The sequence below is a fragment of the Thrips palmi genome, unplaced genomic scaffold (assembly GCF_012932325.1).
Source record: "Thrips palmi isolate BJ-2018 unplaced genomic scaffold, TpBJ-2018v1 HiC_scaffold_11, whole genome shotgun sequence".
Lineage (NCBI taxonomy): Eukaryota > Metazoa > Arthropoda > Insecta > Thysanoptera > Thripidae > Thrips > Thrips palmi.
Window position 1 is genome coordinate 7,757,929 of NW_023144622.1, and position 66,966 is coordinate 7,824,894.

General features: G+C 51.7%; 7 protein-coding genes across 18 annotated transcripts in view; 4 read left to right on the plus strand and 3 right to left on the minus strand.

Annotated features, from left to right (window-relative positions):
• LOC117639714 overlaps nt 1-12,365 on the plus strand; it is an 18,879-nt gene extending 6,514 nt beyond the window's left edge. Inside the window, exons 2-9 of the mRNA XM_034375589.1 lie at nt 2,327-3,657; nt 5,039-5,137; nt 5,348-5,590; nt 5,774-6,793; nt 7,285-8,139; nt 8,224-8,435; nt 8,515-8,701; nt 8,827-12,365. Coding sequence (XP_034231480.1) covers nt 2,327-3,657; nt 5,039-5,137; nt 5,348-5,590; nt 5,774-6,793; nt 7,285-8,139; nt 8,224-8,435; nt 8,515-8,701; nt 8,827-11,424 — 6,545 coding nt within the window. The 3' untranslated portion in view covers nt 11,425-12,365. The remainder of the gene's footprint in view (nt 1-2,326; nt 3,658-5,038; nt 5,138-5,347; nt 5,591-5,773; nt 6,794-7,284; nt 8,140-8,223; nt 8,436-8,514; nt 8,702-8,826) is intronic.
• A 699-nt stretch (nt 12,366-13,064) lies between these two features.
• On the plus strand, nt 13,065-36,348 carry LOC117639440 (chromodomain-helicase-DNA-binding protein 7). Of its 2 annotated transcripts, none has more exons than XM_034375087.1 (29): nt 13,065-13,207; nt 15,027-16,973; nt 17,054-19,616; nt 19,709-19,865; nt 19,945-20,139; nt 20,222-20,857; nt 20,936-21,160; nt 21,236-21,363; nt 21,446-21,634; nt 21,721-21,952; nt 22,027-22,269; nt 22,355-22,719; nt 22,827-23,022; nt 23,099-23,557; nt 24,061-24,205; nt 24,295-24,521; nt 24,613-24,724; nt 24,810-24,987; nt 25,076-25,165; nt 25,549-25,752; nt 26,054-26,393; nt 27,114-27,206; nt 28,014-28,156; nt 28,243-28,385; nt 28,460-28,667; nt 28,745-31,736; nt 31,823-31,978; nt 32,060-32,230; nt 32,317-36,348. In XM_034375087.1, the coding sequence occupies exons 2-29, from the start codon at nt 15,146-15,148 to the stop codon at nt 34,891-34,893; spliced, it is 15,195 nt and encodes a 5,064-aa protein (XP_034230978.1). In that variant the 5' UTR covers nt 13,065-13,207; nt 15,027-15,145; the 3' UTR covers nt 34,894-36,348. The 2 variants fall into 2 exon arrangements, with proteins under 2 accessions (XP_034230978.1, XP_034230979.1); XM_034375088.1 differs by lacking the exon at nt 13,065-13,207 and adding an exon at nt 13,246-13,744.
• Nucleotides 36,349-36,410: 62 nt separating this feature from the next.
• On the minus strand, nt 36,411-38,129 carry LOC117639442 (activating signal cointegrator 1 complex subunit 1). Its single transcript, XM_034375092.1, has 8 exons — nt 37,958-38,129; nt 37,766-37,850; nt 37,582-37,691; nt 37,354-37,505; nt 37,118-37,278; nt 36,873-37,039; nt 36,653-36,801; nt 36,411-36,572 (listed from the first exon to the last, which is right to left on the minus strand). The coding sequence occupies exons 1-8, from the start codon at nt 38,091-38,093 to the stop codon at nt 36,456-36,458; spliced, it is 1,077 nt and encodes a 358-aa protein (XP_034230983.1). The 5' UTR covers nt 38,094-38,129; the 3' UTR covers nt 36,411-36,455.
• On the plus strand, nt 38,047-39,476 carry LOC117639444 (probable RNA methyltransferase CG11342). 8 transcript variants are annotated; one of them, XM_034375100.1, is made up of 4 exons: nt 38,194-38,273; nt 38,351-38,449; nt 38,572-38,749; nt 38,821-39,476. In XM_034375100.1, exons 3-4 carry the CDS (start codon nt 38,576-38,578, stop codon nt 39,379-39,381), a joined length of 735 nt encoding a protein of 244 aa, XP_034230991.1. In that variant the 5' UTR covers nt 38,194-38,273; nt 38,351-38,449; nt 38,572-38,575; the 3' UTR covers nt 39,382-39,476. The 8 variants fall into 8 exon arrangements, with proteins under 8 accessions (XP_034230986.1, XP_034230991.1, XP_034230992.1 ...); XM_034375101.1 differs by having other exon boundaries at nt 38,576-38,749; XM_034375095.1 differs by lacking the exons at nt 38,194-38,273; nt 38,351-38,449 and adding an exon at nt 38,047-38,170 and having other exon boundaries at nt 38,576-38,749.
• Nucleotides 39,472-40,814, minus strand: LOC117639445 (chromatin complexes subunit BAP18). 2 transcript variants are annotated; one of them, XM_034375104.1, is made up of 4 exons: nt 40,655-40,814; nt 40,234-40,325; nt 40,051-40,149; nt 39,472-39,934 (listed from the first exon to the last, which is right to left on the minus strand). In XM_034375104.1, exons 1-4 carry the CDS (start codon nt 40,670-40,672, stop codon nt 39,703-39,705), a joined length of 441 nt encoding a protein of 146 aa, XP_034230995.1. In that variant the 5' UTR covers nt 40,673-40,814; the 3' UTR covers nt 39,472-39,702. The 2 variants fall into 2 exon arrangements, with proteins under 2 accessions (XP_034230995.1, XP_034230996.1); XM_034375105.1 differs by lacking the exon at nt 40,655-40,814 and adding an exon at nt 40,413-40,570.
• Nucleotides 40,815-40,993: 179 nt separating this feature from the next.
• On the minus strand, nt 40,994-43,784 carry LOC117639441 (protein asteroid). Of its 2 annotated transcripts, none has more exons than XM_034375090.1 (3): nt 43,677-43,784; nt 42,514-43,337; nt 40,994-42,435 (listed from the first exon to the last, which is right to left on the minus strand). In XM_034375090.1, the coding sequence occupies exons 2-3, from the start codon at nt 43,330-43,332 to the stop codon at nt 41,023-41,025; spliced, it is 2,232 nt and encodes a 743-aa protein (XP_034230981.1). In that variant the 5' UTR covers nt 43,333-43,337; nt 43,677-43,784; the 3' UTR covers nt 40,994-41,022. The 2 variants fall into 2 exon arrangements, with proteins under 2 accessions (XP_034230981.1, XP_034230982.1); XM_034375091.1 differs by having other exon boundaries at nt 43,584-43,725.
• Nucleotides 43,764-47,475, plus strand: LOC117639443. Of its 2 annotated transcripts, none has more exons than XM_034375094.1 (7): nt 43,764-43,903; nt 44,558-44,935; nt 45,125-45,360; nt 45,441-45,562; nt 45,643-45,833; nt 45,916-46,081; nt 46,219-47,475. In XM_034375094.1, the coding sequence occupies exons 2-7, from the start codon at nt 44,856-44,858 to the stop codon at nt 46,408-46,410; spliced, it is 987 nt and encodes a 328-aa protein (XP_034230985.1). In that variant the 5' UTR covers nt 43,764-43,903; nt 44,558-44,855; the 3' UTR covers nt 46,411-47,475. The 2 variants fall into 2 exon arrangements, with proteins under 2 accessions (XP_034230985.1, XP_034230984.1); XM_034375093.1 differs by having other exon boundaries at nt 43,765-43,903; nt 46,165-47,475.
• The last annotated feature ends 19,491 nt before the right edge of the window (nt 47,476-66,966 follow it).

Here is a 66,966-nt window from a genome sequence, read left to right on the forward strand (position 1 = left end):
GCTCTGCGCGGAAAGCCCCGGAAAAGCCGTCTGGGTTTTCGCGTGGTTATAACTGGCCGAGACTCCAGACCTGGGAGATGAAGTGACGGAGGCCGCAGTGCACGCAGTGGAATCGGAGGCGCCACATCGCCCCGGGAGTCCAGCCGGAAGTGGAGTGGACACCCCCGGTGCGGCCCGGAAGCGCCCACCCAAAGGCTCCGAAAGCCCCGACGGCCACGTCGGCGCGCCGGCTTATCGCACTGCACGTCGTTCCACGTGCTTTCAGTGCAGCCCCGTGACGCCGTGGTCACGTTCGGACCGGCAAGGTGAGTCGCGAGTTGTAAATCGCGAGACACTGGTCCGATTAGTCAGCAAGCAAACTGGCGGCACTGTTGGCAGCACTCGGACGGCGATGCAACCACCACCGCATCGACGTGGTCGGGCTGTACTCTCACCCGGATCACGCGGGAGCCCCAGGAGTCCGTGTCGGACACGGTTGGCTTGACGTGGGTCGCGCGGGGTGGGTGGCGCGCCTGGCAGCACACTAGAGCGCCTGCGGTCAGGCAACCTCTCTCGCACTCCTGCAGGACGCCCCATGAGTGCGAAAGAGACAGAGCGACGAGAGCGCTGTTCGGAATGGGCTTGCTGCAAGGAGGACGTGTAGCTAGGGGGCCTTGCGAAAGCTGACTGTGCCCGTCGTGGACTCTGTAGAGGTTGCTGTCCTCCGAAAGCATCCCGGCGGCTTAGGCTTTGGCGCTGTCGCACAGTGGGCCAGAAGACCGGCGACGTCGGCTCGAGCCGGCACTTGACCCCACCGATGGATTCCTCGTTCGGAGAGCACTCCAGTGGTGGGGTCACACGTTCGGTTCGAGTTCCGTTTAACGACCCTGAGCTCAAAACGCGTCCGGGATTTTGACGGCCTCCACCGGTCTTCTGGCCCACAGTGTGTCGGCTGCAGCGCGCCGGGGGCGGCCGGGGGCGGCAAAGGGTTGCGCGGAGGCTGGAGCGGCCGGAGCCTGGGGCTGGAGCCTGTGCCTGGCGGGGGTGGCGGTGGCGGCGCGCGTTCCTTCCACCGCCGCCGCGCGCCGCCACGCCGTGCGCCCCGATCAATACGCAGAGGGCCGCGTCGCCGCGTGGGTAGCTCGGCTTGCTTGGCTCGGCGTGCTGGGCGTGCTGGGCGTGCTCGGCGAGGAAGGGAGTCGCCCCTCGCTCTGCGCTCCGGTGCCGCCAGCGCCGCCCGGCCGCCGCGCGACGAGGAAGCACAAGCTGGCCGGGATGCAGCCCGCCAGGCCAGGCCGTCACCCCCCGGCGCAGCGCAGCCAAGCGGTTGCCGCGCTCGCGCCGCTTGCGCCCTCCGCGCTGCAGCAGGCTGGCGGTAGCGGAGCGGCGTGTCCGGGAGTGGCTTTGTAGATGAGACAAAGTTTTCACGCGCCATCTTGCGGCAGAGGCCGTTTTGCGGTGGCGCTACCCCCGACGTCGGCCTCCCGGACACTAGCCTCGCGTGCAACAGGTCCTACGGGGTGCGGAGCGGCGCGGGGTGACTTGGACGGCGGGGGCGATCCTCGGCCTGGGCCTACCAATGAAGGCCATGATGCAGCCCCCCGCTTGATTCAACAAGAAAGGCGTGCTCGGGGAGCATCCTCTTTTTGGCACGGCGCAACCCGCGAACTGATTCCGAACAAACTGCGGATTCGTCGCTCTGTCTCTCGCGCACCCCTGGGGCGTTCCGTAGAGGTGCGAGAGAGATAGTACCGCGACTGCAGGCAGACTGCAGGCTCGGCCCTGACCCGACGAGTACCGCAGTGCCGCACGCCGCACAGAGCGCCCGCAGCCGCCGCGTCCTGGCCGCATGGCCGCATCCCGTCGCGTATCGGCAGGCAGTCATCGACAACGCGCACGCCATCACGGCCATGGTGCGGCGCCGCGCGGCCAGCGTGCAGGCATGGTGCAGGCACAGCACTCAGGTCCATCCTGCTCGTCAGAGATGATGACGCCCTTTGGGACCTTCTGCGACACATGGGCCGAAACGACATGACGAGCCGGCCGAAGGCGCAGCGACAGGTCGCGGAGCGGGAGGCGGGAGCACCAGGCCTCGGCGTGGCGGACGACTGGCGGGGCCAGATAGAGAAACAAACATCTTGGGGGCTACCGGTCAGCCGCCGTGGCTGTGTAAACGGACTTCTGCCGTTGCGCGGCAGGCTGACTCCGAACCGTACTCCTTCGCTCCGTCTCTCTCGCACCCCTACGTAACGCCCCACGACCCCGGCACTGTTCGTCATCAGCCCTACAGTGCGGCGATGGCCGTTTTGTCTGCACGGTTTCTAACCCTGGATTTGTTTCCTTCCAGTGCCGATGCATTTCCTGGCGGAAGGCGACGAGCCGCCGGTCATCATGATCCCCGAGCCGGCGGACGACGACGACGAGAACGGGGACCTGCCCATGGTCAAGATACGGCGCACCTACGCGTGCACCCAGTGCGACTACCTGACGCAAAACCCGCGCTCCTACCTCACGCACTTGCGCCACGTGCACAACGAGCGCATGCGCATCTACGAGTGCCCGCACTGCACGTACGCGTCGCGCCACAGCCAGAAGATGCACCGCCACGTGTCCATGGTGCACAACCCGCACCGCGGCGACCGGCGCCGCCCCGGGCCGCCGCCGCGGCAGCGCGACGAGTACTACGTGGACTTCGTGAACGAGCTGCACCGGCGGCAGGAGGTGCGGAGGAAGAGGCAAGAGCTGCACCTGCGCAACCTCGAGTACCGCATGGAGGACGGAGGGCGCGCCAGGAAAGCGGCGAGAGCGGCGGCCAAGGCGGCTTCCAGAGCGAGAGTCAAGGCGAGAGAGGAAGCCAAAAAGGCCAGCACCCCGGCGACGCCGGTGACGCCGGCGACGCCCGTCCAGAAGCCCGCCGAGACGTCCGCCGAGCGGGCTCCGGACGACGACGACGACGACGATGAAGACCGGCTGGTCATCGCCAACTGCGACGACGAGGACGAGAGCGATCACGACGGACGCCGGTCCGCTTCCGAGGACGTCCGCGACGCTGCGGACGGAGACCTCGACGAGGCCGGCAACCTGGGGGAAGCCGGGGACCTCGGTGAACACGACGTAGAGGTGTTGCCGAGCAGCGTTAAACGCAGCAAGGACAAGCAGGACCGCTACCGGGACATCCGCATGGACGTGGACTTGGTGACGGGGCTCTACAGCTGCTCGTCGTGCGACTTCACGTCCAGGACGCCGTCGCTGGTGGCGCGCCACGAGAGCGTGGTGCACCTCAAGAAGCGCTTCTACCGCTGCAACAAGTGCTCGTACGTGACGCACATGCGGGCACGCTACACCAAGCACTACAAGTACCACACGATGCCGCTCATCAAGTGCGACGAGTGCGAGTTCCGCACGCCCTACAAGTGGAACCTGGACCGCCACATCAAGAATCACGGCGGCGTCGGCAAGTACAAGTGCCGCGCCTGCAGCTTCTCGTCCGAGATCCGGCAGAGCCTCACGGTGCACGAGATGAACCACCACGACCCGCCCGTCGGCCCGCCCACCAACGTGCCGCACCGCCGGCGCCAGAACAAGGTGGGCGCCACGGAGCTCGTCAACGCCGCCCTCAGCGCGCACCTCTACGGGTCGCCGGGCCAGAAGGACGACGCCGACCGCCAGGACCACCAGGTGAGAGAGCGCTTGGCGTTTACTGCCTGTCGTGCACGCCGGACGAGCAGGCGGACTATACTCCGGCCGCACGGAGTATAGTCACGCCCGTATCTCGGCCCCATCATGGAGTATACCGGTTATCCTTATCACCCGTGCACCGCGGCGCATTGCACGCTCAGATAGGAATTCCACGCGAGCCGCTGCGTTGGATGACGACGACGTTCGGACACCGCTCGGCCATTTCCTTCCCGGCGTGGGGGCCGCCTTCCTGCCAACACGCGTTGCGCGTTCGGAAGCAATCGATGTGTCCTGCTGCTTTCCTGTCCTCGCCGTCCCTGTCCCTTCCCCGGTCGGTGCCGTCGGCTTGCCGTCGGCTTACCGTCGGTCCGCGAGTTGGTTCGCGTCGACCACACGGCGCTGCGTTGGCGGGGCTGCGCCAGGCTGCGCCAGGCCGCGACGCCGAGGGTGGGGGCCGAGGGCCCTGTGCGTGGCCGAGCTATTCCGCGGCCTGGCCGGCGGTCTGCAGCTGTTCTGCAGTAGGCTGCCCCGCCGTCCTTCCCCGGGTCGTCCGGCGGCGCGGCGTCGCAGTGCGTCGGCAGCCTCTGCGTCATCGGCGGCCGCGTGGGCGACAGCGTCATCCTGGCCCGTCTGGCGTGAGTGTTTCTGCCAGGGAGTGTCGCTGAAGACGCGCCGCCGCCGTGTGGCGGTCGTCGTGTGGGACGGCCAGGACGGCCGGATGGGGCCCGGGGCGTGGCTGGCGGGACTTCCTTTGCAGACACCCCCGCCGCTACCGCCGCCCGCCTCGGCGGCGTGCCTCAGTCGATCAAGTGCTTCCGCCCCAGAAGCCAGAACGGCCAGAACGCCGCCGTGGCCGCGCCAGCCAAGTCCTTGCTGGCAAGGAGCGCCGCTCCGAGCCCAGGCCGTTCTCGCTGTTGCTGCGCCCGCCACGCGGCCTGCATGTCTTCGGCGCGGCTAGCGCGGCACCAGGACGTCGACGACGTCGGCTTCCTGCATTGACGCGGTTCTCGGTTGACAAGAGGGGCGACCTCTGCACGCCGACGGACTCGGTTGCAGGGCTGCCAGCCTCGGCTGGCCGCGGGCTCCGCGGGTGCGCGCTGCGCGCCGCTGCTGCAGCCGCCGCCGCGCCGCCACCCAACACACCCAACCAGCGGCCTGGGTCGCCACTGCCGCCGCCGCCGCACTCGCCGCCCACCGCGCCCCGCCCCACCCCTGGCCCGCCCCGCCCCGCTGCCGCCCCGCCAGGCAGCCGTCAGTCGGTTGAAAACAACCTTCAGCTCCTCCTCGTCCTCGTGTGGCTCGCTGCGCTGTGCGCTGTGCAGCACCGCCGCGGTCGCGCCGTCGGGTCGCTGGGTTGCGTCCGCGCAGCCGGCCCGCGCAGCACGCAGGCACTCGACACGGCCCGGTTCGCCTCCAACACGAGGGGGTTCGGGTCGCGCCAGCCGCGCCCAAACGCGTCCTGCTTTTGGCCAAGCGGCAGGTAGGTAGGTAGGGCTGTGTTGCGCGTTGCCGTACGTTGCCGTGTCCTCCGTCCTCGTCTCGTCCTCCGCGGCGCGGGTCTTGAGGGAGCAGCTGCTTGCCTTGTTCGGCCTTCGGGCGGCGAGGCGCGGCGCGGCGGGGGCCGGCCAAGAAGGAGGGAGGGGAGACGGTCGGCCGTCTTGTGCTTACCCCTCCCCTTGTCCTGCCGCAGCGCCGGCCATCGGCCACCGGCACCTCGGTTGCCGCCTCGGCACCTCACATCCACATCCCTTGCCTTTGGCAGCCACAGCCAGTGTGCTGGTGCTGGTGCTGCCCGCCGAGTCTGTGTCTGCGGCTGCGCACGCTGCGCACGCTGGCCGAGGCCAAGCTCTGCCGCGTTTCTCCCGCATCCCGCATGCAGCCGGAGCTGGTCCTCCAGCAGCGCGGCGACCGGTCCACCATGCACAAGCCCCAGGCACGTTGCCGTTGCTGCCTGCGCCCGTCCAGCCATTCGCATGTCAGCGACATGACGCCACAGCACAGCGGGGCAGCTGGCGGCCCACAACGTCTTGTGTCTTGAGCGCCGCGTCGTGCGCCTGGCGGTGCCTCGCGGTGCGTCGCAGTGCTTCGCCACTCTAATCTCCCTTTTGTGTTGCAGGCTTCTGGCACCGCAGGTGTGTCCCCGGGAGGCACTCCGCGGCGGGCGGACGCGGATGCCGCGTCGTCGCCGTCCTCGTCGTCGTCCGGAGTGACGTCGGGCACGTCGGGGCGCCTGCCGCTGTACCAGGTGCTGCGCTGCTCGCTGTGCGACTTCCGGACGCCCTTCTTCGCGGACATGTCGCGCCACATGGCGGGCGTGCACGGCAACAGCAAGGGCGTGAGGGTGCCGCCGACGCTGGCACCGGCGCCGCCGTCCTCCGTCCCGCCGTCGACGACGGCAAAGCGCCCCGCCAAGCCGTTGCCGAACCTGATCCCCATCCAGGCCGCCGTCCTGCCGCAGGCCCGCACCACGCCCACGCCGACACCGCCGCCGGCAGCCCCAGCAGCGCCAGCGGCCCCAGCGGCCAACGGCACCGCGGTCAACGGCGGCTCCAGCAACGGCGATGAGGCCGCCGAGACCGCCAAGAAGAAGAACTCGTTCTTCGATCAGCTGCGGCTGTACCCGGGGAACGTGGAGGGCTCCGAGCTGGTGTGCGTCCACTGCGGCCACGAGGCCAAGAACCTCTCCGAGCTGGTGCGCCACACCAAGCTGCACCAAGGCACAGGCCGAGGCATCGGCACCTCGACGCGCTGCCAGCACTGCCGGCAGCGGTGCAAGACGAGCGCCGACCTGGCCGTGCACCTCCAGGCGTGCCCCAAGGCCGTGGCCGCGGCCGCTGAGGAAGGTGCGGAGGCAGCGGAGGCCGCCGTCGACAACCTTCCCAAGATGGACGCGGAGCCTGCCTTCGAGTTCGAGGAATTCGAACGCATATCTGCAGCGAATGCCAACCCTCTGCCCGTCCGCCTGGCGGAGGACAGCGACGACGACGTCCCGGTGCCCCCCGATGACAGCGTCCCCAGGGCTCCGGCGGCGCAGATGGGCGTCGAGACTGGGCCCGGCTACGGCCTGGTCGCCAACCACGCCGAGTGGACCGCCCTGGAAAATAGCCCCAAAGGAACAACATTCACCTCGAGGAAGGTGCGTGTCATTGATTAAAGCCCCTGACAGTGTGGGGGCCCCGCGCGGGCTGGTGAGGTTATTGTACGAGTGGGCCGGGCACCCGGGCAGGCACAGCCAGTGCAGCGGCAGAGTGACCGGACGGCACGGGCATCCCCGCGGCGTCGACGGGAGGTCCGTTGCCACTCGCTGAGCTGAAGATGATTCCATTGTGGACGGTCTATCGAGCGCGATTTAAATTTAGCATCGATGTTGGGGACGATTTTGAGACGCTGGGGGGTGAGGGGTGTTGGCTGAAATGTCAGTACAGCCCCCTATACGGAGGTTATGTCGCCTTATTGACGTTTCTTAAACAATATGCATTTATGAACACAAACAAGATGCGACTGCTCAGAGAGGGTCTTAGTTCATGCCTTGGTTGCCCAATTCTCTTCCTTTGTTTTCTTCATTCAACTCACTTTGTAATTATTTATGTTGCAAAGGGTCTATTGATTTTGTTTTCTTTTTTCCAGGTGTTCAAATGTCCACATTGCACATTTTGGGCTTCAACTGCTTCAAGATTTCATGTTCACATGGTTGGCCACTTGAATAAGAAGCCATTTGCTTGTTCTGTGTGCAAATATAGATCAAATTGGCGCTGGGACATAACAAAACACATTCGACTGAAGGAAGCTCGTGATCCTTCACATGCAAATGCCAAAACTTTAATGACAGATGAAACTGGTCGTAGAAACTATTCAAAATACAATTTGGACTTGCTTTGGCTTAGAATTGCTGAGCCAGATCCTGAAAATTTGCACCCGATGATGGCTTCTGGTAAAACGGCCTCTGCTTCAGAGGCAGGACCAAGTCCTTCATCTTCAAAGTCAGCGTCTGGTCTCATTTCTCCTCTTAAAGCAGCTATAAGTCTTCTACCTGCCAAGGAAGGGCAAGGCCCAGTTCTTCCTGCTGCAAAGACTGTGACTATTCTCCCTGCTCCTCCAAAACTAACACGAGCCCCAATTCATCGCATCCAAAATGCCCGTCGTACATCATCACCTGGAGGACTGCTACGCCCACCACCACCTCTTCAAGCTGCTGGAACTCAGAATTCCAGCCAAGTCGTCACTCCACAGTCAGGTGTGAGGACACAGTCTCAGGGACAGGTTCAAGCTCCGCCTCAACAGCCTCTCAAAAGACCAGCAGACACACCTGTACCCAAGGTTGGCTCTGACCCAAAAAAGCCAAACACCGATCCGAAAAAGTCAAACACTGACTTAAAGAAAACTGTGTGGAGATGCAAGCAATGTTACTTCAGAGATGGTGATAGAGCTGTTGTACTTACTCATGTGAAAGGCCATTACCGTCAACAACAGGAAGCTGCATTGGTAATAAACTAAGTTTTAAAATTAGAGTTTTATCTGACTATTGCTTGTATTTTTATTAACTAACGGTTTGTATTTACTTTATAGGCCAAAGGTAAAAATGCTTCAAGCAGTTCTCAAGAACCTAAACCACAGGAGCCTCAACAATCTGTGCTGAAGAAAGCTCCATTCCGATGTGACACGTGTCCATTTGTGTCTGCCTCTGAATCTTTGATGCAGTCACATGTGAGCTGTCACAAGCAAAGGGATGATGTCTTCTTCAAATGTTTCTACTGTCCTTTCTATGTTGCTACTAAGGAGTAAGTTACTAATTTCATAATTCATTGAATATTTATCTCCACTGGATCATGTGCATGGCTAATTTTCTTCTTCTTACAGGGAAGTTATTCAACACATGACAGTCCATCAGCAAAGTTCCAAAGGGGAAAGTAGCAGCACCTCTTCTGTCAAGTCAGTGGCATCAAAAAGCAGTTCTGGTTCACCGTCTTCTAGTCAAGCTGCTTCCAACAAAACAGAAGCTCCACTAAGCAATGTGCAGGTGAAGAAAGAAGTCGAATCTGATCAGGTAAAATAACAGTTAAAATAGTATGTAAAAATAATAACGATTGATATTGAAAATGAAATGTCCGAATTAACTCAAATGTATTTTGTGCATTGATGTTTCATTTACTAAGGACATTCTGTTTACAGGTTACTTCCACTGATCCTGAGGAAGAAGTTCAAGCCCCTAATCAAGCTCCGGCACCACCAACCTTAGATTTTCACAATGCTACTGAAGCTCCTCTTTGTTGGGTTCATCGAGATGGTAAACTTCAAAAAATGCTGCGATGCAGATATTGTCCTCATGTCAACTTACGAAGAACTAACATGCTGGAACATGAGAAAATGCACTCAAAACGTTCCCATCTTTCCTCAGAAGAAATGAGTGATAATCCAACCCAGTACTCGCCTTATCCATGCACAGATTGCAGTTATGTTTGCAACAATGCTGGAGTTTTATCATCACACATGAAAGTACATTTTGGCAGCTATCCTCAAGCTTATGCCTTTTATGACCCTTACAAAAGTGAGCATTTACAAATGAAAGAGATTGTAGACAGATTCAGTCTTAAAATGAAATCAGATGATTCATCTCAGAAGTCTGCTCCTCCTAAAGATCCAGTTGACACTGGTAATGAGAACAAATTAAGTGGAATTAATGTCATGAGCTTGTTGGATCCAAATCAGTCTCTAACTGATGCTGTTTTGGCAATGAAGAAGAAATTTAATTTGGAGTTAGATGGTGAACCATTTGCTGAGCCTGTAGAAGATTCGGCAGAATCACCACCATGTTCTCCACTAAAACAATTAAATGATGGGGCTGACCCAAATGCATCAGAAATGCATGAAGAAAAACAGCTTCACTTTTGTGTGCAGTGCCCAGCTAGATTCTTGTTCCGAAAGGAATTAGGAATTCATTCTCGTTTTCACAATTTGTACTTGATCCACAAATGTGACCATTGCTCATACACTGCGAGGCAACGACCACATTTGCAAGCTCACTCCAAAGTGCATTCTGATGATTACCAAGATAGGACAAATGCTCTCTTGAAGATGTACAGTGTCAACAAAGAGTACCCTAAACCTCGAGTTGTGTGTGTCAATCTGAAGGCTGGGGTTCCTGGGACCCTCTGGATTGTAGTCAATACTGACTTTCGGGAAGCACCTCCTCCAACAGCCAACTTCGTGTGTGGGAAATGCCCCGCTTCATTTTTCAAGAATGATGCTTATCAAGCGCATCTTGCCCTGCATGGCAGTAACAATGCACACAAATGTCCCATTTGTGACTATGCTGTGAGAACATACGGCAATCTTATCAAGCATGTGATCGCACATGGCTGTAGAGCAAGTGTGGCTAAGAAAATTCTTCAGGGTCGAATGGCAGTCCCTGAATCTTTGCGTCCTCCTCCAAGTACTGAAACCTCTAATGTAGTTGTGCCCAAAGAAGAACCTCAGTCCTTTGACAGTGAAGAACAGGGAGACCAAAGTCAAAGTCAATCTTCGAGAAGTAATGATGTGATAGATGGGGAGCATGAAGGGAGAGATGATTGCAGTATGGATGTAGATGGAAGAGATGAGTCGGGTGTTGAAAAGAACACTGACGACAGAGACAGAGAGAGCACTGCCTCTAAATCACCTCAAAGTTCTAGTTTTACTTCAGGATGTCCAGACTTTGTGTACCCTACCTACTGCAGAAATGGACGAGTTAAAGTGAAAAGGTTCAAATGCCAGAAATGTCCCTCTGCTTTTGAGAAAAAGGACCAGTACCTTGTTCATGTGAGTCTACATGGTTCAAAGCAGAAGTACAAATGTACCAAATGTGATTACTCTGTGAAGTTCTTTGCAAATCATATTCAACACTTACGTAGGCATCAAATAAGTGAAGATGCTAAGAGTAAGGATGATTCTGAGCCACAGACTGCAGAAAATGAGGAATTTATTCCAGAGGATACTGAAAACATCCCATCTCCTTCTCCACCATCTCCCACTCGTTCTGCCAAAACCACTGGAGGGAAAGGGGAGAAACTCTCAGTGGCTGACAAACAAGCTATTATGGTACTGCAGCAAAGACGGGCCAAAAGAGCTGCTATCTCCAGAGAATCTTTGGATAAGAATTACTGGTGCTCTCACTGCCCTTATTCTAGTGTTCGTAGAGATCAAGTTGAAAGCCACATGAGGCGACACATTGCAGTGTCTGGAGTGCGTCATGCGTATGTCTGTGACCATTGCGATTACTCTGTTCCTATCAAGCACTTCTTGCGTGATCACTCTAAATTGCATTTTGATGTCAGCAAAGCTCCTAGGCCGGATGCATACATGATATGTGACGGGCTTGAACTTTGGGCTAGTTCTGGCTTCACTGGTAAAAATAAATCAAAAGGAAAGGTGCTAATATTCCAAGACAAAGGAGCCAATTTAGCTACTGACCGATTTTTACCCCCATTATCTTGTGAGGAAGATGAGGATAGTAATGGTTCAGTAGAGAAGATTTTTGTAAATCCAAGAACATTTGAGTCAGAAAATGTCAATGAAGTAGGTACCAAAGAAGCCATGGACACATCTGGTGAGGTAGAAAATGAAGAGGATGGAGATTCAGACTCAAGACGGAGTGAGAAATCAAATGATGGTGCTGAAAATGAAGATGGTGAAGAGATTGCAGCGTCTGCAAGCTGTAGTTTGTCTCTAACTTCTGAAAACAAAGCAAGTCGCTCATGTAGTCCTCAGTCAGTTAAATCTATGGAGAACTAATCTGTGTTAAGGCAGAAATAATTGTGCAGATCAACAGGCCTGATTATTGTGTTGCCACTATCATGGTTGATAACTTATCATTCTATGGCTGTGTGACTGGAGTTGAACTTTCCCCTTGACTGATAGTTTAAATTGTAGAAAATGTGCTCTGTGGAGTCTGCTGCGACAGTGTGCCATTGATGTGGAAGACCTTTCACCTCAGCCGTTACTTGGCTTTGTTTTCCTCTTGTAACTTTAGATTTTGGTGAGAATTTTATGCAGCTACAAAAGGAAAACAAAGCCAATGAGTAGGATAGAGGGCCTTTGATTTCTTCAGTGGGTCTGTAGTCGTCATTAGAAAATCTTCATATCCTGTTCTTTTTCTGTGCTAATTTACTCTTTATTCTTGTGTTACCACATTTGGTTTAGTCCTTTTTTTTTAAATTTAAAAATCTTATTGTTAAGTCAATCTTGTAAGAGTATTCATTTTTGTTGTTGCTTGTGTAGATACAATATTAATCTGTTGATATCAACTTTTGGCTTTGATAGGTGTATTGCGTTGTATTAAAAATAATAACAGTTTGTGAAGCAAAACACTTTTCTCACCTTTTTTTAACGTATCACTGTACCTGAGCCATCCCAATTTGGGATGGGAAATTTTTAGGTTTTAATAGGTTGGTCTTAATCTTTCAGCTTTCTGTTGGTTTGAATCATCATGCAGGGACTGAAGCCTGCAGTCTTAACGGTTTGAGTGATAGTCCATTTCATACCAATAGAAGATGTGATAATAATGCTAGTCATGAGTTATGTTATCACAAGTGGTAATTCTAATGTTAACAGCTTTCTGTGAAGAAGCAAAAATTATGGATGAAAATTATGCTGTAATATTTGACCCTGTGTTGTAAATAAACTTTAATTGGAAACAAATTCCAATACAATAAACCAATCGTTTCTTATGCAAATTTAATTTTGCTGATTGTACACAACTTGTTTTATCACCCCAACTTTCCACCCAACTAAAACATTTTTAATTTTCATTTGGCAAAAAATATATGGATATTGCAGTTAATCTTCAAGTGACATGAAATTTCTCAAATAGTAACTAGAAATCCTTGCAGACCGAGGATATTCTTTACATGGGATGCCGATCGATTTGAATTCACCGCCATAAAGACAGATGTGGATGCCAACCAAGCAAAGTGGCAACGATCAAAAGCACATTCAGGGGGAGGGAAGAAGCTAATGAGAGGTAGATATGCAACTGTAATGACAAATTATAAGTCAAATTTAACTCAAACTGTACGTTTAGGTATTAGATTTACGGATTTTGTTGCCTGTTCCCCCACACGAGCACGAGGGGATCGGTCCTTTTCTTCGAACGAAATAGCCACGCAAGGCTGTCAGAACAGAGAGCGGGCACTCTTTTAGTGCTGCCTGAATCCATACAACTTGGTGAAACTACTTATTTCAGTTAACATGAAATAGTTTCGTATGTAGTCTTTTTTTTTCCTACCGGCAGTAAAATTTGAACTCGCGTCGCTCACAATGCATTGTGGGTAGAGCCTCGGCTAAATGCTTCTCTCCTATTGGCTGTTTGGTTTCCACATTTCTAATGCATGTATGTAAGCGTGGTTCTCATTGGTCGGCCTATGCGAGGAACCACGTATAGATGACATTATTCTGACCAATTAGATCGTCGCTCTCTAAGCAATATGTGCTATTTTATGTGATACCTAAAGTAAGATGTGGGAAGAAGGAAGTTTTCATTAAATTTAGACTTGAAAGCGTTGGATTCTAATTTATAGTAAGTAAAGACGCCTTCTGGTGGTGGAGTGAAGTGTAACAGTGTCGTAGCCACGCCTTGGTGTGCGATGTGGCCGCGGAGCCTTGCCGGCGAAAACCCGTTCACGGAATTATCGAGCGTTCCGTAGCACCCAAGCCGAAAGAGGACACTTCAAATGGCGTTCATAAAGTTCATTGTTCTTTGGGTCCCGCTAATTTCGCGGTAATGATATCGAAAGAAAGTAAGCCTCGCACGGCTTCGGTTTTGTCCACGTCGAAGTTTTCCGGGTTGAACGCCATTGGAGCTCCGATATCGGCTTTGGCGGCCTGCCCCAATAACTGTGTGGTTAAAATTTGTGTAGTTGCCTCAGGTAGGCATAGCCTAAGTGAATAGGTCAGCCCACCGCAAACCACAATCACTTGAAGGAAACGTGTTGTTTGAGTTTTAATCGAATCCGGCATCTTATTCAATTGCGGAGGGGGCTACCGACTTGGCCTAGCCTCATTTGAAGCGCAAGTGTTGGATTTGTATTCGTCCTGTCAATCAGCTTTCGTCGATGTAAGTGTACACATAGTAAGCCGTATGTTGCCTACTTTACTGTTTACATCATGAAAGGAATTTCCTGCACTCCCTCAGAGCACCAGTAAAATCTTTGCGGACCTGGCGGTTCCATTTACTTTCCTGCGGTAGTTTCATCGTCGGATCTAACCTAACCAGGGTGATTTGCGTGAATGCTTCGTTTGGGTTACCTACTTCGAAATATTAAATGTCCTGACCGATATTTTTGACCCTTTGGTGTTCCGGCAACCTTATTTAATGTAACCCGTGCCAATCCGCGTCGGTTTCTGGGGGCTTGTTGTCTGTTTTCGGGTGCCAGGGCGTTATTCGCGCGCCCAGAGCGGCTCCTGCCGCCTGGCATCATCGTCTGTGTAAACAGAATGTATACACACTGGAATGAATGTAGTTTTGGAACTTGTGGCGTATATCTGTGGCGTATTTGTGTTGCTTACTACCCAAGTCTAGACTAGGCTTCTGTTTGTTTGTTTACATCTATTCTGCTCCTTGAAAACCCATCTACAGAAGTTAAATAGTAGTGCTCAGTAGGCCTGGCCTATGGACAATCCTGTCAAATGTGTGTAGTTCCACTTGAAAATTGTTATTGTTAGTTTTCTCCTGTAGCTACTCTTGTCCTTTGGATCAAATCCCCTTGTTGGTCTTTTTCTTTATTATTAGTCACTTATGTTACAGAACCTTTTTAGAATGTGAGTTTGATAAATTACTGCAGTGAATTTCATGTGTTTCATCCTTAGCAAGAGACAAGATTTTTTCCGAGCTAGAAGATTTGTGCATCCTGGAGGGGGGAAGGCTGTAGCTCTTACAGTGAAACTGATTTGTAAGCGTATAGCTTTTCCCCTTCTATGTTGCATCTTACTTCCTACCCAGGTTTTATGCATCAATGGTGTTTCTCCTAATTGTATAAATTTTCATTGTAGTTTTTGTAGTGATGGTTGCATGTTTTTTATTTTGCTTATCAATTACTCTGTGAGAGGACATTATTAGATTGACAAACTGATTATGCCAATGCTATCATTTGTTGCTTGTGTATTTATGTTGGTGCTTGTATATTTTTATTTTCAAGAATAGGCACCTAATTGTCCAGTAGCTCTTAAATTTTGAAGCCAAGAATCAAATCAAGGGAACACACAGTGTTCCTTGGCAACTGGTTTCTTAGCTGTATTTTTCTCTTTGCAACACGTTATTAATTATTTTGGGGGGCTACCTTTTCTCTGTGGTGCATACTTGATGTGTTTCTATAATGTATAATTTTTGTTTGTTGCAGGCTGGCCTAGGCCGCGGTGCTGGAGAAGGCCGGCTGGATTGACCATGGGAGTGGCAGCCACACTGTTCCACACGCACTCCGCTGCTGCTCCCAGCAGTTACGGTACCCAGGTTTAGAGGATGGACTCTTACGATCTGTTTGGTGAGGATGTCACTGGAAGTGTGCTGGCTGGGTTGGACCTGGGATCCAACAACTATGACCCAACAGCAGCAGCTAGAGGCGGAGGCGACTACCAACAACAGCAGCAATCCGCCCCGTCAACACAGCAACAGCAGCAGCAGCAGCAGCATGCCTATCCCTCTGGAGATGCTGGGGCTGCTGCCGCTGCAATCCAGAAGCAGCAATCAGCTTATATGCAGCAGCACCCTTCCATGCAGAAGCAGCCGTATCCCCACATGGCGCAGGATTCACTTCAGAAACAGTCAGCTGCGTACCCACACTTACAACAGCAGCAGGGTCAAGCTCAACAGCAAGAATCCCCTCTTCAGAAGCTTGCATCATTTGGGGGTGACTTCCCCGCGGGCTCTAACCATATGGACCCATCTTCACAGGCCATGTATCACCAAAACCATAGCGGCTACGGTGATGCAACTCGACCCATCCATCCCTCCAGTGCAGCATCAAGTATGAGTGGAGGCTATGTAAGGAGCATGGCTCCACAAGGCCAGGCCCCAGGACAGTATGGATATGGTGGTATGGACAATATGTACTCTATGGATCAATCAATGGGTATGGGTGATTCAAGTAATATGCAAGGGTGGAATAGTGGTGCTAATTATAGGCAGCAAGCGCAGCATTATAATCAAATGACCCAGGGAGGCTATCGCCAACCTCATATGGGGTATCAGGATCCAAGTGCATTGGGAAGCCAAGGCAAGATTCCCTCACAACAGTATCCGAATCAGCAGTTCAGTCAGAGTTCGATGATGCAGCCGCACCAGAGCATTCCACCAACGAGCAGCTACAGTCTTGCTCAACAGCAGCAGCGGATGCCTCTCCATCAAGCATCAGCTCAGCAACAATCAAGCCAACAGCAAACTCCAAGCGCTCAACAACAGCAGTACCATGCGCAGAATTCTCAAGGTATGAGTGGCTACCCTGGTGCTGGTGCAGGTGCTGGTTATGCTGGTTATGGACCAATGCACCAAGCTGGAAGTAGAATGCCTCATCATGTCCAGTACCCTAGCAGTCAATCTCAAATGCAAATGTCTGACATGAGCTCTAGCCAGAGCCAATCCTACAACCAAGGATTCAGTGGTTTTGGGCAGCCACAATCATCTTCCCAACAGCAGTCTCAGCAGCCAACTTCTCAAGCCCAACAGCAATCTCAACAACAAATCCCTACACCGTCTCAAGCGCAGTCTCAGCAACCGCAGCCACCTCAACCTCCAGCTCCTCAAACATCACAGAGTCAGGTGGCTCAGCAAGGACAGCAGTCATCGACACAGCCAATAATTAGACCAATTGGTGTTGATGTTGGTCCTTCGCCTCCATACCCTCCAAGCCAGAAGACGCAGGGGCCTCCAAGTGGAATTGGAGGAGCAAGTCCGCAGTACCGCGCTCCTTTTCCACAGTTATCTCCTCAGATGTCTCCTCGACCACAGCAACCACAACAAATGTCACCAAGGCCTGTGATGTCACCTGCAAAGCCGAGCACTCTCTCACCACATCCACATGCTACCTTATCTCCTCGGCCAAAATCTGCAACTCCGACTCCTCAGTCGTCATTTCCCTCAAGTACGTTACAGCAGTTGGAGCAGATGGTGATGCCTCAAGTTGCCCCTGGTTCAGACTATCCTAGTTATGGACCTCGTAGCCAATTGGGTCAGCCACAGTCATCGCCTCTGGGGCCTCGCACTCCTGTATCTCCTCAATGGCCTCAACAAGGCAGCAATCGGTCAGCATTCAGCATGAATGGAAGCATGGGGATGGTGGACTCGCAGTCAGGTAAGCTTTGCTTCAACAAAAATGAGTTTTTCTCCAGTGACATAGCTCCAGGAACTAACTGTATTTCTTTCCCCCCTCAGGTTCATCATCCCAGCCGTCCTCCGTGCCGGGTGCGTCAGAACCGTCAGGTGCGTCTGCACCTCAACCAGAATACAGCCCCGTCCCGGGGACCCCCGCCAGTGCACCAGAGAAAGAAGGGACCAAGACTGGCACAATGTCAGAGCTGAATGGACCGCAGTCGCAGCCAACTGCGGACCCCAGCAGCTCTGCAGCTGGTAATATGAATCAAAGCTATCCATCTGGTTACAACAGTTACCTAGGCGCCAACAGCATACCGTACGGGAGCAAGCCCGGCGAGATGGGCGAGATGCACGGCGGCAGTCACGTCTACCCGGGCATGCCGCACGGCTCGCACGGGCCGGGCGGTCCGGGCGGCCCCGGCGGCCCCAGCATGGACGGCATGCACGGCTCCATGTACGGCGCGCAGGGCCCACCGTCGCAGCCTTCGCAGCCCTCGCAGTCCCGGCAGGCCATGGGCATGCTGCCGGGGGACTACCCGTTCCAGGGCCCCATGAGCCACCAGCAGGAGATGGCGGCGCTGCAGCAACAGATCCAGGAGTTGTACTGCATGCCGCCCGGCCCCGAGCAGCAGAAGATCCCCCAGCTGCAGAGCCGCCTGGCCATGCTGCAGAGGCACGAGATGAACGACCGGTGCAACGGCGGGCCGCAGTGCATGCTGCAGCAGGGGCCGCAGGGGCCGCAGCAGGGCATGTACGGCTACAACTCGATGGACGGACCTTACCAGCCGCCCGCGCCCAGCGGCAGAGGCAAGGGCAGGGCCAAGTCCAGCACGCCCCGCGCCAAGAAGCCGCGCTCGAAGAAGGCGCAGCAGGAGCTAGCCATGCAGCAGCAGATGGAGGCGGAGGCCGCGGCAGCCGCCGCCGCAGCAGCAGCCGCCAGCTACAACATGGGCCAGCCGCCGGACATGGGCGGGCCGCCGTACCTGCCAGGACACCCCGGCCACCCGGGTCATCCGGGCCACCCCGGCCATCCCGGCCATCCCGGCCACCCCGGCATGCCTCCTCACATGGGGCAGCCGCCGCACATGGGCGGGCTGCCCCCGCACTTGCCGCCCCACATGGCGGGGCACCTGCCGCCGCACATGCAGCCCCACCACATGCAGGGCCCCGGCCCCGGACCAGTGTCGGGGCCTCCAGGACCCGGAGGAGTGCCGCCCTCGGCGCTGGGTCCGGGCTCAGTGCCGGGCCCGGGGCCAGGGCCGGGACAGCCTCCAGGACCATTACCAGGACAGTCGTCGCGCATGGGCGGGCTGATGTCGCCCCACATGGGGCAGGGCGTCCCCGGCCTGCCCGGCGTGCCGCCCGGCGTGCCTCCCAGCGCGCAGGCCAGCTCCATGATGCCCGCCCCCATGGGCCTCGTGCCGCAGCCGCCATCCCAGAGCCAAGTCCAGCAGTCGCTACCCCCCGTGGGGCCCCCTGTGGGGCCGGTAGCGCCTGTAGCGCCCCCCATGCAAGCTGTGCCCCAACAACAGCCACCGCCACCGCAGCCGCAACAGCCGACGCCTTCCCCGCAGCCGTCGCTACCGCCGCAGGCGCCCAGCCTGCAGCCGCAGAGCATGCACTCGCCCGCCATGGACACGGGCATTCCCTCGCAGCCGCCCACGCTGACGCCGCAGATGCCCCTGGAGGCGCCCGCCAAGGCGCCCGCCAAGACCGAGAGCCACGCGCACCCCTTGATGGAGTCGAGCCTGCAGTCGCCCCAGTTCTCGCCGCCCGCCGCGGACGTGCTTAGGAGGAACGACGCGTCCACGCCCGTGCCGACTGGGCCGACGGTGCCGGCCGGGCCGTTGGCGGACGCCAAAGGGGAGAACTCCAGTGAATCTCTGTCCCAGGAACACATCCCCGTTCCAGACTCGTACCCGTCGTCGGCGTCCATGCAGTCCATGCAGCCGTCGCCCAGCCTCCAGTCGCCCATTCATTCGGCCCCGGGCTCCATCGGCTCCATCGAGCCCAAGCCGGAGATGCCGCCTCAGCCGCATCCGCACGAGTACCCCAACATGGGCCAGCAGCCCGTCCTGGAGCCCGGCGAGATCCCCATGTTCCCGATGGCGGGCATGGGCATGGGCGGCATCCCTTACGGAGGCCAAATGATGGACGGCCTGTCCGACCTTGATGACAAGAAGAAGGGAGCGAGGAAACCCAGGTCCAGAAAACCAAAGGAACCCAAAGAGGCCAAAGAACCGAAAACTCCAAAGGTACCAAAAGAAAAGGCCCTTAAAGAGCCTAAAGCTCCCAAGGCCCCTAAGACTCCGAAAGAACCCAAGATTTCGAAAGACAAGAAAAAAGGTAAAGCTTCAATTGACGGTCGTAGACGCTCTCCCAAGAAAAGAGGTGATGGGGAAGAAGATGATGAAGGTGACGAAGAAATTGATCAGGAATCTTCTTCACTATTGGATTCAGAAGACATCCCATTAGCATCTATTCCATTAGATGAAGACAACTCTGCCAGTGCCCCTGCCACTGATGCAGACACAACTTTAGACTCTACTAATGAAGGCTCACCATTGAAAAGCAAATCAAGGGGAAGAAAAGTGAAGGGGGTCCTTGCCAGTAAGGTGAAAAAGTAAGTTCTTGTCAATACGTCTTGTTTTATCTTGGCTTTGTATTCGCTTTGCAAATTTTCTGATTCCCCTCTTTCCGTGTATTGTTTTTTAGAAGCAGCAGCAGTGGCGGTGGAGGCAGTGGGGGTGGTGGCAGTGGCTCATCTTCTCGACGGAAAAAGAGGAAGAAAGAATATGAAAAAGATGAGGATGAAGTTGATGATGTGCTGCTTGCAACTCCCCCAGCCTCTCCTGAGGAGGATTTATCATCTGTAAGTGACCTCTTCTTTATTATTATTATTCAGTTAGCACATTTTCCAGTATGTTTTATTTATTTGACTCTTTCAACAGAAACGGCGCTCAGCCCGAAACACGCACAGGAAGAAGTATGTAGATGATGATATGCTGCGATTCTCCGATGATGAGGATAAGAATTCAAAGCCTGAAAAGGAAACTAAAACGAAGGAAGTTACTGCAACCAAAGGAGAGAAGGTTGAGAAGGTGGAGCCGACCGAAGTGCCTGTCAAACCCAACTATGTTTATATCGTAAGTTAAAACTTTCATCACCTATGTCATCATTTTAAGTAGTTTGTGGATATGTGTCAAATTTGTTTTTCTTGTTTGCCAGAATCCTGGGGAGGAGGACACAATGGTGGTTCAACACATACTCGCTGTAAGGAAGGGAAAGCGAGAATTAAGGAAAGATCCTGAGCCAGTTCAGCCAGCAGAACAAGCTGACCCTGAAAAAGCTGACACTCTAACACCCGAATCCAGTGATACTGTTAAGAAAGAGGAATCTCAATCAAGCGAAACCTGTGATAATGGTACTGAGAGCGTTAAAGAAAGTGAGCAAGAAACTCCAGCAGAAGATGTCAAGCCAACTGAAAGTGGTTCCAGTGATACTGATAAACCAGTGAAAGAGGAAATCAAATCTGAGGAGAAAATGGATGTGGATGCTACTCAAGCTGAAGAGAACAGCAGTGAAAGTGGACAAACTGAAAAGATGGATGTTGACAAGGAAGAAGCTGAATCAGAATCTGATGTTAAAGATGCTGATCAGGACAAAACCAAGATCACAGAAAAGAGTGATGAAGAGAAAGAATGGGTTGAAGTGGATGAATTTTATGTCAAGTACAGAAATTTCTCCTACCTTCACTGCGAGTGGAAGACTGAAGAAGAACTTCTTAAAGGGGACAAAAGGGTGCAGGGGAAAATCAAGCGTTTCTTCCAAAAACAGGCTCATCTTACAAACATCTTTGAAAATGTAAGATTGTTGTGTATGTCAACTGGTATGCTTATTGTGCACTGAAGCATTGTATTATCATGTATTTATGTTTTTCAGCTGGAGGAAGACCCATTTAATCCTGATTATGTTGAAGTAGACAGAGTTCTTGATGTCTCAGAACAGACCGATCCCAATACAGGAAACACTGTTAAGCATTATCTTGTGAAGTGGCGTGCTTTACAATATGAAGACTCCACTTGGGAATTAGAAGAAGATATTGACCCTTTGAGGATACGAGAATTCGAGAGATTCCGTAAAATCCCACCCAGAGATCAATGGAGGGTAAGGAGATTATCACTTAATTCGTTATGTACGTGTGCTGATCTATTGTAAACACTATCACCTTTAATTTTTTAGCCTAAGAAGCGACCTTGCGCTGATGACTGGAAAAAGTTGGATGTTTCCCCAGTCTTCAAAGGTGGCAACACCCTCCGAGAGTACCAACTTGAAGGATTAAACTGGCTCCTTTTTTCGTGGTACAATGGGTAAGTAAAGTTTTAATTTTTTCTTCCATTTATCATTGTAATCTGGTAACTTTCCATCATTCAATTTTTATTTATTTTTCAGGCGGAATTGTATATTAGCTGATGAGATGGGTTTAGGCAAAACTATTCAGTCCTTGACTTTTGTTTACTCTGTACTTAAATATGGCATTAGAGGACCATTTCTTGTGATAGCTCCGCTATCCACCATTCCTAATTGGCAAAGGGAATTTGAATCTTGGACTGATCTTAATGTGGTTGTCTATCATGGATCGTAAGTATTGAAGATATTTTGCTCAGTGTTTTTTTTTTGCTACATTTCTTATTTGGCAAAACTTAACTTTGTCTTTTCTTCTTCAGCGGTGCTAGCCGAAACATGCTTATGGAGTATGAGCTCTACTATCGAAATGATAGAGGGCAAACAATTAAGGATATTGCCAAGTTCAATGTTCTTATTACAACATTTGAGATGATAATAACTGATGTGGCTGAACTCAAGATGTTTAATTGGCGTCTCTGTGTTATTGATGAGGCCCACAGATTAAAAAACAGAAACTGCAAGTTGCTAGAAGGACTCCGGTCATTGAAACTGGTATGTATTCTGACTGTTAGTAGATATTAACTAGTTGTGTTATTCTGTACCTAATATTTTGTCTAAATTTCCAGGAACATAGAGTGTTGCTCTCAGGAACACCTTTGCAGAACAATGTTAATGAACTGTTCTCTCTCCTTAACTTCTTGGAACCAAGTCAATTCACTAGCAGTGAGTCTTTCCTTGAAGAATTCGGTGCTCTAAAGTCTGAAACTGAAGTTAACAAACTGCAGTTAGTCTTGAAACCAATGATGCTTCGGCGTCTCAAGGAGGATGTGGAGAAGAGTATTGCTCCTAAAGAAGAAACTGTGGTTGAGGTACCTTTCAATTTTCTTTACCTCATTGACATTGAAGTTTGTAACTTATTGACGTCCCTAATGTTTCCACCTGTCTTTGTTCCAGGTGGAGCTCACAAACATTCAGAAAAAATACTACAGAGGTATTTTAGAAAGAAATTTCTCCTTCTTAGCCAAAGGAACCACATCAAATAATGTTCCAAACTTGATGAACACGATGATGGAGCTGCGAAAATGTTGCATTCATCCATATCTTCTTAATGGTGCTGAAGATCAAATTCAGTATGACTATAGAATATCTCATGGAGAGGACCAAGATGCTTACTATAAAGCACTGATAAATTCTTCGGGTAAGATGGTGTTGATTGACAAGCTTCTCCCGAAGTTGAAGTCCAATGGACACAGAGTCCTCATCTTCAGTCAAATGGTCCGATGTCTGGATATTCTAGAAGACTACCTTGTTTTCCGAAAGTAAGTAGTAATGCTACTTAAGCTCCTTGCGGTACCTACATAATGATACTGTTTACATACATGAGGTGCTGTGCCACTGGTCTTAATGCTTTTGTTATTATTTTCAGGTACCAATTTGAGAGAATTGATGGCCGTATCAGAGGAAATCTCCGTCAAGCTGCTATTGACAGATTTTGCAAACCTGATTCAGACAGATTTGTTTTCTTGCTATGTACAAAGGCCGGTGGTCAGGGTATCAATTTGACAGCAGCTGATACTGTCATCATCTTTGACAGTGACTGGAATCCTCAAAACGATTTACAGGTTTGTATTAATTTTATTTCAGTGAAGTGGCAGCTTCTTTGAATCCGTGCTCATTGTTCACTTCCTCTTATTTTAGGCCCAAGCTCGTTGCCATCGTATTGGACAACAAAAGATGGTGAAAGTCTATCGCCTTCTGTGTCGGAACACATACGAACGAGAGATGTTTGACAAAGCCTCTTTGAAGTTGGGTCTTGACAAAGCTATTCTTCAGAGCATGAATACTGGACAAAGCAAAGATGCAGGTGGTAAACAGCAACTGACCAAGAAGGAAATCGAAGACTTGCTCAAGAAAGGGGCTTATGGTGCAATTATGGACGAAGACAATGCTGGTGACAAGTTCTGTGAAGAAGACATTGATCAAATTCTTGAGAGAAGAACTCAGATCATTACATTAGAATCTGAGAAAGGATCTACCTTCTCAAAAGCCAGTTTTGCTTGCTCAACTGCCCGTCAGGACATTAATATTGATGATCCAGACTTCTGGAAGAAGTGGGCAAAGAAGGCCGATATTGATACCACTGAGAAGAATGAAGAGGTTCGTAAAGCATGTTCTTTTCATTATCCTTTTAAATGCCTTCATACTGATGATTTTGTCATGCTAATGACGAGTATGCTTTAGGCATACGCTGAGTTCAACAATCTCAAAATTTCTGAATGAAGTTGATAGATTTAGTAATAACAGCTTTCTCTTAATGATTCATTTATTTTGTTTTATTAATAATATAAATTGTTGTTGCCTCTTCTTCATGATGTTTTGCCATGCTAATACCGAGTGTGCTTTAGGCATACGCTGAGTTCAAACTTTCTCAAAAGTCTCTGAATGAAGAATTTTGATACTTTATGCCCATCTGCTACTAAGCTGTTGTTCCCTCCTCTTTGTGATGCTTTGTCATGCTAATACCGAGTGTGCTCCAGGCATACGCTGAGTTCAAACTTTCTCACTTTTTTCTGATTTGAATGGAGGGACACACTCTTAAAGACCTTCTTTTTTTAGAATTCTAATAATAAAATATTGTCTGCCTTGTGTCTGTGTTTTAGGAAAATTTGGTAATTTCTGAACCAAGAAGAAGAACTCAAATCAAAAGATACGGACATGATGAATCAACTCTCAATATGTCGGAGCTTGAATCCTCCAATTCTGACTCTGATGAAGAGGGTGATGAAGACAATCCTGGAAGGCGAGGTACTACTGTCAAAATGATTTAAAACAACCCAACAGTTCAATTTTTTGTCTTTGAGCAATCACTAAGTTTTCTATTTCTTGTTACTTAGGTCGCAAGCATAAACTCAAATCAAAGGACAAGAAACACAAACGTCCTGATGACTATGTTCCTCGGGAGGGTGAAATCGCATATGGCAGTTGGGATAGAGGTGAATGCTTCAAAGTCGAACGTGGTCTTCTCACCTTTGGTTGGGGCAGGTGGCAAGAATGTTTGGCAAGCAGTCAATTTAGGAAAGGATGGACTGATAAAGCTTTTGAGGACTGTGCTCGTATCATTGTAAGTTCTCATAAATTTTTTATCTTTACACTTGAAACTAAATTAGGTCTCATTTCAGCTTTTTATGTTGAATTGGCTTACCTTGTTTCAGCTACTTTATTGCCTTCGATTCTATAGAGGTGATGAGAAAATTCGGGCATTTATTTGGGATCTTATTACTCCCACTGAAAATGGTCAAACTGTTATTCATAAGAATCACATGGGTATGTCTATCAAATTCTGTCAGCTTGCATTTATTGAATCAGTAATATTAGGTTCTCTTCATTGACGAGTTTCTTTGTCTGCTAGGTTTGAACTCTCCTGTTCCCCGCGGGGGTCGGAAACCGAAGAAAATGAAGTCAAAGGATGGCCGCAATGTTGGTCAAAACCAATTGGAGAAAGATCATTGGAGCAACAGCGAAAAGTATGATGGTGATATTTATTTGGAGCCAACCTACAAGAAGCATCTCCTTCGCCATGCTAACAAGTAAGTTGTCGTTTTTTTTTTTCTGCAAGTTGTGATAAAATGGCCTTAGATAATGTTTTGATAACTTAAATTGTTTTTTCCCTTGCAGAGTACTACTTAGAGTTCGTATGCTGTACTACATCAAACATGAAGTTCTTAATGACAGCATAGATCAGATAAATGACAATGTTCCCGTCAGGTAATTGCAACAAGAGTTCACATCAATTGCATATTACTTCAGTCTTAATTGTGCTGCTTGTCTGGCATCATTTAAAGGCACCACCACATGGCCTAATCTCTTTTAAAGTTATTTGAATTTGGCATGTCAACATTTACTTATTTCTTTGTGTGCCTGAATTTTGCACTGTATTTGGGCAGGAAAATTTTTGTACTGGAGGGGTCTAAAGAATCAAATTTCCTTTGAAGTCACTTTTCTGTTGCAGCATCTCACTATTTTCCCTTTTTCTCCCCCTTTCAAGTTTTCTCGAGGCTTTTGCTAATGCTAGCTTTTGTGCCATATAGTTAGTGGCAGTTGATTTTGTAGCAATACTCATGTTCTGCCACGTTCCTGCATCTTTACAGTGCCTTGGCGATTTATCCACCCCCATGTGAATTGCTTCCGGTCCATTGGTGGGACTCTGATGCAGATCGCTCTCTCCTCATTGGTACCTATAAACATGGTTATGAGAACTACACTGCCATGAGAAACGACCCAGCCTTGGGTTTCCTCGCTCGTCTAGGTCCTTTGGATCCTAGTGCTGCTATGCTTGCCGACAGTAACTCAATGTAAGTACAGCTTTTTCATCTTCTGTTTGTTGTTGTTTTTCTCTCTTCCCTACAAATTCTAAGCCACTCTGTGCTGCCAACTTTTAGTGCATTGTTATTATTTTGTAGAATGTTTCTGCCTGTGTAGGGTAGAACTGGATTTGGTCTCTTTTCTAAACCTTAATAAGCAAATCTCAACTTGCTGCTTGGTTCTATTGTTACAACATTGATTTTTCATGACACTTACAAGCTCAAGAAAGCCTCTTTGTTTATTCTTTAACATAATGGCCTCAAATTAATGACGTAATTATTTGTTCTGCAGACGAGATGAGGACAAGTTAAGTGATGATGATGATGAAGGTATGGACAGCAGAAGAGGCCGCTTAAGAGGAATTCTGAAGACTCCTGAAGATGCTGATGACTCCAAGGACGCAAACGGCTCAGAGGCCTCCAATGCAGCCAAATCGGAGGACGGAGAGTCGAAACCTAGCTCTGCTGCCCCTCAGAGTCCCAGTTCAGAATCGACAGCCAATGAGGATAAGGCTAACCCGGACATGGAATGGCCCTCAGCAGTTGATTTGAACACGCGATTGCGCCGTGTTATTACCGCATATCAGCGCAACTTCAAGAAGCAGGAGCTGATGCAAATGCAGAAAGCAAAGGTATGTCAATTGTGTCTTTTTCCTTCTCAGGAAGCTGTCTTAAGTTTGTGGGGTTTCTCTTTAGATAGGGATCAGAATAAAGAACAACTTACACAATTCTGTATAGAAAGAATAGACGGTAACATTTTACGACTGTTACAGAATTTTGGAATAATGTGTGGTTTGCCTTTGTGCTCTTCATTGGTAACTTCAGTTTCTTTATACAGTATATCTTTTTCTCCTCTTCTGCTGTTGTGTAGTTTTTCTGCTAGTAGCTCAGTGTTTTGCATTCTTTGGGAATGTTTTCTTTGCTGTTTAATTACATACAACTTCCATTTGGAAATCAAATTCTGAATTGGAATGGTAGATCATTCATCACTCATTTCAATCACTTGTTTTTCAGTACTTTTTGAACCTTTTCAGTTTAACTATTGTTATGGTGGCGGCTGGAAGCATGCATGTAGAATTACCAAGTTAGATACCCAAAAAGATAAAATCACAAGTTTCTGTGGCATTTGATATAAATATTACGTGAAAGATATCATTTTGCAGTGCAGGTCTACTTTCTCTTAGGCATGTACTTCTTACTTGTGGTAACTGTATTGTGAAGAATGAACTTGTAGCAAATAGGTCATTTCTTGAGGTTGCCATTTGTCAGTATTTTTGAAGTGTTTAAAAGATAGTGTGGATATTTGTGCATGATGTGCCCTGTAGTTGATCCAGCTGTCCATGTTTTTGTAGCAACGAGGGGTAGAGGGAGAGCAGCATGCTGTCTTGAGAGACGCTCTGAACACACAAGGAGTGGACTTTCAGCAGCTAGCCATGTATTTATGGGTAAAGTATCTTCTTTTACAAACCCACCTAGTTTGCATGGCCCCTGCATGTGCTAGCTGATCTTTATACGTAGTAGTTCTTCTGTTGCTTGTAGTTTGTTATCTTAGCAGTGAAGAGCATAAACTCACATCCCAGTCTTTCTATCCACACAGTATATCATACTTATTTTAATCATTAACAGGTTAAGCATTAGATTATGTTGAACAATTGTATGAGCAGCATTTGTTGTCTCTTGCCTTTATATTCTTATGATGGAATGTCTTTTAAAAAGTCTCTTTGCTGATTTTATATTTTTGTGATCCTTACTAAATCTAACATTCTTGACTTTTCTGCCAATTTGGATACATTCAAAAGTAAGTAAAACACGTGGTCATAGGCTTACCTTGCTTGCACGCTGTTAACACACTGCTTAAGTGATGCAAACAAACCATGCGCCAATCTTTTTTGCTATACCAACGATAACTATTTTCTTCGTGGTATTAGCCCAGTTACTCTAACACAATTTGGATTCTGCCTTAGCTACAATGTCAATTTTGTTTCTTTCTAACCCATTCCATTTGTTAGCTTGCTCCCAGCAATTGAAATTGGCCTTTGCAAGTTTAGTCTCTTAATATGTGGAGGCAAAGCTTCATTCTCGTCATTCCATGCTTTTCTCCTTTAGGTCTATGGAAGGATATTGCTCCTGATCCTAGAGTTCTTTACTTGGCATTAGGCATTTTTGTTTTTGCAGCTGAAATAAATTATTTGAACCTTTCACTTGGTTTGCCCTTCTGTCTTGAGTTCTAAACCTTACTTCATTATTTGCAGAAGATGGAGCGCCGGGAAAAGATTGAGCAAATAGTAAGAGAAAGGGAACGCCAGCGTCTTGATTGCAGCCAAAAGAAGTGGTCAAGAAGAGAGGAAGCAGACTTCTTAAGAGCCATTTCAATGTATGGTGTTGAAGTTGATCGGTAAGTGGATATAGATACAAATTTTATGTGGAAGTGAGTTCTTTCTCTCAAAGTATCTGTTTTCTTATTGTTTTCTTCTCTCACAGAAAAACTGGTCAGTATGACTGGTCAAAGTTCCGATCTATGGCTCACCTAGAAAAGAAGTATGACGACACTATGACTGAGTACTATAGAGCGTTCTGTGCAATGCTGAAGCGCACTTGTGGAGTAAAACTTACTCCTGAAGAAGGTATTTAAGAGTTCACTTATTCTTGACTTTCAATATTTTTGTAGCTCTTAAATTAATTTCTTGTTAATTTGTAGACATGAGTGACATGGCTGTCGAGCCCCTAAGTGAAGATAGGGCCCGGAAAGTTCTAGATCGGATGGAGTTAATGAGTAAAATTCGTGATGATGTTCTTCATCATCCTAAGTTAGAGGAGCGCTTAAAACTTTGCAAGACTTCTGCTGATATGCCAGAGTGGTGGGTTCCTGGCCGTCACGACCGCGATCTTCTTGCAGGAGTTGCAAAGTATGTGCATTATAGCCTTGAATGGTACTTTTTATCTTCTGTGATTCACTTCTAAATTTGATCATTTTCTTTTACAGACATGGCCTTGTACGCACTGACCACTACATTCTGAATGATCCAGACTTTTCATTCCAAAAGATTATTCGTAAACTTCTCATTGGAGAATCTCTTGTAAGTCCAACGAAAGTGAAGAAAGAGCCAGAACCTGAATCAAAGGCTCCTGCTGCTGGAATGAAACTTGAACGCCCAGAGGATATCCTTCGCATGGACAAGGGTGAAATACTTGTGAAGTTAGAGAAAGGTGAAGGTACTTTGCGTATTGAGAAATTAGGATTAAAATCTGAGGCTGATGTTAAGCCAGAAACTGAGGACCTAAAGCCCCCTGTTGTTAAAACTGAACCAGCCGATGCAAGTGACCTGAGTGTAGTAAAGGCTGACACTGATGCCAATGGTCCAGAGGCTGAAGTTCCCCCAAAAGAAGAAGTGAATGAATGCAAGGAAGTGGAAGCAAGCGAGGATAAAGCTGCCTCCAAAACTGAAAAATCTTCTGAAAGCGAGGACTTGCCAAAGGCTGCAACACCAGAAAGTGCACCAATTAACAAGGAGGATAATTTGGAGGTGCAGTCTGAAGTTAAAGCTGATGTTACTACTGAAGACTTGGAAAAGAAGACTGAAAAGGGAGAGGAAATGGAAGTGGAAGAAACTGAAGAGAAAGAAGTCTCCAAGACTGATGCTGTGGCCAGTGAAGCACCAGTAGTTTCCTCTGACCTAAAGGAACCTGAAGACGAAACGGCTAAGGTGACAGAAGAGAAATCTGTTCCGACTCCTGAAACTGAAGAGAAGACCGCTGCTGATGAAACTCCGAAGGCGGACAAGGACAAGGCTGAGGAACCTGATGTTGAAATGGCTGAAGCAGAGAAAGGTGAGAAGGTTCCAGAAGAAAGTGAAAATGAAGCATCCAAAGTGAAGGATGATGGATCTGATGTTAAATCTCCCAAGACTTCTGAAATACCAGAAAAGGTTGAAGAGACACCTGAAACCACTTCTGAAGAGAAGAAGGACGATCAAGCGGAAACTGAAGAAACACCCAAAGAAGCAGAAAAGACTGATGAGGCCAAGGAAGAGACTCCTGTGGATGCTTCAGCTAAGGAAACTGAAGGTGAGAAGGAGTCCCTGGAGGCAGCAACGAAAAATGATGAAGACCCTGAATCAAAAAAGGATACCACAGTTGAAAAACCATCTCCAAAATTTGAAAATGAAAATGTTGACAGCAAAGAAACTGAAGAGAAACCAAAACCTAAAGACGATGATGCTGATGTTAAAATTGAGAAGGAAATTTCTGGAAAGGTGCAGTCTGACTTGAAGGCTCTATATCCTGACTTAGAAGTTGTCCATCCACTCTCAAGATTGCCAGAAATAGACACAATTGTCCTTGATCAACCTAAGGGGGCATCATCTGCACAACCTGCCAATCAAAAGACAACATTTGGTAGTCAGTCCTCTAATTCGAATCAGCAGTCCTTCGCTCAAATCCAGCAGTCACTTCAAGGCATGAATAGTGCTCAAGCTCTACAGCAGCTGCAAGCAATGGAAAAGTTAGATGCCTCAGTATCCCAACTTCTTGCTCAAAGCTTCCAGAGCCAAATTAAGTGGCCTAAAGATATAGCAATTGAAGCTCGCTTGCAGCATATTGTGCACTGTGTGGAGAAGGGTGAATGGCCTGTATCAAGGAATTTCACTGTCTTCCAATCCTCATTAGCCCAACTGCCAGTTGTGCTGCCACCAGGAGTGACTGCTACCATCCCCAACAGCCACAACTCTGGTCTGGATGTTGACATATCCTACATTGAAACTGTTAACAATGATAGGCGGGATGGAGCTTCAACGCCTTATTCTGACAGTTCAGATGTCATTACAATTACGACTGACAATGGCTCATTGTCCTCTCAATATCATTCACAGTTTATGAGGAAGCGGAAGAGGCACATTGCCATTGATGTTGAAACGGAAAGAGCCAAGCTCCATGCACTGCTGAACAGTACCAATTCTTCCAATCAGCACGGGTCCTCTCACTTGGGTTATCGCAATGAGAGGGACAGGTTTGATAGGCATGATAGGCAAGACCACAATGAAAGACAGTATGAGAGACAGTATGAACGTCAGCAACAACAGCAGCAGCAACAACTTCAACAACAGCAGAAACAGTTGGAGCGGCAGCAGATGGAACGGCGTCAATATAAGGAACTTGAACGTCATCAGCTTCAGATGGCTCATTCTGACAGGCGACAACCCATTTCACAACCAAAGCAGTCTCCTATGTCCTGGGATGACGATGTCTCTGATGAAAGAAGAGCCACTCCAGCACACCAGCCCCCACCAGCTCATCAGCATGGCCCTAGGGTGATTTCAATGCCTTATGAGCTTGGCAAATTCACTATGCCTAACAAGCCCAAGTCTGCACCACAACCCGCATCCTCTCCCGCCCCCAGCCCCTCTGGCAGCAGTGGAGCCATTGACTTGTCTGGGGGTCCGCCTAAATCCAAGACCCCCAGTGAAGACTCGTTCGGCACTGGAGGCGAGGATGAAGCACAGGACTTCTCAATGGGCAAGAAACGCAAGAGCAGCAAACTGAATGATATGCTGGGTAAATTAATGCAGAAGAAGAATGTTCCAGTGCCATCTGATGAACCTGTTGTAGGAAAGGAGATGAAACGAAGGAAGCTTGATGAAATTGTCATGGGCTTGTCAGCTGCTAAAGAACAGCAATATCCTGATCCAATGCTGAAACGAAGATCACCTACACCAATGATTCCTCCTGGAGTCACTGTTACTCCTGCGTCATCAGCTTCTCGCACTCCCACTCCAACTCATTCATCGTCTGGATCTTCGAATAAGCCTCCGTTTTCCATCACTGTTACATCAGTTCAACATCCCTCTACTGCTTCAAATCAAGGATCGTCTCGTAACACATCGAGCAGCAATGCCAGTAGTAGCAGCAGCAGCCTAGCCAAGGATGCATACTCATCTTTCCTGGCTCAAGCTGAACAGCACAACCTTCTTCTAAAACAGGTATGGCGGCTGTTGTTGTCTTCCACTAGTGTCTTTAATTAAAAGGTTTTTTCAATTCTTTACATTCTTACAACGTTTATTTACAGCACCAGTTGCAGCAACAAATTTTACAACAGCAAAAGCTTTTGCAAACTACAACATCAAGTTCGCAACAGCGCAAAACCTATGAGGCTATGCTTGCTGATATCAATAAAGCTGCAGAGCTCACCAGCAAAATTAATTCTTATTCCCATGATGCCAAGGTACTGTACCCTTTGTTAATCTGTCTTCCTTTATCAGACTAGAAAAAGTATATTACATAATTTCTTTTGTCTCAATTACAGGTCAACAAGTGGCTTTCGGAGCAATCGCCCTTATTGCCTGATGCTGCTGGTCTGGGAGCAGATTTCCTGACCCGAAGAAGACGCCCCCGTGTTGACCCATCCCTACTCGACTGGAAGAAGCTGACTGGAGAGGAAAACGTCTCTGTGATTAATCGTCTGACGGGGAAGAAGGTAGGCTTGACTTGTCTGACATACGAAATAGGACTTGATTTTGCTCGTTTCCGATGCCTAACACGTGTCGTTTCTGTTGGCCACAGCTGACGGGCAACAAGGCTCCCCCGCTGAAGCACCTCGCCACCTGGCTGCTGGAGAACCCCATGTTCGACGTGGACCCCAAGTGGGCCGAGCTGGTGAAGGAGCGCGGCAACCTGCCGCACGACCTGCAGAAGCGACTGCCGCCCAACGAGCGCAAGAAGCAGGGACGGCCGCCGGTCATGGCCAGCCCCACGAGCATGGCCAGCCAGGCGTCGTCCGCCAGCCAGGCGCTCAACTACCAGGGCCTGGGCTCGCTCAACCCCAGCCTGCTGTCCAGCATGTCCCAGAACAACCCCTTCCTGATGCCGTTCGCGGGGCTGCCCAACATGAACGCCGCCCTGGGCGGCATGGCGGGCGGGCTCGGCAACCTGAGCAACCTCGGCTTGTCAAGCTCCCTGTTCGCCAACCTGGCGAGCCTCGGCCTGGCCGGCATGGACGCGGCCGCCATCACCGAGCTGCTGGCCTCGGCCGGCACCACGGCCACGCCCACCTCGTCGTCCTCGACCGGCCTGTCGTCCAAGAAGACTTCGGACTCGAGCGACCGGGACAAGGACCGGGACCGCAGGGACGACCGGTCGAGGGATCAAGACCGCACCCGCGACCGCGACCGGGACCGCAGCTCCAACCTGGGGTCTGGCTCCAGCGCCACGGCCTCGGCGAGCAGCGGGTCCGGCACCACCTCGAGCAACCCCAAGTCGACGTCGGCGAGCTCCAGCGCCGCGAGCGCCGCCAGCGCGGCCAGCGCACTGCCCTTCATGTTCTCCAACCCGAGCCTGCTCTACTCGCCGCTGGGGCTGGGCGGCCTGAACCCCTTCAGCTACGACACCCTGGCCCAGCAGGTGGGGCTGCTGAACGGCAGCCTGGCCAGCACGGCCGCCACCTCGTCCAGCGCCAGCCTGTCGCGCTCCAGCTCCTCCGCCAAGACCCAGAGCAGCAGCAGCAGCAGCCGGACGCCCATCACCTCGGCGTCGACCGTGGCCGCCAACAACAGGCACCAGCGCGAGGCCCTGGAGAGGCAGCACCAGCAGCTGCAGCAGTTCTTGCTGCCGCAGGACACGAAGCTCCTGGAGAGCCTGAGCAGCAAGTCGTCGAGACTGGCGGCGGACGCGTCGAGGAGCGACGACCGCGGCGCGCGCCGCTCCAAGGCGGAGGCGGACAACCTGAGGCACCTCATGGCGGGGGCCTACCCCGCGGACGACCGGAGCAAGCGCTCGCGGGAGGCCTTGGAGCGGGACTCGATGATGAGGATGTACGACTCGATGACGGAGCAGATGCTGCGCTCCGACCCCAGGATGCGCGAGGCACTCGAGGGCATGACGCGGAGCTCCTCCAGCAGCAAGGAGTCCTCGCGGGACAGGGACCTGAAGGACGCCATGATGAAGTCGGCCTTGGAGAGCATGACGCACTCGCTGTCGAGGAGCAGCAGCAGCAGTGTCAACAGCAACGCCGACCCCTACGCCAAGTCGCGCGAGCTGCTGATGAAGGAGGCCATGGAGAAGTACGGCCACGTGCCCACCGATCTCATCATTCGCAGCAGCGAGAGGAGTTCGACCTCCGACCGGAGTGCGGAGCGGGGCTCGGAGCGAAGCTCGGATCGCAGCAGCAGCGAGTCGTCGAAGAGGCCGCGGGACTTGGTGGTGAAGGAAGCCCTGGAGAGCCTGGGCCAGAGCCTGGCTTCGGGCGCGCTGGCCAAGCAGAGCCGCGAGGCCATCAACATGGCCAGCCTGCTGGGCTCCCCGTCCTGGGACCTCGTGATGCGGGGTGCCACCGCCTCGGCCTCGGCCGGCACCTCCGACAAGAGGAAGGCCGACGCCATGGAGTTGGTGTCCCCCAGCAAGTCGAGCAGCAGCGAGCGGTCCCGGGAGGAGGACAGGGCGAGGTCCAGGAAGGAGGACGACAAGTCGTGGGCGGAAGAGAAATCGAGAAGACTCGAGGCGGAATCGAGGAAAAGCCAAGAAAGGACCAAATCCCGGGCGCACGACGCGCAGGACTTGTCGAGAGACGTGGCGGACCTGTCCAGGTCCTCTGATCTCTCCATCACCATCTCCAAGCCAAGCAAGGAGATGGCACCTGATGACGCCTCATCGGAGCGGTCGTCGAAGCGTGCCAGGGAGCCGGAAGAGACTGCCGACCCCGCCGCCCTGGACATGGCCTCGGCGCCGAAGAGGCCGAAGGAAGACAAGTACGAGGAGGCTGCTCCTGCACCGCTGGCACCGCCGGCCGACGAGAGCGTGCCGGCCGAGGCCCAGGACGCCGGCGCGCCGTGCCCGGACCGGTCCGCGGAGGCCGACGGGCAGGCCGACGGGCAGGCCGATGGCCCCGGGGGCCTGGACGAGGCCGACGAGGACGCCGGCAAGCCGCGGGGCTTGCGCCGGCGCGGCGGCAGCAGCAGCAGCGGTGGCGGCGGCGCGCGGGGGAAGAAGTCGCCCCCGGAGGAGGACGCGACCGTGGAGCGGAAGGTGTTGCGCAGCAGTGCAAGCCGTGCTGCGGCGGCAGCCGCTGCGCGCGCCGCCCGCGAACAGGAGCAGGCCGCCGTCGCGACCAGGCCGAGGGAGGAGTCAGAATCTGATGAGGCATAGGCTCAACTTGCCATCACTAGAATCTTGAAAACTTCTATTTTCACTTTTGTATCATAACATTTTTTTAGATTAATAGACTTCGATGCAAAAATGTGTATTTTAAAAGGTAATGACGTGAGTGTGTATAGTCTAAATCTCTTTCCAAACCTAAGTTTTAAATACTTATTATTATATTGTCCTGTTTTTATTGTGTCTGACTGTTGTGCTGGAAGCTTGTCATGTTTAGTGGTTTATCTGCTGTGTATTTTGATAACATTTAACTTTTAAGGTGGTGTACCTAGAGCTGTCGGAGGTGTTTGCTTAACATGGCTCTGTTGTGGAAGTGGAACAGCAATAGTTCCATTGAATTCATTTGGTGGCATTGTCCAGTGTCACTTAGTTCCCAGTTTTTATCCAGAAACTTTTTAGCTCATTTATTCTTGCTGCTTCTTCTTCCCAACCAGGCACAGTGCCATGTTGCATATTGTAAATAGTCTTAAATTTTTGCATCAAAGTCTTGTATTTCTTTTCTAGTTAATTGACTGTGCATTCTGTGATAGCCTTTCCTCCTCAGAAGTTGAATATTTAGCTGGTAGTTTGTTTGATGAACAATTGTGGAGCTGGAGGCCATTTTGAGTCCTATTCTTTGGCTTCTATTTATTTAGCCAAAAATAAAAGATTATCACTGTAGTATTCTTTTTTATATAATATATATATATACATATTACATATATAAATATGTTTATTTTGGGGACAAATTGGACTTTTTTTAAGGTTGACTTTTCTTTCCGTTTTAAAGAAAACTGATGTTTCTAGCTTGAACGATTTCTTAATTTATTTGTTTGTTGACCAGTTTACTGCCTGCCCTGCCCTGTGTCTAATTGATGTTACAGTATTGGTGGAGTGCATGTCAGGTGATTTTAATCAATTTTGTATTGTTCTTGTCCAGAAGTGTGTTGTGAAATGTAAATAGCTAGTGCTCTAAGCTTGCTCTGATCAGGAATTTAGGTAAACTTGTAAAGAAGTGAATGTGACTCGAACTTACATATTGCATCAGCAGCTAAGATTTAATGAAATTGTGTAGAATGAAATTGTTGCATAGTGTTATTAGTAATTTATATTCAATGTACAATCAAAGCTTAAGAATGAATTTCAATCCCATCTGAAGTTTGTACAGGAAGGTAACATTTGAGTGTGCACATTTTATTTGCAATTATATTGATACACCTACTTTATTTTTCTGAGAGCTTTGTTCAGAGATACCCATTAGTCCCATGCTTTCAGTACTGGATTTAGGAACATCACAATTCTACTTTCAAGCTTGGTACAAGGCTCTTCCGTAATGTATCTTCTACTTTCCTTTTTCTACTACAGGCTTAGCTTCATGTGTAACTTTGGTGTCAAAAGTATTTACCCTTGGCTGCTGGGTAAATAAGTGTTATGAACATATTGATAATAAATACTCTTACAGTATTATATAAGTTGTTTCATTACTTGATACCTGTTTCCTGGGATTTGAGCCAAATGACTTTCCGAAATATTCACACGAAAGTAACAAATTTAATATTTATTCAAGTGAAATGTTACATCAGTGGTATGCTAGATGTTGCTTCATAGTAACCATTTGCAGCTGTGGAATAGCGCCTTGAAAGATCTACACTCTGAACCTCCATCTCCCCAAAACTGAAATCTTGAAGTTTCTGCAGAGAAATAACACCATTGCATGAGAGCGGAATACTAAGTCTGAAAATTTCTCAAAAAAGAGAAAAGAAGTACCAACCTTAAGAATCTGCAAGGCGTCGAAAGATTCGCGGACTTTACGCCGGTTATCACCTTTGGCCAAATCTGAGTCTGTAACTTCTCTCCGAAATAAGGAATTCATAACAGTCACATGAAGCTTGACCGAATCAAATTGCTTTGGCATGAGACCTAAAAGTAAATCATTGATTTAAAAACAGTTCAAGATAAGCCTTAAAATAAATTTTAAGAAATTCCCGTACCTGTGTTTGAAAAATATTTTATTATGCCATCAGCAAGCTCCTGAAGAATTAAATTTTCATTTAAGTCCTTTACTTTTCCATATAACACATCAACCTCTGCTGGGTCATCATTCATGTACTCAATTCCATACACACTTAGCCGTAAGGGTCTTTTCTGAAGTAATGGTCTGCAGAGAAAAATATCAAAACTGTCACCATTTTCAAAAAAGCATACATGCCAATGAGAAACCATCTTTGTAGCTCACTCTACAATATCTCGCTGGCAGTCCTGAAGAGCTTGAGCTGCTTTTTGGCGATCTTTTTCATCTAGAAGAACAAGGGTTCCAAGAGTGATGTGTAATTTATTTGGGTCCTGGAAAATATCTTTCCCTATACCTCTACCTCTACACTCATTTAAAACTTGGTCCTAAAAACAGAATTTCATACTTTGAAACATAGAGAAAAACCCACAAAAGTAGAAATGAGATAAGAGTCTTGCTACCTGAAAGTGTAGAAAACCTCTCTTCACATTCTCACTGTTGACTGGTAATGAAAGAAAATGTGTAAATTGTTGTTTTTGTCTTGCTGTCAAGGCAATTAATTCCATGCGTCGTCTTGCCTTAGCAACACTTTCCCTTGTAGCTCCAGTGACAACTGAAAAGTGGGGAAAAAGCCTTGCAAAAACCAAAATAGGAGAGAGGAGTAATATTGTTACTTTTTCAATCCATACCAATATCTTGATCAATTCCTTTTTTGGGTATCCTAATGAGGGCTTTTGTTTCTTTCTCGATGCGCTGTCTGGTCGTTCCCTTTGGTCCAATAAGCACCCCATGGAGCGATCTGGGGATAAAACATTAGCTTTAAGAACACTGGTACAAATGATTTGGGAATAAAGTAATGTTTCAGAAAATAACCTCGGAATATGAAAGCAGGTCTTCAATCTGCCTGTTTCTGCCTCTTCGATTTCATAGTCGTTGTCAGAGCAATCATCATCTCGGCCTACAAACAAAACTCAGTTGTTCATTTAATGCTCCAAATCCAAGACACAACAAACTGCCATTAATCTACCACACATAATATCGAAAGGATTATTACGTTTAACTCACCACTGTCAAAGAAGGTTTGTTCATCGTCTCCATATCCTGTATACTCTGAATCAAAATCAGTTGATCCAACTGTCTGTCCGTAGAGTCGATAGCATCTTCCTTTAATCCAAATTATGTTGGGCTTTGTAATATCCATGCTTTATGCCAAAGTTTCTGTCTGACACATCCACAAGTGAAGTATTGGTCACTGGACAACTGTTAAAGAAAATAAAGATCATAAGTTAACATGATTAGAGGCCCGAATCAAATTAGATAACATATATATGTTAAAAGCTATGCATTAACAAGTTATAACCTTTGTGGCGTTCTAGCAAAGGTATAGAAACGCAAAAGGCGTTATGTGACGTAGCCGGTGTACATGTCATAAGTTATCATCAGATTCTGTCTGTTTAGAGATGTTTCTTATAGTCTAACCAGAATAAAGGGCCTAAGAAGTAAGTTACTAACAACGATTACCTCTGAAGATCTGAACCAAAATATTTCGTAGTGACGGTAACTGTCGAACCATAACCTAGACAAATTTTGTACACATTGGGTAGCTGCATGGGGTGTCAAATGTGTTGTGTCAATGAAAATCTGAGCCTATTTTTAATTTTCGATTATTTTTTTTCAAGCTAGATGGACCGCCTTCAATTTAATGGAGATGACCCAGGTGCTGTCCTCTTGGGAAATTTCATCAATTATTATGAATTTCATCCCCCAGAAGAAAGGCTCAAACTACTCCCAAGTCACCTGTGGGAAACAAAAGGAAACGAGCCGTACACATGTCTTGACATAGGCTGCAACTCTGGGGTAAGAGTCTTACAATCATCAATCAACTTCAGTTCAAAATCTTTTTCATCATTTATTTTCCATTTCTTCAGGATTTGACAAGCAGAGTGTATGAATGCATCACCAACTCATTTGCGTCAGGGGAAGCCTCTCCCAGTGGGTCCAAAAATACATGTTCTATGCTAGGCATTGATGTAGATCCAGTCTTGATTGAAAGAGCTCAAGAAAAAAATAAGTATGTTGGCCAGATTACCTATAAATGTGTTGATTTCATGGATGATAACAAAAGTGAAGTGATTCGAAGTCACTTGGCGAATGATGACGCACGTTTTGATGTGATATTTTGCTTTTCGGTAACCATGTGGATTCATTTGAACCACGGGGATAATGGTTTGAATAAGTTTCTTAGAGAAATTTCTGAAATGAGCAAGATGTTGGTTCTCGAACCTCAACCTTGGAAGTGTTACAAGTCTGCTGTGAAAAGATTAAAAAGATGTAACAAGTCTTTTCCTTACTTCCAAAAATTATCTATCCGTGAAAATGTTGAAGAGCACATAGAACAATATTTGCTAGAGACGTGTAATTTCCACAAGGTTTATGAGTCACCAGACTCTAAATGGGGTAGAAAACTAATGTTCTTCAAGGGGCATTGACGAATTGGGAGGCAAGACACATTGGTTTCCCAAAATTATAATTATATGTTCAAAGGATGTTATAGGAGGAATTAATAAACCTTAAGACAGTTTGATATTTTTTCCTTTTCATTTTGAAGCAGTTTTCATAAAATAAAATGAATGTACTGTGAGATTGAATCACAAACCAGAACTATCCCTTTCATCCTCATTGGTAACACAATGATGTAGCTCAAAACTCTGAGCAGCATAAGCTTGAGACAATTAAAATTCATTGACAATATTTAAGGAATTTATATACAAATATTTTTACAAATTCATAGTTAAGCATTATCAGATGAACTAAGAAGCCACTTCCTCTGTGGGTCCATCAAATTCCAGCTTGACATCTTCATTTAATCCTTCAACATCAACTTCAGATTCAGTGGCATTAAGCATATTGAGAGTAACTTCCCTACTCATCATAGATTGTTGAGTTTGTTGGTTGATTGATGTTGGTGTAGCTTGAATCTGTCGTACTTGCAGCCCAGCATCTTCAAAGACCTTCTTCTTCAAAGTAGATTTAATTTGACTCCTGTAACATACAATGACCATTGGAATTTATATAACTGATATATCATGCCCGAAGAAATTGAGAGCGGGCATCGCTGTTTTTTCACACAATTCACATTTTTATCGTTCGTCACTTACACAGTTTTCCCTTTAATATGTTCACAAATCGTACTGAGCTCTTCCCCAAACTTAAGCACAGCATGCCGAAGCATCTCAATTTCTTCGTCTGTCCATTTGCTAGAGGAGGGAATCAACACAAATTATATACAAGAATGCGGAGACGAGGAAGTGCTTGAGAAGGACGTCACCTATGGTTCTTACCCAGCAGGAGAATCCGCAGTTGGATGAAGCTGCATGGTGAGTTCTCCTAACTTATTGAAAGCATTTCCTGCAGCAGTGAAAATTTCTCCTACCTGCAAACAGAGAAAGGTAATATCATGTTATGCACAAAGTACCCTTCAGGCCTCACTCAGTAATTTCTCGTGACATGGTTATGGCACCTCTTAAGGAATGCAAAATATCGTTGCCCAGAGCACAAAGGCGTTCAATAAACAGACTGGCACAACTATCTTCGAAAAATCAATCGACAAAAGAAAAGGCCTAACTTAAGGAAAAGCCAAGAGGTTAAAGAACGGTTGAGCAAAAAGCCGGGAGTTTCGTTGCGCGTAATGCCTATTTTCAGGTATGTTTACAAGAAGGTCTCTTGAAATCTCGGAACTTAGGAATAAAATCAAGGCTTTACCTTACTGGCCGAATTCATTGTGACTAAGGATCAACTACGAAACGGAGAAATAATGATGCCGGGGTGCTGTTCGCGGCTTTTGTTTGTTGTGATCTTGAGGATGGTTTTTCCGGATTTTCCAAAAGACGCTTCTCTCTCGACGTGTGATCGAGCTATCGACCGACCTCGACATCCACTCTCGAAAGAGGGGAGGGGAGGGGGGGGGGGAGGCCGCTAGTCTCGCATGAGGTACTGTCAGGACATGTCCATGGCGGGAAATTCCCTTCCGTAATCATCTTCTCATTTTCCGTCATTTCAACAAGTGTTTAATAAAAAAGGTTAAAAGAAAAATGTACAAGAGAGATTCTGGAAACAATTTATTAATATATTTAGGCACTTAGGAGAGAAAATCTGTTGTTGCTAATATTAGTTTGAGACCCACTGGGTGCTCCTTTCCCTTGCTGTGCTAAGTTTTCCTTTGGAGTTGGTCGACAACTTTTGTTTTTTGTCTTTCGTCTACCCTTAATGCAAACATCAAGTTCGGGTAAAAGACTTGTTAACTTATCCTGTATATCTTTGTACATTTGATACAATGAGGGTGCTGTGCCCATGAGAGTACTTACGTATGCTCCCACATCTTTCTTATTCTTTAAATTCACAAAGGCAGCATAAGCCAGTGATCCTGAGAAGGTTTCAGATAACTGGCACTGAGAAACAGGGAATTCAAGAAGAGAATTCAGTGTCATAGCCATACTCAAGCATGCTTGAAACTGAGCGAATACATGCACAATTTGCCGTGAAAACTGTTTGCTCTGGAATTGATAGAATGGCAGAAGAGATTCAGCTAAACTCAAACATTCAGATACTGATATTTTTAACAAATGCACATTCCCTTGGGTTTTTAGATTACTGGACTCATTATTCTCCTGATTTACATTTTTCAAGCAGTGTGCCCTTTTTGAAGCCAGTTTCTTTTTATTGCGAATACGGCCTACTATTCTGTCAACAACTCCTAGAGCTATCATACAAATAAGCAAAGAATGCAGATGATGACAGGTAATTTTAGGAAATGATGTAGTTCTGGCCCAAAAAATAACAACTGATGCAAAAAGTTTCCAATCTTCACTCAAAGTTTCCACTATGTCTACATCTTTCTTATCAAAAATGCAAAGTGAGGAAAACAGTAGCTGCTTCCTTACTGACAAGGGTAAACTAGATAGAGTCAAAAGAGAAGGTAATGGAGAAAATCCTGGCAGTTCTTTGGTAGGCTGGAGTTCTATCATCTGACAACCGGCAGTAACACTTCTTGTGTAGCATGTAAGACTACCATCAATTTTATCTGGAGATTCAACTTCAGCTCCATGTTGAAGGAACCCATAAATTATTTTAAGGATAGGAAAACTCAAGCTGTGAGAATCACTACAGGAAAAGTCATCCACTTGTGGGTGGCAAAAGTATAAATGCAAATGAAAAATGTCTGATAAAAAAGTGGGAAGTTCCCCTTTGCGAAATTTTTCTCTCAGCCTAAGAGGAAATAAAGAATTGGCCTCATGAGATTCATTTTCTTCATCTAGATCACAATCTGAGTCATCGCCATCATCCTCTGAGTTTTCAGACGTGTCTTGTTCTGAGGATGGTGACATCAAACCACATGAGGGCACAGCTGTCACCGTCTCAAATCCTTCTTTATCTAAACCGAGGTAAGAGGTAAATTCACTATGAAAACAGCTATTGGCAGCAATGGCAAGTTCAATTTGATGTTTGACGTAAGCCCGTTGTTTCTTCTTTAAATGGTTCAGCATCTGTAAAAGAGAATGAAGAAAATAAACTAAAAGAAACAATGCAAATTTACGATGATAATTAGTTCTAAAAATGCAAACCTTGGCAGTGGCAGATTCTAAAGTTTCAGTCTTTAGCCACTCAAAAATTGAAGATAATTTTCCATGTTGAGGCGATGTTTTCTTGTATTTAGGTAACATGATCTGCTCAACAAATTTGTGGAAGACACAGGAGTTGACATAATCATTTCCTAATAAAAATGATATAAGAGGCAGAAGGCGCCTATCAAATCCTCCAAAAGTTGAAACTAAACGTTCAACCTTGTACACTTGACAGTTGAGATAGTATTTAACACAGTTCTCTTGTTCAATCTTCAGTGGACATGAATTTAAAGTCGGGAACGGAATATACATAACATCACTAATATAAAAATCTGAATCATTGCTTAAAACCGGACTGTTCAAGAGCCTTCCTATTGCAGCAATTTCATGATCAGCCTCAAAATCTGTTTGAACAAATTTAACATTTCTTTTCAAAAGTGTCTGTTTGAAAGCTTCCATCAGAAGCAATGGAAAAACAACTGATCCCCTTTGGTTGCTAGGAGTACATATTTTTGCAGCATTAATCTTATCTTTGAATCTGCTTAAAATTGTCTTAAGCTTTCGACCTTCATATCCTCCATCAATTATCACAACTGGCATGATATTACATTTTTCCAAAGAAGAGAAGAAACTATCTATTTCCTGAGCATAATGGTCATAGTCTCCTCCAAAGACAGACCTACATTCAGATGCTTGAGTGTAAAGTTGACAGGCAAGACTGCATCCATCGATAACTAAAGTACAATCACGAAGTTGAAGAGGTTCGTAAAATTTACGAGAGTTGTTAGAGATGTAACCAGTAAGACCACGAATACCCATTTTCTCTGCAATGCACAAAATATCAAGTTAGAACAAGTTATGGAGCCGAACACAAGAAAGAATACGGAAATAGTTGACACATAGCGCTAAAATAATAAACAGCCTAAACTGCTGAGAAGTAACAATATCTAATAATTTTTTCAGCATATGTCTAACTACACAAAGCCAGATTAGTAAATTAGTACAATAAATGAAACAAATAAAATACACATAACCTAATATAACGCTATGATTATTTGAAATACACTGACGTCGCAAGGTGTCACATAACAGAGATGAAAGGGAAGTGTCGGAGTGAGCTTGTCTTTCATTTTCCCACGTCCACAATGTTTTAAAACCCTTACCAAATGTGTTTTCCTGTCATGAAACCGGACACAAATTTTCATTTCATTTCAGGACGGGTTGGCGAAGCTGGCAGCTGGCTAGTGCTGTGGAGGAATGGTGAATGTTTTTGAGAGAAGGCAGTGGTTTGTTTGGGTCGAATCTGGGTAACAAGTTTGCCTATTTCTTGATATTTTTCTACGAGATGGGTGCAATTTGTCAAAAGCCGCGTACTCAGAAGCAATATATAGTACGTAAGCAGAGATGTCGCCCGTGTTGGCTGATATCTACATGTGCCTTATTGCATGACGTAGTTGTTGTGTCGTCAGTAGCACCTGTGTCCCTAGCCTTACTGACGACGAATCAGCTGTGACTCATTTTGTCAGGAAGGTCGCCAGTGAATTATGTGATTTCTTCCTTTGGGTTTGAATAAATTTCAGAGATTTGATGATCACTGTGATATTGAAACCAAAGGTTGTCAAACCTTCTCTCCATGGGGTCACAAATGATGCGTCAATTGAACACTCGTAGAGTTGTAATCACTTTGTCGCACTGGTATTTAGAAAACAAAGTAGCAAAAGCACTCTGATTGAATTCTTGTATGATAATTTGGTATACAACTTTTAGTCCACCAGACCTTCTTTGTCAAAACCAATATTTTGACAGATGGTTACTGGTTGAAATGGCCATGGCTATGGCCTTTCTGTTCTCAGAACCGATAGACGCACACATATATTTAATGGATTAGCACACAAGGGATCAAGACAGCAATAAAACAGTTTCTGAAAAGTTTGTTCTTAAAATCTGCTGTGGCCATGCAGCTTTAACTGTTTCTAACATGTTACAGCCGAAATAATATCTTCTCAACAAATGTCTAATAATTTCTTTTTCTGTTCCTTTTCAGAATAGTAGAAAGGCCAAACCCTACTCTTAGGAGAGATCTTGTTGAGGTTCCAAAGGACGAGTGATTTCTCTAGTCTTTTTCTGCTGAGTTTTTATTTCTTCCAATTAAAAAAAAATATACAAATTGAAGACAAAATACTGAGAGTATTTGTCATTTAGGTTTTCAAGAAAAAATAATTAACCTTTCTAAAATTTGTCTCTTGGTCAAATAAAAGTGCCAGATTTGTCTTTCTTCTCTGTCTTTATCTCTTCATCTATATCTAAATAGTTACTACATCTTTTTTGATTAAAAAATTAAAATGGATCCGTCTGGTTCAGATAATTCTATTTCTAAAAATATATCTATCCCACAATGGATGAGACCACGAATGCAAGATGGGTGAGATATTTTACTTCCTTTTTGACAATCTTATTTTAGTATAGTGCTTCTTTATCATGGGAAAAAATTGGCATAGGAATTGGTGCATGATTTTATATTCTGATGGTGCCTCTTAATAAGCATGATTATGGCAATTAATTCATAACGATTGGGAGCTCTTATATAATTTTTTGTGTTTAATTTCTGCAGGTTTGACACAGAAATCAGCTCAATTTCACCCCCAAATCAGGATGATTCATTCTTCTATATACCATATTCAAAGTTAACAAAAGCCAACCCGCCTGGACCAGCAATAGCGTGTACATCAAGTGAAAATTCACCCTCAATTGGCACCTTTTCGGGAAGTGGAGCTTCTGGCTCCAGTTCCTTGGCAAACAAGCACACCTCACCTTGTTTGAAATTCCTTGGAGAAGGAAAAAATATGGGTAAGTCAACCAAAAAGAGTCAGGCTAATTTTATACCAAGTTGTTGCATTACCTGTATCTAAAATTTTGGGCATGTTCAGACATTGCAGATTTGACAGGATTCTCAAAAGATGACAAAAAGATATCCAAGCCAGTCAAGTCTTTTGGTACAGATGATGGGTTTAAAAGTGAAGCAGCTCAGTGTGGCCATTCAGTTGTGCAGGTAAAGATAAAATTGCTATTCAACTTATCCTATTGCAGTTCTATTTTGATTGAAGTTAAATTGACCATTCCATATTTCAGGTGGCACAGCAGATGATTGCAGATCGGTTGATTGGACGTCCTAACAAGTTTCACAATGACAGTGACAAAAACAATCTTGGTGATCCTGAAATCCAATACTTAAAGCAGCGGGTTCGACGTGGGAGCAAATCCTTGCCAGCCAGCCCCTTGTCAACACCAGATTCAACCCCACAGATTCATCGCAAAAACAGGTGATTACCTTACTCTCTTGTTTTTGTCATCCTTCCCTCTGTACCCTGCCTTCAATTTTTCATTTTTTAAAATTTATTTTAGATTTTTTACTGGAGCATTTGTTGAAACTCCTGAAGAATCCTCAAGACAGTTCCCAGGCAGTTGGTTGGTGGCAGGGTTACTAGGGGTGCAACGAGAAAACTTCAGTGAAAGCCAAAATGACTTGGCATCGGACAGCAACAATAATGCAAGTCTTCAAACAAAGAAGGTAAAACAAATATTTCAACTTCTCTTTGATTTCTTCATTAGTGCATGAGTATTTTTGTAGTGAATTTATTAATTTATTGGTAGGCACATTCTCCTGATGCTCTCCGTCGCAACAATTCCTCTTCAATGATTTTACAGTCTTTGGACAAAAGTAAATCTGAAACTGGAGGCGAAGGAAAAGATAAGAATGCCTCCCATCTTCACGAATCGAGGTCCGCAGCATCTCTCATCAAGATTGGCAATGCTGGAACAGACAATACCGGGAAGAAACCTCGACCCAAACCCTCAGAACTACGGGAAATGAACTTCTGGTCTCCCACATCCATGTAAATTTAAAAAAAGCAGACTAGTAACAGTGGCTATAAAAGTGTTGTTGTGACTATCCTTGTAATGTTTGAAAGAACTAAAAATGACAAATGGAAAAAGTATTTTAGATAAGGTTTTTATTTTCTATACATTTTATTTTTGTTCCTTTAGAAAAGGATGAATTTGCCAAGTGAAAACACAGACATCTAGTACTCCCCTGCTTGGCAATGTGCTTAAAGAGCTGTAACTTACAGCACTTATATTTTTGCTTATTTTGTGTTATTGCTTTTTACAGTTTTTGTTACTCTCTAAGTGCATTAAATGCACTCTAATCGTATTGGCTTCTCTTATACCCTGCTCTTCATCTAATGACATGAAGTACTTAAGTTTACTCTGGGCTGCTGTGACTTCTTTTGACCATTGTAAGGTCTGTTTTTGTTCTCTCCAATTTTCGTAAGTTGATGTTTTTAGTGAAAGAATAGTTAAACTTAAGAATCCTGAGCTCATTTACGTCCTAGGGCCTTAAGTAAATCTTGCTGTTTTATTTTTTGACTGTACTTCGACATGTCATTCTATATGTGTAGCTTTTGAAATTTTTGTTTTGTGCCCGTGCATTGCTCTCATGCGTGTTTCCCTCTATGTGTATCCATCATTATTTTTTTCTCATATCTTCTATTCTGTTAGTAAAGTTAATTTACAAGTCTATTGGTGTAGGTGTTCCATCTGTGTAAGATTGATATTTTAATATCTTAAAGTACAGGACCTACTTTGCATGCTACAAAGCTTTAGAAAGTTAAGCTATCTTTGAAACTCAACCCCTCCCAAGAAAACCATTTTAACTTGCCAGGGTGCTAGGAAGCTATCATAACTTGCACTGCACTAGAGAGACTGTCTTAACTGGGAAAAGATAGGATGGTTTCATTTGGAGGGGTTGAAATGTTTCTATTCTATTTGTTTCTCAAACCCTGCACTTATGCAAGAGATGCATACGATAAGTGCTGGTGTCCTGGATACCGAATGAATGCATTCAGAGTAATTGGTTCATAGAAGGTCCATTGGGCCACAGGAATAAAAAGTAGCTTCAGATAAGTCTTAGATTTTTTCCTGTCCTTTCAAGGCTATCACTATGTGAAATAAAAATATTTTAATATCTCTTTAAATCGTTTACTTGAAATACCTGTCACTCATTCAACATCGGTTGAAATTCCAAAGTGGTTGTGAAATCCTTCTACGCAGTGCATGGAGTGCCCGAAAGCTCCCTGGTCTTGTCCCTGTCGAAGGGAAGACAGACGAGAGGTCAGTGGGACATAATTAATGGACTCTGCAACGCACTTACTGTCCTGGGAGAAAAATAATTGGCGCGGGAGGTGCGTACCCCTGCGTCCCTGCCACTGCCACACTATGATACTGCACGGTGGGCCCCCCAACCCACCTAGACCCCACCGAGGCCAAGTCGGAGGCCGATAATTCAACTCACTCAGCTGATGGGTCGAAGTAGAAGCAGAGGGCCCGTGATGGAAAAGAAGCGAAACTCCAACTCGCGGCGACTCGGGGAGGGGAGGGGAGGGCCGCAGGGACCAATGGCGAGGCAGAGGAAACTCCTTGCAGTGGCGTGCCTCGCCCTGCCTCCACATGACGAACGGCCAGCGCCACCACAATTCCATTACCGGGCGATCTGTCCCAATTTGTGGCGATCGGAGGCGAGTCGCGGCCAGCAGGCCAGGCCAGCCCGCCGGGACCGGGACGGCACTCGGCCCTGGGGCTGGGCGGCCAGGGCGGGCGGGCACCCAAGGGAAGGCCTGGGCCTCCCGTGCCGTGCCGTGCCCTGCCAGGCCCAGCACGCTCCACTAGTCAACGAGCTACGGTCCCCAGTGCCTTGCACTTGCGGTTATGAGTTCCCACTTCCGCTTTCAATCCTGCAGACTGATGCCGAGAGTCTGTTCCGTCGCTCTGTCTCTCTCGCACCCATACGGGACCCGAGTGCGAGAGAGACAGAGCGACGAAAACGACTCTCGGAGTCAGCCTGTTGGGGGTGGAGGCGCCAACGGGGGTGTCCGACCGATCGGGGAGGCAAATGAAGAAAGGGGTGATGGGGCTGACGGGGAATGACGCGGGGGTCGCGGGAAGTCGAGGCCGTAGAGGCATGATGCGGTTCGTCTCGTCGTTCATCCCCGGACCGCTCGCTGCTTACTCGCATTTAAGTAAGTCGCGCCGCCGCGTAAGTCTGTCCCTTTCTAACTCGGGCGGTGCGGGGCGGTGCGCGGATTTCCGGACCGATCCCCCTGGGAAGGGCGACTTTCCTCGTCTCTCCTTCTGCCCGTCTGCGGTCCGCTGCGGTCGGGGGACGGGAGGGGGGGAGTCAACCGCATTCCGCCCACGCCGCCCTGCCCGGCCCTGCCCGGATTCGCGACTCGCCCGACCCGAACCGAGGAAGAAGAAGAAGGCGGGGGAAATCTCTCGCGGCCAGACTCTGTTTCGCCTGCTTCGCCCTGCCTGCACCTGAGCCGCTCCCCTGCCCTTGTCCTCCTGCGGGACTCCGTTTGTGCTGATCCCAGAGCTCCCCTCGCCTTCGCCCGCCTTGGCCGTCGTCTGCCGCAAACACTCGGCGCATCCTTTCCCCCTCCAGCGTACCCCATCTGTCGCTCGTTTTCCAATCAAACGGGGATTAAAGGTAATCGCGTTCATGCTGCGCCATCGCTGCGCGCTGCGCGCCGCGCGGTCGGGTCGGGTATTTACTGTCTGTCGCGGCCGGGCCGGGTCGGGGCGGGCCGAGCTGACCACAGCGCAGTGTATAAGGGGCGAACTGGACCAGATAATGCGGACGGGGCCCAAGGCCCAACTTACATTGCCGTCTGCTTCTGTCTGGGCGGTCTGGGATCCCGAGGACCGAGGACGGAGCCTCCAGCTTTCGCTTCGGCAAGACGGCCCCGCCTCGCCCTTCCCCAAAGGGGACCCCAGCCCAGTTTGATTCGCGGGGAAGGACCAAGCGTGGTGTTCCACGTACGGTGCCACGAGTCACAGAATTCAGCCCTCACTGCTTCCTGTGTAAGCTACTTCACTCGAGCGGCCAAAATCTCGTGAGAGATCGGGTGAAATCCCTTCGAAACCTGCCCTGCCCGCAGAAATCTCGTCGAGAACCCATCCGGAAGAATCTTGCATAGTTTGGTCGTAAACTCCTGCGAAATCTCCCAATCTTGCGAGATCTCGCAAAATACCTTCCTTTGTAAAACCTCGCGCTCAAAAAATTTCCCTGTAGTGCCCCCCTTGACTTGCAGTGCCCCCTCCCTCTGGACCCGCGCCTGTCGGAGTCTGGAGTCTGGGCCGTGTCTCGGCCATTGGCGGCACCTTCAAGGCTCCGCGACGATGCAGGCCGTGCAGCAGACTGATCCCGAGAGTCGTTTTCGTCGCTCTGTCTCTCTCGCACTCGTGGGACGTCCCGTGTAGGTGCGAGGGAGACAGAGCGGCGGAATGAGTCTGCTGGCGATGCAGGCGATGTGCGACGAGAGCTGCCAACACTCTAAAAGACAAGGCAAATTGCCCAGATTACAGGGCGGCCGGCCAGCCAGCCGCCGCGGCGGCCCGAGCCTTGTAATAACGAGTTCGAGATTGGAGGGGGGTGGGGGAGGGGGAGGGGAGGGAGCGCGCTCCGTGGCTCGCGCCTCGCCGCCGGGTGGGCAGGCAACACCTCGCACACGAGGGCCGCGCGGCACGGCCGCTTCAAGGCGCTCGCTGGACACACACAGTGGGCCAGAAGACCGGCGGAGGCGGCCAAAACTCTAGACGCGTTTTGAGCTTCAGAGTCGCTAAATGGGACTCGAACCGAACGTGTGACCCCGCCAATGGATTCCTCGTTCGAAGAGCAGTCCATTGATGGGGTCACACGTTCGGTTCGACTCCCATTGAGCGACTCTGGAGCTCAAAACGCGTCTAGAGTTTTGGCCGCCTCCACCGGTCTTCTGGCCCACTGTGGGACACCAGACTGCAGCGTGGAGTCTCTCTAGTCCATTCCTCTGCCGAGCGATTCCGAAAAAATCGCTTCGTCGTCCCGTCTCCCCCACCGGTACGGGGCACCCCATGCGTGCGAGGGAGACAGAGCGACGGAACGATCCTTGGCCGGTCTGCGGACAACGCGTGTCGCCCGGCGGGCGCCCGATTGGCGAAATCAATTGGACGCATCCCTCCGCCACTGCCTGGCCGTACGCGCGGTACACACGCGGTGCTGTACAGTCCGTCGCAACACCGACGCATTAGCGACAAATCACCGCTATCGCTGGCCAGGCTGGCGAGGTGGAGGCGAGCTGATTAATGCAAAAGAGACGAGATGGGAACGGAAAAACGACAACAAAAATGCGCAGCCGAAACGAAACATCGAAAACGGAAACGGCAGCGGACGTCCGCGGCGTTGAAGAGGTCTCCACGGATGCACGGATGGACCAGGCGCCACTCCGGCACTCCGCGCGCGCGGATTGGGCTGCTCGTCTTTGTCAAAGCGCGGGAACTGGACTGGACTGGACGGGAATGGCTCGTTTGGCGCGCCCTACCCGTTGCGCTGCGCGCTACAGCAGACTGATTCCCAGAGTCGTTTTCGTCGCTCTGTCTCTCTCGCACCCATGGGACGCCCCGCATGGGCGCGAGAGAGCCAGAGCGACGAACACGACTCTCGGAATGAGTCTGCAGGTACGACGCGTCCACCGCGAGGGGCGGCGCCGAATCGCCGCCGCTCTCCGCTAGCGACATATTTATGATATGGTGATACAGAGTGCTCGCAGTGAGCACGCAGTGAGCACGGAGTGCCGCGTGCCGCGACGCGCCGCGCGGCTTATCGCTGGCCACACACAAAACAGCAGAAATATAGCCGCGGCCGGACTCGCCTCGCCGCGTTTTATGGCTTTATTTAGAGGGCGCTATGGCCGTTTTGGGGTTTGGGGGCCGTTCGCTCCGGGTCCAACCTGCATGCGTGATGCTCTCTTTGCAACACACACACACACTCACACACACACACACACACACACACACACACACACACACACTTACACAAACACACACACACACGGGCGCGCACACACACACACACACACACACACACACACACGACAGGACGACCTTATCAAGCCTTTCAATTTGTGAAAACAATTCGGCGGCGAGGTGCCCGGCCGGCGTGGTCCACCCCCGCTGTGCGCCGCGCCTCGGATTTATGGCGGCGGAGAGAAAGGGAGAGATGGAGCTACACTGCAGGGTGGGGTTGGGGCAGCATTTATTGCGCCGCGTCATCGAGGGGCCTAAGGCCGCCTAACCTAAACTAGCGCACCGCACGCGTCCAAGTGGTCCAAGCTGGCCGGGCGGCGCCAGGCGGCGGTCCGCGAACCGCTGCAGCGGCTCCGTCCACTGCCAGGACGACGCGTTGCCCGCGGCCAGCGCGGCGCGGATCTGCTTGCGGGTGTACAGGCCGCGCTCCAGCGAGCAGTTGACGCGCACCGAGCCCATGGCGTTGAAGCCCGGCGGCACGTCGGGCAGCGCGCCCCGGTGGCCCGCGTCGCCGGGCTTCAGGAGCAGGTACCAGTCTGCAGGACAAAGACGTCAATGGAGTTTGAGCTAGAGTCGAACAGAAGGAGAAAGAAGGCAACAACTCAACAAAACAAGTTTTAATCCCCCAAGTTCTAAATCATCCGAACGAGTTTGAACACTGACTATGTCAGCTCCAACGACAGTCGTGCGACACGCAGATCAAGAGAATGGTGAAGCATGCCCTCACCGCGGTGGTGCGTCCTCTCGCCGTCCAGCGGCCTGCCCTCCATCACGAACACGGAGCCCGCGTGGCTGGGGTCCTTCACGGCGATGGGCGCGTACATGTGCAGCACGGCGCGCCGGTCCCTGGCGCTCGTCTTGCCCTGGCCCTTCTGTCCGTCGGCGTCGTCGGCGGCCTCCGGGGGCAGCACCTCCAGCATGACCGAGATCGCCGAGGCCAGGCTCTTGCGGGCGTCGTCGGACATGGGCGAGTTCATCACGGCGAATACGGACATGGCGGTTGGCATGGTTACCGGGGGCGTTACCGGGCCTACAAGGATGAGAAATCGCGGCGGCGGAATCATTCCTCATCCGGCCGCGTGGCCGTGTCCAAAGCCGAGGCGTAGCCTCGCGGCAGGCACCGATTGGGCCACGCCGGGCGCATGGTTGCCCGTGGTGCCGGACTAATAACAGTCATTCGACGGGCACCTGGTTTGGTCCTTGGTCATCACCTGGCTCTGCTGGCTCGGCTGGATTGGCCACTCGAAGGGCGCCCTGCCGTTGGTTGCTGGTGGCCGATTGCGGCCAATCAGTGGGTTGTTTGCGTCGGGCCGTCGGGCACCGTGGCGGGCACCGTCGGGTAGCGCTTCGAGTTTTCGAGTCTTCGCGGCGCCATTCGGGAATTTATTGGCTCGTTTCTGGCGGGCCGATGTGATGGGATGGGACCGCGAGTCCGATCACCGCGCCGTGCCAAGCCATGCCGCGGCCTTTGGGTCGTGGCGCCGGCCAGGCTGCAATCACAGCAGGTTGTTGGCAGGCAGGACGGACGGACGGGCGGACGAACAGACAGACAGACAGACAGACAGACAGACAGACAGACAGACAGACAGACAGACAGACAGACAGACAGACAGACAGACAGACAGACAGAAAGACAGACAGCAGCGACGACGACGACGTCGCGCAGCGCCGAGACGACGCAGCAAAGCAACACGACGAGACAGACAGCGACAGCAACAACAGGCTCGTCCGCTGCCGACCGACTTTTGGGGCCGCCAAAACCGCGGAAACAGCGGCAAACATTTCCGAGACTTTATTTTTTGTTCGCGGAACGGAAAAGTGTTCACAGTAGGAGGCCGATGACGTGGTTGGCGTGCGTGGCCTGCGTCCGGCGCGCCCGGCCCGTGACTCGGAGCGTCTCGGTGTGTCAACGACGCCGTAAACCCCGCCACCTTACGACGCCAGTCTCCAGTTCCTCCAGTTCCTCCAGTTTTCGGTTTAGAGCCGCCGAGGTTGGGGCCGGCCAAGGTGCCGGCTGAGGCAGCGCGCGTATGAATGGCCGAGTTATGAATGAAACGGCGCCAAATCGCGCGCGGCTTCGGGGACCGGCCGTGAGCGACGTGCTTTTTGCCCCCCGCCCCGCGGAAGGTGGGGAACGCCTGGTCCCAACCCTTTCTCGAGATTCGTGGGAGGTCCTCTGGGTCCTGTGGGGCTGATATTGGATCACCACGCCGCAGCGCACCGCACCACGGGGCAGCACGGGGCAGCACGGGGCTGGGGATGCACCCGCAGCACCCCGCGCAGGCTGGGCCTGGCCCTGGCGCCCTGGCCTGAGGAAAGGATTTCTTTTTATTGTTTCCACGGCTGCCCGGCCCGGCCCGGCCCTCAAGGGCTGCAGCAGGCTGCTTCCGAACAGTTTCACCGCTCCGTCTCTCTCGCACCTTTGCGGGACGCCCCACGAGTGCGAGAGAGACGGAGCGAGGGCCTGCGGCGGCGCCCTGCGGCCTGCGCGCTCCGCTCACCCCTTACCAGAATGGGGGTAAGATGGACGGGCGCGCGCGCCCCGCACGCGGTCCCGCACAAGGGCCATATTAGAAACATGGCACACGGCGTCGTTTTATCTCGGCCACATTTTGTGGCTGAAACACATGTGTCCGCGGCCGCCATCTTGGAGTGATGTGCCCGGCCGCGCGGTTGGCGACCCCGCGCACAGACCCACGCTCTCGACAACCCGCCCGCCGGACAGCGACGCCGGCCACAGCAGCTCTCAACTGAATGAATCCCAAGTTCCAAGTCTTTCTTTGCTCAAAGGTACCCCAGGGGGTAAGCTCGTCAAAAACTGTCCGCACATACCAAACTAAGGTCCTGGGTGTATGCCTGCGTCCCGAACACAGACCGACAACACAAAAGTGGAAAAAGTCTAGCCCGTAATGGTAATAGTAATGGAGCCCGATGCACCGGCGTCGAGCGGGTTGCCTATCCTCACAACTTCTCTCCGCGAACGCTCGCCGAGTAGCTTTTCCCCAAGACACCCGGCGCATGGCATGACGCTCCCCGCGTGGCCAACCCCTCGCCTGCCTCCGCCTGCCCCGGCCAAAACAAAAGAACCGAAACAATTAGCGCGGTGCGTGTGTGGCGCCAAATCGGCCGCTGGCGACGGAAACGCGCAATTATTTCCACCGCCTTCTTTATCTTATCGGCTACAGTGTAGAGTACACACGCGGAGCACCGCGGCGCGCTCTGGCGGACGGTAAGTGAAATATGGCGGCCGTCTCCTCTAGCCTTAATTCGAGCAATAATTTTGATATATTTGCTATTCACTTTCGGGCGGACGGGCGTTAGTGATTCATTGAGCGTTACGTGGTAATTATCACGTCGTATTTTTCTTCTTGTTTCTTCTCGCGGCAAAGTATGCGAGCCGCAACCTGTATGGATCTGATCAGATATGGAAGTGAGGGGAAAGGGGGAGGGGGTTAAAGACCGCCTCGCGCCCCGCCCCGCCGTGAGGACCGCAGAGGAGCTTCGTCGCTCTGTCTCTCTCGCACCCCTGCGGGACGCCCCATGAGTGCGACAGAGACGGAGCGACGGAGCTGGCTAGGGCAGCGGGCCAGGTATGGCGGCTTGAGGGAAGGCCCGCCGCCCGCCTTGCAAGTTTGTAAAGCGTTGTAAGTTTGCCTACATAGGGGCACCGCGGTAGTGGCAGTTTTTACCTACCGTTCTGGCAACTACCCTTGAGGAATCGGGTAACTGCAATCGCCGCCACCGCGGTGACTTCGACACTCGGGTGACTCTCTCCCTCGGGTGACTGGGTGGTGGCACTGCCACACTGCACTGCCACGCACGTGTTCACGTGTTGGTACACTGGTAGTGCGGAATGTGCGACCGCTCGGCAGCGCTCCGCATGACAGGCGTCGACGTTGGTGGCCTCCAGGAGGGTGTCGTCGGCGAGGCCAGCCTCCCGGTGGCAGTGGCACGGCACTGGCGGCCTCATTAGCAGCACGTCGACGACGCGATGCTGACAGCCCCACGCAAGCCCCGCCGCATCCCCCCCTCCCCTCTCTCCACACACACTCACACTGTCGCACTCATGCATGGATGCGACGGAGACAGGGCGACGAAGCACGTGGAATCAGACTAGGGGCGCAATACAGCCGCTGTCTCGATGGTGGTGGCCTGAGCGAGACTTCAAATTCTTTCTTACGTGAACTCTTCTCTTGGCCTCCGCCCCGGATGCACTACGAGCGTTTACGCGCTCCCCGCAGGACGTACTGCCCGTCCTGGTCGAGGTCCTGGCCGTCCTGGGCTGCGAGTGCATGTTGTGACGGACGCACTGTGCCGCGGTGACGCCCACGAACGGGCCGAGCGGACCGAGCGGACGGCGCGGCTCGCTTTCGGGCGTTCAGGTGCCGCGGGATTTAGGGGGCATAAATATCGGCCCGGATAATTGAATCCACTTTGGGTGGCGGCGGGGCGGGGGGGGCGGTGGGGCGGGGGGGGCGGGGTGGGGCGGGGCGGGGCGGGGTGGGGCGGGGGTGTGGGGCGGGGCGGGTGGGGGGGCACCAACGCCCCCACGCAGGGCCCTTCGCCGCGAAACGCCGGCCGGCCGAACCTGCTGCGCGAACTGAGCGCAGCGCCTGCAGACTGAATTCGAGAGTCGTTTTCGTCGCCCTGTCTCACACGCACTCATGGGGCGTCCCGTATAGATGCGAGAGAGACAGCGGCGAAGACGACTCTCGGACGACTCTCTGCAGCCCGACGCAAGCCAAGCTTGAAGTCTGCCACTGGAGCTGCAAGTCGGAAGATTCATGCCTGCCAATCCCAGGCCCGTCACCCATTAGCGCTTCTGGTGTGCGGATGTGGTCAGTGCTCTCATAAATCCTCAAGCCACGCGTGGGTACCTAAGCCTCCGACAAAAAAAATCTGATACTTTGAGAAATGCACCTGTCCCGGAGCGGTGCTCATGTGTGCGTCAATAACTGAGCGAACTGAGGGGGAAATCTGGCTGCCTCGTGACGGTAGTTGAACACGCCCTCTCAGCTTACTTTGCCGCACAGAGCCAAGCCGCCTGAAAGTTAGGCAGAAAGCTCTGCAAGCCTCTGCAAGTTGGCATAAAGGGCCACATTGCCTCTTTCTCCCGTCGATTCTTGATCCACCTTTGCACATAGCTGCTGTTCCAAATTTGGTTGTTTCCACTCGGTGGCAACGAAGATGTGCGGGGGTAACACCCGGCAGCATGGCCGGCAACACCAAAAAGGTGGCAAAACGGAGCTTATCCTTGGCCACAACTCACGGACGGCATACGGCCACGGCGCGGCCCTTGGGTGAAATCACTCATAATTGGCTCCATAAATCAGCCACTAGTATCTAATTAGCGTGCGAGAGGCTCCGCGTCCGAGATCGGCGCGCCTTTGCCTCCCACACTGTATCCGGAAGCAGCCCTAGTATTTATTTCCTGCCACTGCGCAGTGCAGGCACCGCACCCAGACCAACCCAGACCCGTTCCCTGCGGTCTTTCCATTCATAACGAGCGGAAGGGGCGGCGTCCTCCCGTTCGGTTTGGCCCGGTCGGTCAAACAGAGTACTTGTTGCTTTTGGCGGTGGCGTCTTCCCGTTCAGATTGGTCCGGTCGGTCAAACAGAGTGCGTGTTGCTTTCGGCGGCGGTGTCTTCCCGTTCAGATTGGTCCGGTCGGTCAAACAGAGTACGAGTTGCTTTTGGCGGTAGTTTTTGGATGCGGAGCGCCGAGCTGGCGGCATGAAGCAGGCGGCAAGCCGACGGCAGGCAGGCGGCGGGCAGGCACCGTCGATTTGGCGTAACTTCGTTCCTTTATTACCGCGGTGGGCGTGTCGTGCTAGGCCGAGGCTGGGCAAGGCTGGGCCGCCGGGGAAAGCGTGAATGGGCGGCGCGTTTCAGATTAGATTTCTGATCGGTTCATGAGAATATCGGATTGAGGTGGGATTATTGGAGCGCGGCACTCGCAATGGCTCTCATTCCGAGGAACCTCTGTCTCTGTCGCACTTATGGAGTGCTCCGTAGGGGCGCGAGAGAGTCTCGCGCGAGACAGAAATGATTCTTCTTCGGAATCGCTCCGCTGCCGCCCTCGCTAGAGCCCTCGCCGCCTCGGCCCGTTCTGCGAATAACCGGCCGGACTCTTATTCGCACGCAGCGCTGCATGCAGCGATGCGGCGTGGCGCTGCTTTCGCGAGATCTCTCGTCACCAGTCGATAGTCTCGATCGGCCGGCCGATAGGTCGACGGTCTTTCTTTTCCTGTTGCGCCGTGCTTCGCCGTGCTTGCCTTGCGCGCGGCTCCGTAATATATATCTTAGCAAGACTAATGAACTCTCTAACACTTCCCATCCCTGTAATCTTCTCCCAGCGCCGCTCGGCCGCCGCTGCACTCGCTCAAACCGCGCCGTGTTTTTACCTTCCGTTTTTGTTTTGTTTTTCTTCAATTACTTACTTCTTTCTCGATAACTTATTTTGTTGGCGCGGAATGCCGCGCGGCGACAACGACTTCTCTTTGGCGAGTCGGGTGCCGAGCGGAACGACCCGAGGCGACGACGACGACCGCGCAGTCTTCTCTTTTCTCGCCCAGACGAAAAGTAGTGTAAACCTTTTCCTTCAAATTAGTGGTTGATGTGGGGAGGGGGATTTGAGTTGCCGATTCGAGATAAGCAATCACAGTGCACGCATCATCTCACACTCCCGCGTCACGAGGGAATCCCAACGCCGTGGGAGAAAGCCAGAAAATGGGAATGGAGCTGCTCCGCGATGACACGGGGCTCTCCTTGAGGGTAGGCCACAGGATGTGCGCAACTGCACCACTGCAAGAGAGAAAGAAGAAGGAGAAGAAGAGCGGCAACACATCACAACACAGGAGCACGGAGTCTGGCGTCGTCGAGCGCCGCGCCACGGAAAAAACAAGCGAAACGCGGCTGTAATAACAACAATAATTAAACTGGAGCCCCATTAGACGCCGGGCCGCCACCCAGGATGAAAGGTACCGGTGGCGTGGCGTGGCGCGGCGGGCGGCGAGGTGTGAGCCTGGTGCCGGCCGAGGCGGCAGAGGGCCGCCGCTCTGGTACTCTCGTACTCTCCGTAGGTGGAGGCGTCGTCATGACAACCGCCGTGATTTCCACGTCCCCGTCAAGGAGCGGCGCGGCATGCGCATCGTTTCTGGGTCCGCCTCGCGTTTCCGCCTTTCCCCTTTCGAACGCCGGAAGGGCTATTTTTCACCGCAGTGTCGCTGCAGACGGAGAGGCCTTGTCGTCGTCCCGTCTGTCTCACACTCACAGGGAGTTCCGTATGCGTGCGAGAGAAACAGAGCGGCGAAAACGACTCTCGGAGTCAGTCTGCTGTCGGATTGTAGTGTTTTGCTGAAGGGAACTCTCTCGGCCCGAGGGGTTCGGCGTCCGCAGGGCGATGCAGAGCGATGTGTGCGGCGCCGGCGTGCTCTATCCACGCGCGAGCCCCGGACTGATTCCGAGCGTCGTTTTCGTCGCTCTGTCTTTCTCGCACTCCTGGGGCGAAGGTGCGAGAGAGACAGGGCGACGAAAACGTCCCTCGGAATCAGTGAGCAGCCCCGGCCCGCCCGGCCCGCTCCAAACTGGAGCTGAACAAAAGGACGACGCGGCCCCGCCTTCCAGAGAAACTGGGCCGCGCCGCCAAGCCGCCACGCCGCGGGCCGGGCGTCGTCGGCGTCGTCGTCGGCAAGGCGAAGCAGTCCGGAATGCTCGCGGACAGGCCGCCGCGGCGGCGGCACGGGCCGCTATGCAGCGCTATTGGTGAAATGTGAACAGCAAAGGGGAGCAGAAAGCATTGCATGCCAGAATGCATTTCTAGTATATCGCCATATTGCACTCGCTGTAATGTGGTGGCGATCCACGGCACGGCTGAAGAGCCTGAGAAGACAATGTGGGTCTCTCCCTCCCTCTCCTCCCTCCTCTCTCTCTCTCTCTCTCTCTCTCTCTCTCTCTCTCTCTCTCGCTCATGATTGGGCCGTTCCCGAAATAACCGCCGCCTTACGGGCCTTACGGACGGCCCCCCATTCACGCGCGGTGTGACTTACGGCGCGAGTTTGTCAAGACGTAGTATCCCCGCCCCCTCAGCGGTCAGCGGCCCCGGCCCGGTGGTGGCCGCGGCGTACACTCGGCCCGCCGGCCCCACACTTCCATTCAGATGCTCCTCCCACTGGCGGCTGGCGGGCCGGCCCCGGGACCTCCCAGGACCTCCCAGGACCCCGCGCCGTGCGCTGGACCTCGCGGCCACGCCCCACGCCCCGCGCCCCGCGCCAGCCAAAGCGCCGCCTCGCCGCCTCGGCGCTCGGAGCAGGCCTTCCCTCGGACCTCCCAGAATGTGCCATCGCCATCCATCACCGAGCACCGTGGAGGTGTTGCCTCCTCCCTGGCCTGCCGGCCCCGGCGGCCCTGCCACTCGGCCGCGGCGCCGCGGTCTCCGGGCGGAGCGGAGGTTCAAACGAACGGCACATCCACAAAAAACGACAAGAGTAAAAAGACCTACTCAGTGCGGCGGTAAAGCAACATCAAGGGAAAAAAATTAAGTTCAGAAAAAACAATAAACAACAGGAAAGGGTTGGGGGTGGGTTCGCGTCGGCTGCTACTTCTGGGCGCGTGGGCGGCGGGGTCGCCGTCAACCCTTCCAGCAGCACTGGAGCCGGGGCTCCTCCATCCCTCGCACACCTGTCCGCCGACAAACACCAACATCACCACCATCGCCACGCCCTCCGCCGCTACCAGCAACCCTTTTCGCGCGGGCCAGTATTCAATATTGTGGCGTTTACTTCGGTTATTATGTTATTACCGAATTATGTCGAGTCGGGCGGGCAAAAGGCAAAAGGCGAGCCGGCGCACCGATGCAGAGAATTAATATGTAATTACGAGGCGCGGCGCGCCCTTATTGGAAGGCGCCGTTTTCAATGAGAACATTAGGCGGTGTAGCAGCAAGCGGCGCGGCTCGGTGATGTATCACGTGATGCATCACCCCGGGCGATACCACTACATTGTGGCGAGATTCACGCGTCGGTGCGGTGCACAGTGGGCCAGAAGACCGGTGAAGGCGGCTAAAATCCTGGACGCGTTTTGAGCTCCAGAGTCGCTAAATGGGAGTCGAACCGAGCGTCTGACCCCACCAATGGATTGCTCTCCGGACGAGGGACCCATTGGTGGGGTCACACGTTCGTTTCGAGTCCTGCTTAGCGACTCTGGAGCTCAAAACGCGCCCAGAGTTTTGGCCGCCTCCACCGGTCTTCTGGCCCACTGTGCGGTGGTGGGTTCAGTTGGCCGGCCCGCCGTGAGGGGGCGCCACTGCGGAAAATCGCCACTGCTTCGTCGCGCTGTCTCTCTCGCACTCCTACGACGACAGTATACTGCAGGCGTTGACACGGCCGCAGCGGTCTGCGAGGCGTTCCACTGTTTTACTCGGTTTTACTGCGTTGCCTTTCTGGGCGCTTGCAGGGCTTGCCGAGGGGCTTGCGGAGCGCGCGGCGGATTTCCCCCTCGACGCCCTGCCCCGCCACTGCCACGCCTTCGCACTTCTTTGCGTCCTTGAGACTCCGCGGCGCCGACACAGTCGTACATTCCAGGGCCGGCAGCAACAAAAATGGCAGTGGCGGTGGAAAAGGCCGCAGCCCGGCCGCCTCTCTCTCTCGCACCCCTACGAGCCACCCCCATGAGTGCGAGAGAGACAGAGCGAGGCCCTTGTGGCGGCGGTCGCGAGCCCGGCACGCGCGTGCGAGCACGGCGCACGCACGCCACGCGTCACGCAGGTGTGCCTTTTGCATACGCCGTGGCGGAGGCTTCATCGCGTCATGCATTTTCCAGTCATGCACGCCCCGCCCCGCCCCGTTCCGCCCCGCCCCGCCCCGCCACGGCCGCAGGTTTGGCGCAACAGATGGAACGCTTTGCGCGCCGCACCGCTCCGCGCCGCACCGCCTGCTCGAACCGGTTAATTATGAACAGAAGTGTTAAACGGCCATCACGCTGGACCGGGCTTCGCACCGCCTTCTAATCATCGTGCCGCGCTGCCTCTGGCGGCCTCTGGCCGTGCCGCGGTGCCGCCACGCCGCCACACTGCAGCCGACGCAAGGCGCTGCCGAGCCGAGGGGCCGACGGCGGCCGAGCGGTGCCAGGGGCGTGTGAACGAGCGTGGCGGCGGTGGCGGCGCGGCGAGCGATCGGACGGACGCCTCTAGAAGGCGGTGATTTCGTCACACACTTCGGCGGATTAGGCCGCGGGATTGAGACGCGGCAAGGCGAATCTCTAGAGAGCATTCCAGGGCCAGGGCTTGGTGACTCACCGAAGGGCCTCGCCCTTGTAGGGCCCTAGAAAGTCACCTGGAAGGTAGGCAAAAAGCTGCGCAGTAGGGAAAAAGTGCCCTTTCCGGTGGTTGAACCCGGGCCGTGGTCACCGAGTCCAGGCCTTCGCCGAGCTTCAATCACCGTCGGCCAGCTTCTTCCTCCTTTCACGAGACGGGGGTCGCGACCTGGACGGACAGGTGTGGCGGCGGTCCTCCGGGGCCTGCCCGCCCGCCTGCCGCCCGCCTGCCCCCGCCTGCCCGCCCGCCTGCGCCGCCGCCGCCCCTGCCGCCCCGCCTGCCGCTGCCCGCCCGCCTGCCGCCCGCCTGCCCGCCCGCCTGCCTGCCGGTGGACAGGGGCGGGGGAGGGGCGGCGAGCGATAGTGCCCTGGGGCCACGCAACTCGACGGGGCCGTCCGGGGCCGTCCGCAACCCAAGCCGGGGGCAGCCAGGGGCAGCCGGGGGCGGGGAGCGGCGGCCGAGCCGGCCGGAGAGGAGAGTCGGAGGGCGGCGAACATGAAAGGGCCGCCTGGCGAACAGAAGCCGCAGAGCTGTTAATCACCAACACGGTGCAGGCCGTGCAGGCCGAGACGCAGGCGGCGTCCCATCCCGCCGATGGACCACGTCCCGGACCTCGTCCTGGACCACGTCCTGGACCACATCTTCCCGATCGCTCGGCCTGGATCGGCCGGCCGGCACTGCCCGCTCTCCCAAGCGGCGAGAATTTACGCGCACTGCTTTCAAAGATGGGAGCAAATGGCTCGGTTAATTTTTCTCCGACAGTATTTTTTGGATGCGGCCCTGCTGGGGGTGGGTGTGTGGTCGGGGTGTCGGGGTCACGGGGCCGTCGGGAAGGGGCAAAAAAGGGTTCTCAGGCTTTCCTCATCTCGTTCTGCCCCGGTTCCGCCACACCTACTTAGGCCCCCCGCCCCCGCCGGCGGCCCGAGACCAGAGCCCAGAGGCGCCACATTGATTTCGGAGAGAACCACATTTCATAAAAGAGTACACAAGACGAAGCCGCCCGGCCTGTGGCAGCGCCTGCCGGCCTGCCTGCCGGCCTGCGGGGTGGGCGGGGCGCGGCGCGGGTGAGTCAGCGTCAGCAGCCGCAGCAGCGCGCCTGAGGCGTAGGCAGGCCCGCCCAACGCGCGTGCGTCGGTTGCCTATCCGCAAAGCAAAGCCCCCTAAAAAGTTGCACTTACTTTGCCTCTGTAAGCATGCAACTTTTCCTTCATCGCCTTCTCACCAACGCCAACACTTTCTGCATCCGCCACTGCTCGGTGCTCACGAGACTGGAGTCTTCATTGACATTACAAAGCGAAAATTCAGAGCCTATTTCACCCATGCCAACAGTGCGTTCGTGAGCTAAAATCACCGAATTCGCTAATAAATAGCGTCTGCGTTTTTTTTGGCGTGCAACCGTTCGTGGCCCGTGGCGGGGGCGGCTGGTTAAAGAAATTTATCCGCTGGCCCGGCCCGCCCCAACGGCGACTCGCCCTCCGCGGCTCGGCGGCTCGGCTCGGCGGCGCTCCGTGAGGTTCGTGGGGTTTGTTCCCCGGTTCCTCGGCCAGCCCGGGCCAGCCCATGAACGGCACGATCTACGAGGCCACTCCATGCGCCGGGAAATAAGGAGTATAACTCTAGGGGGCGGTTTTGCGTGCGTGTGTTGTGGTTGAGGTGGTCGCACTCCCCTCGCAGTGTGCCCTTACGACGTTGGTAGTTGAGAAGGCGCTTTTTTTTTGCAGCCCGCCAGCAGGCGTCCGTCGGGGAGCGTCGTCTTCCTCCCCTCTAAAGTCCTCCATCATCTCAATCCAATTCCGCTGCACTGCTCGGCCGCCCCGGCTTCTGACCACCGGTCGCCGCCAAAGCTGTTGCCGCACTGTGAAAACAAAAACAACAACAAAATCGACTGAAGGGGCTGAAGGGCGTGTCGCCAATGCTGCTCGAGTCCACTGCCGCCGAGGTGCCGTCGTTGGCGCACTTCCGCTCCCCCCCCCCTCCCCCGATGCATATGAGCTGGACCGAATGCCCGCGACGTGCGGCGAGCCTTATGCACCAACTGCTCCTGCCCGACATGAGCCTCAGACCCATTAGATACGCCCATAAAAGTCCCCCGTGCCGCGCCGTGCCGCGCCGAGCCGCCGCCGCGGGCGAACCCTTCCCTTCCCTCCCTGGCGGCGCGGCGGCAGTGGCGGGGCATCGCAGGCAGGTCTGGTGCACTGCACGGGCTGCACGCCGCCAAGGCTGCCAAGGCTGCTACCGTCCAGATAAGATTAGCTGACCGACAGCTCCCCCGGTCCATTAGAGATTTGATGGTGTGGCCGCGAGTGCCGCGCAGTGCCGCAGTGCACACTCACTCCCCCAGGCCCGCCGGCCCGCCGGAAGCGGCGGCTTAGCCCTGGAAGACGAAGACGCTCTTCTGGAGCTCGTGCAGGGCGCACCAGTGTGGGTGCACCGCGCTGCCAGCGCCAGGCCGCGCGGCTCGTGCCGGCCGGCAGCCCCAGCCGTCTCTCTCGCACTCGTGCGGTGTCCCGGGAGGGTGCGAGAGAGACAGAGCGACTGCTGCAGCACACCGCCAGGACGCTGTCACGCTGACGAGACCGGCGCGTCGGCCCTGACAGGCTCTGGGGTTTGTCTAGCGTCGCGGCGTCGCGGCGCTACCCCGCGCGGGCGGACGCCGAGGCGCGCAAGGGGTAGCGCCACCGCCGCAGCGTTTAGGTCTCCGGCTCCACGGCGGGTGCCAAATTTCAAACCGTGCCTCGGTGACGCAGGCTTTGAGTTACGACTCCAGCCGGGTGGTCCATGCGTCCCGCCGCCGGCCCTGCAGACTCATTCCGAAAGTCGTTTTCGTCGCTCTGTCTCTCTCGTACTTCACTGTAAAAACGGTTATGACTTTTTATAACGAATTTTTTATGAAATTTTATAACACTGATGTGAAAAGTCATAACATTGACCGACTCATAACTTTTTCATAACTCTGTCATAACAAGTCGCTTGTAATGAGTTTTCATAACATAGCTATGATTTTGTTATGAATTTTCATAACACACTCGCCCGCCGCGGCGGGGTGTCATATACCTGCGCCATCCTTCTCCCTCCAACGCACTTGGTGTAGCTCAGTGGTTCACCCTCCGACTCAGAACCGCAAGAGATGAGGTTCGAATCCCGGTAGTAGAGCATCGCAAAGTCAGTTTCGGAATCGTTCCGTCCACCAATGGCGGACCCGAGGCGCCAATGGGTACGCCATCGCGCACGTTTAGGTCTCCGTCTCCGTGGCGGGTGCCAAATTTCAAACCTTGCCTGGCGACGCAGGCTTGAGTTACGATTTCCAGCCAATGGTCATGCGTCCCGCCGCGGCCTAGACTCATTCCGAGAGTGTTTTCGTCGCTCTGTCTCTCTCGTATTCCTGGGCGTCCCGCATGGGCGCGAGAGAGACGGAGCGGCGAAAGCGACTCTCGGAGTCAGTCTGCAGACTTCCCTCCCGTGGGCGGATGCAAGCAGCGCTTGCAGTGGCGCGGCGGCGAGCTTGCCGGAAGTGGCCGCTTTGCACGTTGGCAGCACTGTGACGGGCAGAGCACCGCGAGTGTGAAATCGGCGGGGCGTTTCCGGACGATAGTTCCAATTTTAGCGCACCGCAAGACTTGCCCTTCTTCTCCGCTTGCCTTTTTGGAGGACTTCGTTTTCGTATGTTGGCACTTCCCCATGGTCCACGTATCATGGGAGTTGGCCACTTGCTGGATGGTTTGGACACCCTGAAAGTAGACCAATAAGGTGCCCCGAAAGTGACACTATTTGGCAGTCTGGAAACTGGAGCGAGCCTCCAAGGCGCCCACCCAGCGTACCATATTTTGAATTACTGAAGTGAATTCTGAAACGGAGTTGCCCCCCTGCCCCGCGGGTTGCGTGACTCCATCGTTGATGTAAAGGGTGTCGTAGAATGCGGCCACCTCGGCGGCGGTTCTCGAACCCGCGGTGAGTAGTGTGGTGGTGCGGTGGAGTGGGGGGCAACCAGTCCATGAATGGCGATCAAGTGGGTGTGTTAAGGATAGGCCCATTAGTGGCGTCCGCTGCGTCCGCTCGGTGTGGACTGATTCCGAGAGTCGTTTTCGTCGCTCTGTCTCTCTCACACCTGTAGAGGACGCCCCGTGAGTGCGAGAGAGACAGAGCGACGATATCGTCTCTCGGAGTGTCTGCCGCGTCCGCCGCGCTGTGGCCGCCCTGCGCGGCTGCTGCAGCTGCACTGGCAGGGCAGGGCAGTGCCGGGGCGGCCAGGGCCTTGGCCAGGGCACCGCCGCCACGGACGCCACGGCACCGGTAGCTTGACGATTTGTCACTCGCATAAGCCCGCGTCGTCGGGATTTATAGGCAGCGTGACGGCTTTCAAGTGCTTTGTCACGACGACCCCCAGTGGAGGTAAAGGAGTGGGACCCCGCCCCGCCCCGCCCCACCACACCTATAACCCTTGCCCCACCCAGCGACGACGGGTTCCCACAGATTCACAGCTCGCTTCCGAGAGTCCCTGTCGTCCTCGTTCATTCTTGCATCGCAGTACTCGGCGGCGTCCTCGACGGCGTCCTCGACGGCGTCCTCGACGGCGTCCTCGACGGCGTCCTCGACGGCGTCCTCGACGGCGTCCTCGACGGCGTCCTCGACGGCGTCCTCGACGGCGTCCTCGACGGCGTCCTCGACGGCGTCCTCGACGGCGTCCTCGACGGCGTCCTCGACGGCGTCCTCGACGGCGTCCTCGACGGCGTCCTCGACGGCGTCCTCGACGGCGTCCTCGACGGCGTCCTCGACGGCGTCCTCGACGGCGTCCGCGACGGCGTCCGCGACGGCATCCTCGCCCTCATGCCGCTCGCCTTCCTCCTCGCACATCATTTCCTTCTGATTAGCGGAGGCGCGTGCTGCGACTCGGTGCCATCCGACTCCTCACCCCTTTTTAAGCCTGTAGGTCACGCCAGCGACACTTTTGTTGTTGTTGTTGCTGCTGTTGTTGAGGGGCGACTTCCCCCCGAGCCACCCACGTCAACGAACAACAACAACAACAAGGAATCCCGGCGTGAAATATTTGTGTTTGCCCACATAATTATGCACACTGCTACACGCCGCATTGTGAGTCGCTCCCATGTTTCTCTCTCTGTCGCACATGCGGCTACCGTCACGATGCACCCCTTGCTCGGTCTGTCTGTCTGTCTGTCTGTCTGCCCGGCCGGGCGCGTTTTCGACGCGGTATGCAAAACGATTTGATTCTAAATGTCGGCGAGGGTA

Coding starts and splice junctions, on each gene's coding strand:
- LOC117639442 (XM_034375092.1), bottom strand. CDS start 38,093: ATGGATATTACAAAGCCCAACATAATTTGGATTAAAGGAAGATGCTAT. Junction 37,851..37,957: donor ACAAACCTTCTTTGACAGTG/GTGAGTTAAACG, acceptor TTTTGTTTGTAG/GCCGAGATGATGATTGCTCT. Junction 37,506..37,581: donor AGGAATTGATCAAGATATTG/GTATGGATTGAA, acceptor CCCACTTTTCAG/TTGTCACTGGAGCTACAAGG.
- LOC117639440 (XM_034375087.1), top strand. CDS start 15,146: ATGGACTCTTACGATCTGTTTGGTGAGGATGTCACTGGAAGTGTGCTG. Junction 20,858..20,935: donor TTACAAACATCTTTGAAAAT/GTAAGATTGTTG, acceptor TATGTTTTTCAG/CTGGAGGAAGACCCATTTAA. Junction 21,161..21,235: donor CACCCAGAGATCAATGGAGG/GTAAGGAGATTA, acceptor TTAATTTTTTAG/CCTAAGAAGCGACCTTGCGC.
- LOC117639441 (XM_034375090.1), bottom strand. CDS start 43,332: ATGGGTATTCGTGGTCTTACTGGTTACATCTCTAACAACTCTCGTAAA. Junction 42,436..42,513: donor TAGAATCTGCCACTGCCAAG/GTTTGCATTTTT, acceptor TCTCTTTTACAG/ATGCTGAACCATTTAAAGAA.
- LOC117639444 (XM_034375095.1), top strand. CDS start 38,099: ATGCCAAAGTTTCTGTCTGACACATCCACAAGTGAAGTATTGGTCACT. Junction 38,171..38,575: donor AACTGTTAAAGAAAATAAAG/ATCATAAGTTAA, acceptor TTTTCAAGCTAG/ATGGACCGCCTTCAATTTAA. Junction 38,750..38,820: donor ACATAGGCTGCAACTCTGGG/GTAAGAGTCTTA, acceptor CCATTTCTTCAG/GATTTGACAAGCAGAGTGTA.
- LOC117639443 (XM_034375093.1), top strand. CDS start 44,856: ATGGATCCGTCTGGTTCAGATAATTCTATTTCTAAAAATATATCTATC. Junction 45,834..45,915: donor CAGATTCATCGCAAAAACAG/GTGATTACCTTA, acceptor AATTTATTTTAG/ATTTTTTACTGGAGCATTTG. Junction 46,082..46,164: donor CAAGTCTTCAAACAAAGAAG/GTAAAACAAATA, acceptor ATTTATTGGTAG/GCACATTCTCCTGATGCTCT.
- LOC117639445 (XM_034375104.1), bottom strand. Junction 40,150..40,233: donor ACTGCGGATTCTCCTGCTGG/GTAAGAACCATA, acceptor TCCCTCCTCTAG/CAAATGGACAGACGAAGAAA. Junction 39,935..40,050: donor CATATTAAAGGGAAAACTGT/GTAAGTGACGAA, acceptor TGTATGTTACAG/GAGTCAAATTAAATCTACTT.